The 59,315-nt window shown below is 41.6% G+C and overlaps 1 protein-coding gene across 1 annotated transcript; it reads right to left on the bottom strand.

Moving 5' to 3' along the window:
• Positions 1–7,354: 7,354 nt before the first annotated feature.
• On the bottom strand, positions 7,355–40,524 carry Sbspon (somatomedin B and thrombospondin type 1 domain containing). Its single transcript, XM_027946130.2, has 5 exons — positions 40,311–40,524; positions 25,997–26,191; positions 12,762–12,852; positions 9,706–9,882; positions 7,355–7,573 (listed from the first exon to the last, which is right to left on the bottom strand). Exons 1-5 carry the CDS (start codon positions 40,522–40,524, stop codon positions 7,456–7,458), a joined length of 795 nt encoding a protein of 264 aa, XP_027801931.2. The 3' UTR covers positions 7,355–7,455.
• Between the last annotated feature and the right edge of the window lie 18,791 nt (positions 40,525–59,315).

Raw genomic sequence — 59,315 nt, 5'->3', positions numbered from 1 at the left:
AGGGCTGGAGTTGTGGCTCAGTGGCAGAGTGCTTGCCTCGAACATGTGAGGCACTGGGTTTGATCCTCAGCACTGCATAAAAAATAAAAATAGTTGTAGATATACATGGAGTCTTAAGAGACAATGCAAAGATCCCTTGCATGCTTAGCTCAGTTTTCCCCAGTATAAGTATTTTGTAAAACTGCAATATTATCACCGCCAGGAAATTGTACTAGTGGAATCCATTCATTTTATTCAGATTTCCCCAGTTTTGTACTTAGAGTCTAGTTCTAAACAATTTTATCGTTTGCATTCATCTCTCTACCAGAATCAAAGATCCTGAACAGCTCGATTATCATGAGAATCCTTTAAGTTGCTTTTGTATATGATACTTTCCTCCCCTGGCAACCACTAATCTATCCTTTATTTCTAAAGTCTAATCATTTTTAAATATTATGTAAGATGATGTCACCAAAAATAGTATAGGGAACTCCCAAGATCTGGCCCTCTACTGAAATAACCATGAAGTTGACAAGAGAGTCAAAATTTTGGAACTTCAATATCTAGTACAAACCTAGAACAACCAAGGAAATACTTCATGAAACAATTTTGTGTGTGTGTGTGTGTGTGGTACTGGGGATTGAAACCAGTACTACTACTGAGCTAACCAAGGTGCCCGGGCTGGCCTCGAACAAGATCTTTCTGCCTCAGCCCCCTGAGTTGCTGGGATTACAGGTATGTACCATTGCTCCTGGGTGAAAACTGTTAAATTTTGGTTGAAGTTTTGGTGCTTTTCCTTACCCTCCTACCATACCCTAGTCCTCAAGTTGGCAACTGCTGTGGCAACTTGGTGCCAAAGATTGCAATGTAGATATTGTCCTCAAAAAACAGGTTGTGCATTTTGACCTGTTTGTTCCTGAGGTTCAGCTCAAAAGTTTGCATTTGTTTCACACACACCTCCTCACCGCTGAGTTGGACCAACCTCCAGAGTGGTGTTGTCAAAAGCTTTTTAAAATAGGCTATCTGCAGCCACCTGGGGAAAGGGATGGGACAGCAGCAACAGACTAAAAAACCTGAGAGGAAACAGCTGGGGAAGAGAGAGGTGGGGGAAGCTCCAGCTCTCACATATACCAGGGAGTCTGGACATGCCCAGGACTGGACACATTCAGAGAAAAACCTGAGTACTAGAGACCTGCACCTCTGACTGATCTTTAGGTTCTACAAAAGGAGGATGCCAAATCAGAGTTGTAGGTGGCCTGGCCATGGGTTGAAGAATTGCTCTACTCTGATCCAATCTGCAAAATGTGGGAGAGTATTTTTTTTGTTTGTTTGTTTTACTCTTGTGACATTAAAGGAATTAAATGAAGTATAAGTATCCATTATCTTTGACTCAATCCAAATTGTATGTAGCCATGGCTTATTTTCATTTCTACATCATTTTTCATTATATAGTTATACCAGTTATTGTGCTATTGATGAAGATTGAGTTGTGAAAATAAATGAAGACCATCCAATAATGAAAATAAACATTTATTCAGCACTTGCTGTAGCAAGAGCCCATCACAATCCCTTGTATATGGCAGGCACATGTTTCTGGCAGGTCAGCATTATACTATTGATACTGCTGTTTAACCAGGGAAAAGTCCTGCTTCCTCACGTTTTGAAGTATAACAATAGAGAAGTGTGCTGAGGCAAGCATATAAAGCAGGGTTTATTTTAAAATGGGTAACAGATTTCTCCCGGGAGGGAGAAAGGGACCATAGCTGGTATCCCAAGAAGTGAGATATTCTGCCATTTTTTGTCCTAGGCTTCCTTTGTTCTGCTCTCTTGCGTTTATCTCTCTCCTTCCTGTGTGTGTGACTAGGCCTAGGAAATGCTCAGTAGGGTGGCCAAGAAGTGGGAAACAGGTGAGCTGAAGGGAGAAGAGCAGGATGGAGCAGCCCAGGACACGTTAAATAACTTTATAGCTCCCTGTAGGGAGGGGCAATTCCTGGGACACGTTACCTTAGCAATAGGTTGGAGCAGGTGCAGGTTCTTGATAAGGGTTGGAGGAAGGGCTCTGAAGGAATTAACATTTCAGTCCCTCAGGGGGCAGTCTCCAACTCACTCAGATTGGCCTCCTTGATCCGACCTGACTCGATTTACCTGTATCTATACTGACTGCCTGTCTAATTCTGGCTTCACTAGTGCAAAACTAACAAACTTCAGACACTCCGGAAGTTTTTGACATGAGGAAACTGGACACGAATCAAATAGCAGCAGACATTTTATGGGATTGTTTCAGGAAACATTTGGCTTTTTCTTATTGGTCCGAGTCAGAGGTGAGGGCAAAGTATTGGAATGTTGGCAGCCAAGTCCTGGCCATTGAATGGATTGCTTAGAGGGGTTTGGGTTTGGCTTCTAGGACTGGTAACATTTCACATGAAGTATAATATTAGGAATAATGGTAGCTCAAACCAAGAAAAGTTAGTTATAAATATTGTGGTCATTAGATTAAAAAATACATTAAGCCAAGTGTGGTGGCACAGGTCTGTAATCCAGGGACTCTAGACTTCCAAGACAGGATGATCGCAAGTTTCAGGCCAGCCTCAGCAATTTAGTGAGGCCCAGTGTGAAAATAACAAAACAGAGGACTGGGGAAGGGAAAGGGAGACGGGGGATGTACCACAGTGGTAAATGCCCCTGTGTGAAATCCTCAGTACCAAAAAATTTAGAAATACACTAAACGATAATTAAAAACAATAGAGATTGAAATGCTTTACTAAAAATCATTTAATGCAAAAACAAAGGAGGGAAGCAAAAACCACGAGGACAAAAAAATGGTACAACCTACATCAAATCCCATCAATAATGACATTAAATATTACAATCTAAGCCCTGGGATGTGGGAGAGTTGTTGGCAAACCTTTTCTACAAAGGACCAGATAGTTAATATTGTAGGCCATAGTCTGTGCATACTCTGCTTGGAATTAATTCTAGACGATATATCAGTGGGTATAGCTGTGTTCTGATGATTTTACAAATAATTTTATTACTCTTATACCACTTAACAGTCCCCCTCCTGTATATGTGTGTGTGTGTGTGTGTGTAATTTAATTTACACATAATTTACAAAAATAAATAGCTTAGCTTTAGACTACTGGCTGTAGTTTGCTAACTTGATTTTGTTTACTTCCTTTAAAATTTATTGGATTCTTTCTGGCAGTTATTCTGGTTTTCGTTCTTTGTTTTTGGTACTGGGGATTGAACCCAGGGTTGCTTAAGCACTGAACCATATCCCCAACCCTTTTTGTTTTTTATTTTGAAACAGGATCTAAGTTGCTAAGGCTGGCCTAAAGCTTGTGATCCTCCTGCCTCAGCCTCCTGAGTTGCTGGGATTACAGATGTGCCACCACCGTGCCCAGTGCCTCACATGTGCTAGGCTAGCGCTCTACCACTGAGCCACAACCTCAGCCCCTGGTGTAGTTTTCTTAAAGCCATCCATCCTCTGCCAATCGCAAGCTGTCTTCTCTCTCCTGAGTACTCCTCATTTCCTGCACCCTCTGCTTGGTTTACACTACTGTTTAAGTTGACCACCTCCTCCCTGAAAGGGTGCACAGAATGGAAAATTTTTGTATCTTACATGTCCGAAAATATCATTCTAGCCTCACATTTGATTCATAATAATTTTATTGAACACAGCATTTTTTGTAACTTCTTACCCAAATTTTACTCTATTACTCTATTCTAGCTTCAAATGTTGCTTTAGATAAATAATTCAATACTATTCTAATACTGATCCTTTACATGTGACCTGGCTTTTCCTCTCAGGTTTTAGATTCTTCTATATATCTGAAGATCTGGAATTTCATGATAATGTGCCTTGGTGTGATTTTAAGTTTCACAGATTTGTCTCAAGGGGAAGGAACTCTTTAAAAAATTCATCTTATGCTCAGTGGGAGCATAAGATGCTCCCCACTCTAAGGAAGAATAGCTTTTACATCTCACTCCACCATCTTCTCCACAAGAACAGGTCCCTCTATCCACGTCTACTGATCATCCATCAGTAGAATGTCATTTGCTTCCAATCTTCACAAAGATTCTTTAAAATCACTGAGCTTCTCATCTATTTATGGATTCAGTCTCTTTGGTAAGTCCTGTAACCTCAAGTGGGTTTGAAGAGAGAGTAATATATGTGCATCTGTCACAGAAACCTAGAGGTATCGCTTCCCTTTAAAATGCTCATCTTCTGATTGCTTAAACTGCAGAATACCCAGGGCTTGCCTTCTAAGTCAACTTGTCAACTTGCAATTGTTGGTATGAAACTTCACTAAAATATTCTTAGAGGGCACAAACCTGTTTCTTTTACGTCTGTTTTGTGCCTACCTGGAAAAAAATGGTTAATTAAAATCTTTATGCCAGAAGAGACCCAAACAATATAAATTATTGCTATTTATGCTTAATTATGACATTTTCAAATAAAAACAAGACTCATAAAAAAAAAAGATTGGTGCAATTATAGTTCATCTTGGTCCCCCCCACTCCCGACTCTTCATTTTTCCTTCTTTTCCACTTTTCTACATGATCATTATTTCTAATTCCTTTCCCCTTCTTTCCTGGTAGGCATATTTATTTTTGTTCAAATTACTTTCCACATTCACTTTTGAAAATCAGTCTAATAAGTGATTTTGAGTCTGTAAATCATGGCAGAGTGCCTGCGGAAAGGACCCTGACACTGGGGCTTATTAAAAAAGAACGCCAAGAGGTCTCTAAATACTTTGATCTTTAACTTTGAAAATAAAAACTTTGGGTTCTTCATTAATCACATGGACTACGTGTTTCAGTTCTGACATGTTTCCTCGAGCTTGGATAGAATTAATAACGAGCTTTTCAAAACCATTATTTAATAGTTAACGTCTGCTAGCTTAGGAAATTTTCTCAAGAATAAAAGTAGCAAAAATATAACTTCAATATGAAAGTAATTAGTGGTTATGCACCAAAATAAAATGCATAAGGTGAAAAATGGATTATGTTAAATGTTGGAACACATATTGGAACCATAAATGCATCAGAGCTTTATTTATTTATTTATTTATAGTTGTGTATGGACTCAATGCCTTTATTTGTTTTTATGTGGTGCTAGGATCGAACCCAGTGCATCGCACTTGTGAGGCAAGTGCTCTGCCTCAGCCATAGCCACAGCCCACACTATTGCTCTTAATGATTATTTCACCTTGTTGTTGTTATTTTTCTTTTGGTGAAATTTTTATGCATTCTCTGACCATTCCAGAAGTTTTGGGTTCTTTTTTTTAGTCAAACCAGTGAAGAACTTTTATAAATCTAATAAGAAAGTTTATTTACTGACATAAACATTTTAAGCAACATTGGAAAATACCCAGAGACATCATCAAAAATCTTGCTTTATAATTGATTAAAAATGGGCTTAAAATGTTAATACTGACATTATAATTAAAGTCGGTAGCCTGGGTGAGATTCAAATTTTTTGTCATTAATTTCTAACATTGATTTTCCCTTAAAATAATTTTGGCAGTTAAATCAGGATATAGTCAGAAACATTACTACTCTCAGTGTCACATATTGGGGACTTTTCCATCCCTTTTCTATCTTGCTGTTGTCATTCTGTTATTACATGATAAATTCCAAGAAATATGTGTTTTAGGGCATGGTGGCACACGCCTATGATCCCAGTGACTTGGGAGGCCAAGGCAGGAAGATTGCAAGTTTGAGGTCAGCCTGGACAACTTAGAAAAACCCTGTCAAAAATAAAAAGGGATGGGGGTGTAGCTCAGTGGTAAAGTGCCCTTGTGCTGAACCCTGGTATTCTGCCTGCCCCACCAAAAAAAAAAGAAAAGAAATATTTATTTTAGTAAACTGTTTATTAGTAAATAACTATATAATAACATTGAAATCAGAGGAATTTTATGATTTAAATCTCAAGAGTCAATCCTTCAAAGGAAATATTCTGAATATAATATTCTGAATATAAAGCCTACTTCAAAACTGAAATATTTGGCATAGTCAGCTTATTACTGAAGCTGAGCACCAGTGAGGAGCCGGGTCTAGGCTCCGTGGCTGTCTGCAGAATGACTTGTCGTCCCAGACCCTTTAGCTCACCAAGTCGCCTTGAGTTCAGTGATCTCCTGCTAGAGTAAGGAGACTGACATCAGGAGATGTCAGTAGGAAAGATCACAGCATTCATAGTGAAATCCATGCCTCTTCCTTTGCCTTCCACCCAAAACATAAGAAAATGCATGCTGCAGAAAAAGAGTAGTACACACACTTCAATTAAACTTGAAGTTGGGCTCTGAAAGAGTATTCCATTCAACTTCAGACTTTAAGCTTTGGAAATAATGTTAGATGCAAATAGTGGTAGAATTTTTCATAATGAAAGAAATTGTTTTGTTCGTTGGCACCAAAATTTCTCTTCATGAAAATTATAACATTTAAAAGAATTCCTATTGGCCTAGAATGGGCATTTCACTAATCTTTCCAATTAACTGAAGAAAATGTCTTCTTCAAAATATTTTTACAGCCAGATGAGGTGGTGCACGTCTGTAATCCTGGTGGCTCAGGAGGCTGAGGCAGGAAGATTCCAAGTCCAAAGCCAGCCTCAGCAAAAGCAAATTGCCAAGCAACTCAGTGAGACCCTGTCTCTAAATAAAATACAAAATAGGGCTGGGGATGTGGCTCAGTGGTCAAGTGCCCCTGAATTCAATCCCAGTATCTCTGCCCTCAATATTTTTAGCATAGTTGGTTGGCTTTTCATTGCAAAATGCTCACTGAAATTTTAAACAACTTGCCCTGTGGAAAATATTGGGGATAATTTGCTTGAAATTATTGATTCAGGATTTATGGAATATTGTATGGGAAATATGTGTGATTTTTTGGGGGGTTGGGTGGGTATGGGAAATTGATTTCAGGGGTGCTCTACCACTGAGCTACATTCCCAGACCTTTTTATTTGGAGACAGGGTCTTGCTAAATTGCTTGAGGCTGGCTTCAAACTTGCAGCCCTCCTGCCTTAGCTCCCTAAATTGCTGAGATTTCAGACCTGTGTCACAGTGCCCAGCTCTATAACATTGTTTTTTTAAAGTGAGGAACTTTTAAGAGATATGGAATAGAGAGAAAAGGATGCAAGTCAAAGTGTAGTTACCCTTAATAACTTCCTCCAAAGCGGAGCATGGGATAGTAATTCTAGTGCAAACCAACACATATTTTGTGACTGGATGGAAGGTCAAGGACATAAAACCTCAGGAGCATTTCTAAGTCCTCAACTTATAAAAGTAAGATATATAGACATTCCTTGAGAATGTTCCTTGAGAATTAGCCTCTAATTTTTCTTTCTATACTTCAGTGTATGGCAATGATGTGTTCAGGAACTTGGGCCCAACAGTTTTTAGAGTTTCTGAAGTGTTACACACAACCTAACAATATTCAGCATGCTTACAAACACATCTTGAAATAGTTACATGATGATCTATATAAAAATAAAACTGTGAACTGCTGGACAAGAACAGTGGTCTACTCGCCGGACTTTTTTCCAAGTTCCTTGACATCGAGGATTGCCAATTGCTTGCCAGTGAAGAGTCTGATTTCTGAAACAATATTTTTGAAAATGTTAGTCACGATAATAAGGCCAGCCCCGACAACTTTGCAAGACCCTGTCCCAAAATAAGTAAAAAGGACTGGGCATGTAGCTCAGTGGTAGAGCACCACTGGTTTCAATCCCCAATCACAGAATTTTGAAGTTCATTACTAATAGAATTTTTTAAAAAAAATAACCATAAAGGGGATTTCTTTTCCTTAGATTCCATCAAAGTAAGTTTCCATTTGATCCCTATCTGAGGACACTCTCATGGTGGAAGAGTTGTTTGTTCAATTCACTGTGCCCACAGGGCTGAGGATATAGCTCAGTTGATTGAGTGCCTCCCTTGCATGCACAAGGCCCTAGGTTCAATCCCCAGCACCACCAAAAAAAGTCAATTCACTGTGTTCACTGTATTCAATTCTCCTACTTGATCTGAATACAAGTGTCACATAAAGGTGAATGGCTATTTCAATTTATATTTAAATTATAAAGCTACCCAATTACCTCTTTCATCCCTTTCCAATTCTTTGATTTTGTAATGAAAAAATGAGAGTAGTGAAAAGAGAGTGAAGCCATATTATTAAAATTATTATTTTTAAAGTCACTGGTGCCTTAACCAGGGTTTAAATATTTACTTTATTAGGTACAAATTGAATTATAAAATCATTTAAAGTCAAAATATGGATGAGGTATTCAGAAAAATATTAAATCTAAATATTAAGTTTCATTTGATATGCATTCCTCACCAGCTTTATTGTTCATATGGTGTATGCAATAGAGGCCTTCCTTTGGGCACAAGTGACTAATGAACATAAATTCAAATTATTAAGTATTAAAGCATACAACAGGAATAATGATTGACAGGAAAGTTCAATATTTTGGTTCTTAATCTGTATTTTGATCAGTTTCATCTAACATTCTTAAAACTATAATCCAAGTATGACCTAAATTGGTCCTTGTCCCATAGCTGATCCAGTGTGAAGTTGACCCTTCTCCTAGTTATAAATGGTGTTATCAGGACTAGGGTAGATTTACAGGATGGCAAATGTTTTTGGCATCAATTCTTTCAGAAAAATCTATAGATGTATGTGGAGTTATTACCCTAGAGAACTGAGCCCATGACTCTATCCCTTTATGACTTAATGACAAAGCCCCTTTGGGCAGTAGTTCTGAAATGTCACCGTGGGTTTGAATCATCTGGGCAGGGTCAGCAGGCTATGACCCCTCATAGGCCAAATCTGACCTACGACCTCTTTTTGTATAGATTGTGAGTTAATAATTTGTACAGTTTCAAGTATCAAAAAGGAAAAATCAAAAGAATGATATTTTGTAACACATTCAAATTTTAGTATCCATAAATAAAGTTTTGTTAGAACAAAGCCCAAGATTTACACAGCATGTATGGCTGCTTTCATGCCACAGTGTCAGAGTTGAGTAGTTAAGATAGTAGCTGCTGTATGGGATGCGAAGCTGAAAATATCTACTCTCTGGCATTTTATAGAAAAAAAATTATGACCTCTGACCTAAGAGATTATTAAGAAACTACATCAGCCAGGCCTGTTGGCACACACACACCTATAATCCCAGAGATTTAGGAGGCTGGGACAGGAGGATCCACAATTTTTGAAGCCAGCCTCAGCAGTTTAGGAAGACTCTGCAACTTATTAAGACCTGGTCTCAAAATATCAAATAATAAGGACTAGGGATGTAGCTCAGTGGTAAAGCACCTCTGGGTTTAATCCCCGGTACCAGGAAAAAAAAAAAATCCATTCCCCCAAATTCTGATTTCAGCTGGTCTGAAGAGGGATTAAGAATTTGCATATTTTAAATCTCCATTCTAAGAGATTCAGATACAAGTTGTCTTCAGAATGTGGCTTTGGAGCAAACAGGTTTTCAGTGGTCATCTGAGAGCTTTAAACTAAATGACCCAAATCAAATTGACCCATGCAGTTATGGTATTGAAAGCCTCTGAGTTCCACAGAGAAAACTGAAGTCCTGGGCTTGGGGGCAGCTGCACAGATGTTTCTCCTCGCTGCCCAGATCATGCCTTTTTGTGACACACTGGTCAGCCACTCTGGGTGTGGAGAGGACAGATCCTCAACATGAGTAACAAGTCCTTCCATCAGTTCCCGTCCTTACCCGTCAGAGTCCAGGCCATCTCCAGAACAACGAAGGCTCACAGAATTCATGGCCGGGGGCTGACAGTCCACACACACGGTGTATCCCTCTCGGAGATACTGCATCCACCGCGTCAGGGGCCGGTTCTCCAGAGCACAGTGAGGAGTCAGGGACTCTGTCTTGAACTCCATACAGTATCTAGAGCAAAAGAAGTAATAATGTCACTTGCTAGTACCAGAGGTGGCCTGACACTGTGGAAAGTCTTAGGAAGTCGTCATCTCCAGTGGCATCTGGCAGACTGGAACATGGAGTCACATCTTCACAAGTCACACACGATTCACAGAGGTCTTCAAGTTTCTTTTTCACTAAATGCTGACAACATGCGACTGACCACCATAGAAAAGCTTTTTAACTCTTTTTCAATTCGTTATTGAATTATCTGGTCAACAGAAATTTGCAGATTTAGATAGCCTCTATCCTTTCCAATCAGATCACTAAATTGTATGTACAGGCACATGTTTTACTAGCAAACCAGCCCTTGGTAGTTTGGCTTGTGTTCTAAAGAATTATATAAATTGACCCAGGCGTGATAGCACATGCCTGTAAACCCAGCAACCCAAGAGGCTGAGGCAGAAGGCTCACAAGTTCAAGGCCAGGCTGGGCAGCTATGTGAAATGCTTGTTTAAAAAATTTAAAAAGGGGCCAGGGATCTCCTCAAACATTTATTATTTATTATGTTAAAAACTTTAAAGGGGCATGGGGTTGTAGCTCAGTGGTAGAGCACTCTCCTAGCACATGCAAGGCCCTGGGTTCGATCCTCAGAACCACATAAAAATAAATAAATAAATAGAATAGAATAGAATAAAGGTGTTGTGTCCAACTACAACTAAAAAATAAATATTAAAAAAAGGGGGGAGGGAGCAGGAATGTAGCTCAGTGGTAAAGCGCCTCTGGTTCAATTCCCAGTACCAAAAGAAAGATTGAGGGAAGGGAGGTAGGCTGGTGGTACATGACTGTTATCTCAGTGACTTAGGAGGCTGTGGCAGGAGGATCCCGAATTAGAGGTCAGCCTCAGCAACTCAGCAAGATTCTATCTTCAAATTTTAAAAAAGGGCCGGGTGCAGTGGCACACACCTGTAATCACAGTAGTTTGGGAGATTGAGGCAAGAGGATCACAAGTTCAAGGCCAGCCTCAGCAGCTTAGCAAGGCCCTGAGCAAATTAGTGAGACCCTGTCTCAAAAAATAAAAAGGGCTGGAGATGTATGTACCTCAGGGGTAAAGCACCTCTGAGTTTGAGCTCTGGTACGACAAGGGTTAAAAAAAAGTTACATAAATTGAACAAGCATTTGCATGAGTCTGAGAACCCTTAAATATGAGTTCAGGAGGGTATATCCTCAACACCCAGGCCAGCACCTGTGCTGTTAGTCTCACAAATGGCCCCAGCCCTCACCTTCCCCACCCAACCCACCTGCATGATCTGTTGTCACACTGATGAACATTGAAGTTACATCAGGCATCACAGATGAGAACAGAAACGGGGAGCTGAGTAACGTTTTCTATGACAGGTTAGTGTCACCTTATACTGGGCTGTGGAAAACTCTACCATGTATGTCTAGACTCTGAAGGTCCCAGGGGAGCATCCAGATATGAGTATATATTTGAAAATTTTGTAGTTAAAAGAAACATGATTTTCCAGTACTCAGGGAAACAAAACATAATATAAATCCTGAGTTGCCATAGTAGAAACTTGTATTTTCAGCTCAATGGAATAATTTCTTATCTATCAAATTATGAGTTGTAATAGGTTAAATGGAAACTGTTTGGAGAGTCTGCTTCAAAAATCTTTTTTTTTTTTTTAAATTTTCATTTTCACTGCTTCAAAGATATTTAATAGCTGAGCGTGGTGGCGCAGGCCTGTGATCCCAGCGAGTTGGAAGGCTGAGGCAGGAGGATCACAAGTTCAAAGCCAGCCACAGCAACTTGGCGAGACCCTGTCTCAAAATAAAAAGTAAAAGGGGCTGGGGATGTGACTCAGTGGTAAATTGCCTCTAGGTTAAATCTCTAGAACAGAGAGAGAGAGAGAGGTGAAGAGAGAGAGACAGAGGAAGACAGAGAGAAAGGGAGAGAGAGAGAGGAAGAGAGAGAGAGGAAGAGAGAGAGGGAGGAAGAGAGAGAGAAAAGGAGAGAGAGAGAGGAAGAGAGAGAGAAAGGGAGAGAAGAGAGAGAGAGAGAGAGAGATCGATCTTTAACAATGGTAAGTACTACTTATTAGTAACTAAAGGTAACTGGTATCTTTAGTTATTAAGGTAGGAAATTCTGATATGCAGCTTTAGTCAACCCCAGACACCTTAACCCAGACATCTCTGCAATGTTATATTCTATTAAATGCTCATACCAAACCCATGTGGTAGGTATTAATATTCTTTAAAGAGAAAAAACTGAAGGGGAACAACTTAAGTCAAATGAGTGGCCTCGTGAGGATCTGAATATGCAGCCATCTGGTCTCCCTTAACTAATGGCAGAAGAGTGGACCCAAGTGAGCACAGGGATGGTTTCAATAAGAACCCTCTACCTAAGCATGGTGGTACACCCCTGTAATCCCAGCTAAGACAGGAGGATTCCAAGTTCAAAGCCAGCCTGGGCAACTTAGCAAGACTGTTTCAAAATAACAAATAGAAAGGTGTGTAGCTCACTGGTAGTGTGCCACTGGGTTCAAGCCCCAGTACTTAGTGGGGGGTGGGGGGGAAGAAAGAAAAAAATCCTCAGGTTGAAGTGTGTGCCACTTTCAAATTCACCAGAGATGGTGCTAGAATCCATGGTTCCCTAGAGGGACACCCTTAGCATAATTAATCAAATAATATCATCTCATTTTTATACAGTTTGCTTCTTTTTAGAGATCATGCACAGATAAATACAGTCCCACAAAAATGGGGGATCAGTACATTCCGAGTCTGGTGAAGGGTCCTATTTTCTTGGAAGTCAATGAACAAATAACAGAAGAAAACAGTGGAACCAAGTTGACTCTTCTGAATAGACTTGACTATACAACTGGAAAAACATAATAAGAGCACATTACCCGGCATCCTCTGTGTGCGTAGGCCACTGTGGAGACGCAGCTTGTCTTGTTCTCTCCTTGTTGAAGGCAGAGGTAGTTATGAAGGCAGGGACTGGAAGAGGGAGAATTATGTTGAATCCACACAAAGTACTCAGAGCAGTTTCCCAAACTTGGTTCCATGCCCATCTCAAGGTCTCCATCTCCAAAACCCACGCTTGGTACACCATCAAGGAGTGAAGTAAGGCGCATTACAAAGTCCGCAGAATCAAATTGGTTAAAGACCTGTGTGCTGGCAGATGGCAGAGAGGGCACCTGCAGGCCTCTGACAAGGCTGTTCCTCTGAGACTAACCTGAGGAGCCAGGAAGAAAAACCAGGAAATGATAAAAAGATGAGGAGAAGGCAAGGGGGTTAAGAGAGGTGATAGAGATTACAGGAGAAAGAGAAAGGACCTTTTCAATAAATGAAAGGAAGAGCTGGGCGCGGGTGGCACATGCCTATAATCCCAGCAGCTCAGGAGGCTGAGGCAGGAGGAGCACAAGTTCAAAACCAGCCTCAGCAATGGCAAGACGCTGAGCAAGTCAGTGAGACCCTGTCTCTAAATAAAATACAAAATGGGGCTGGAGATGTGGCTCAGTGGTTGACTGCCCCTGAGTTCAATCCCTGGTTACTCCCCCCGCCCCAATAAAGAAAGGAAGATCTAGGTGGTGGCAGCAGGCCTGTAATCCCAGGGGCTCAGGAGGCTGAGGCAGGAGGATCACAAGTTCAAAGCCAGCCTCAGCAACGGCGAGGTGCTAAGCAACTCAGTGAGACCCTGTCTCTAAATAAAATACAAAGTAGGGCTGGGGATGTGGCTCAGTGGTTGAGTGCCCCTGAGTTCAATCCCCCGTGCCAGAAAAAAAAAAAAAAAACAAGAAAGGAAGAGAAATAGAGAAGAAAAGAGAAAAAGAGGGGAAATAAAGTAAAAGAATAAACAGGAGAGAGAAGGAAGGAAAATCAAAGAGAGAGAAAATGAGATGAAAGGAGAGAGAGCAATCAGAGAGAGAGGAAATGAGAAAAGACAAAAATAAGAGCAGAAGAAGGTGCTCCTTAGCCTCCTGGTAACGACATCCTGGAAGCTTTGCCCCCCACACAGTGCCCAGCTGTGTCTGCCCCATGCCAGCCAGCACAGCAAGTCCCCATATGGCCCTGGGGAAAGGAAGTTCCCAGGGACCGCCTTCTTCTCCTCCTTCTTCCCCCACCCCCACCCCCAACTCTGACACTCAGGGTCAGAGAAAAGAAAAGGAGCCAGGACACACTCATACATTGCTGGTGGGACTGCAAATTGATGCAACCACTCAAGAAAGCTGTATGGAGATTCCTTGGAAAACTGGGAATGGAGCCAAAATTTGACCCAGCTGTCCCCCTCCTAGGTCTATACTCAAAGGACTTAAAAACAGCATGCTATAGTGATGCAGCCACATCAATGTTGATAGCAGCACAATTCATAATAGCCAAACTGTGGAGCCAACCTAGATGCCCTTCAATAGATGAATGGATAAAGAAACTATGGTATATATACACAATGGAATATTATTCAGCCATAAAACAGGATAAAGCCATGGCATTTGCAGGTAAGTGAATGGAGTTGGAGAATATCATGCTAAGTAAAGCCAATCCCAAAAAAAACAAACGCTGAATGTTTTCTCTGATAAGTAGATGCTAATCCATAATGGAAGATGGGAGGGATGAGTGGAGAAACTTGGGATGGGGCAAAGGGGAGGGGGCATGGGGATGGGGCAAAGGGCAGGGGGCATGGGGATAGGAAAGACGGTGAAATGAGATGGACATCATTACCCTTGGTACATGTATAATTTCATAACAGTGTGACCCTACTTTGGGTACAACCATAGAAGTAAAAAATTGTATTCCATTTGTGTATAATGAATCGAAAAGCACTCTGCTGTCATGTATAACTGATTAGAACAAATAAATAAATTTTAAAAAATAAGAAAGAAAAGGAGCCAGGAATCCCTCCTGCCTCTCTGATCTCTCCCATTTCTTGGTGTGTCTCGCCCCTGTCTCATCACACAGTCTAGGAGGGCGTCTGTTGCTATACACAGCAATCACAGCAGCCTCTTGATTCCACTCTGCGATCAGCTCAAGAAAGGCAGGGTTATGTGTTGTCCATTACACACCTCTCACACGTTTACATGCCCAATAAAGAGTTGTGCAGCCCAGCACAGTGGTGCACACCTGTAATCCCTGGTACTCAAGAAGCTGAGGTAGGAGGATCGCAAGTTCAAGGCCAGCCTCAGCAACTTAGTGAGGCCCTGTATTTAAAAAAAAAAAGTGCTGGGGATATCATTCGTGGTAAAGCCCTTTGGATTCAATTCCTATTGCCAAATAAATATGTAAATAAAGTTGTGCAGTGAGTGGATGGGCCAGTGTGTGAATGAGAAAAAGTCATGGGATTGCCACCAAAACACACAGGTCCTACTTCCCCAGGGTCTTCTGGTTCTATACAGTTGTTCCTCAGTATCCATGGATATTTAGTTCCAGGGACTCAAGAGTATACCCAAAGCAGCAGATGCTTGAGTCCCTTAAGTAAAATGGCATAGTACTTGCATATAACCTATGTATATCCTCCCATATACTAATTTTGTGTGTGTGCATGTGTGGTGCTGAGGGTTAAACCTAGGAATTTGTGCATGCTAAACACACTCTCTACGCTGAGCTACTGCCCCATCATAAACTTTAAATCATATGTCAGTGCTATGAAAATAATTGTATGCTATTCTAATAGTTTAGGGAATAATGGCAAGAACAAGTCTGTACATGTTCAGAACAGAGGCAATTCCCTGCCCCCCCCCCCCCAAACTTTCAGTCCTGGTTGGTTGAATGTGCAGATGCATAGTCTTTGGCTATGGAGGCTGACTATACTGAGCCTTGCAACTGAGATGCTCAACAATCCTCCCACCTTTTGTTTTAGAAACTGTTTAGAAACTCCCAAGAAGGGCAGACACAAGCTGCTGTTGGCTCACAAGATGCCAAAGTCATCATCATCCTGAGCAAAGTGGCATGAGGGCACTAGATGCCAAAAATATTCGCTGATTTTAGCTGACTCCTTTCTGCCACCAGATGGCAGACTTCAATTCTTTCTTAGATTTTTCTTAATGAGGAGTCCCTTTTTTTATATTACTAGAGCAATCCAACTCTTGCGCCAAGAGTTGTAGGTGTAGTTCTTGTCTCCTATGGTTTGGTGCCTAATCTCTCCAGTACGACAATTGTCTACACCTAGAGTAATCTCTACAGTCCCAGCATATGAGACTCTTTCTTGCAAAAAGTTAATTTTCCAAATTAAGCATGTCATGCTTTCTAAATGTGGCTGTTGCATTTCTAAAACCCACAGACCAAATTAAGAAAAGCAAGTGAAAGAATGTGTCCAGATCCTTCCCTGTGTCTCTCAGACCCGATAATCAAAAATAAAACATCTAAAGGATTTTAGCTTTCCAATACACTTTCATTTCTGTTCTTTGACACATAATTGTGAAGAATAAATTTACCACTAAGTCCTTGTAGCTTCTCACAAGTCAAAATATAAAACCTTCAGGATATGTCTCTTTAGCTCAAACCATATGATCTAATTTGTCCTGCATATATCATTACAAAACTTCAAAGGAGCTGGATGTGGTGGCACATACCTGTAATCCCAGTGGCTCAGGAGGCTGAGGCAGGAGGACTGTAAATTCAAGGTCAGCTTCAGCAACTTAGTGAGGCCCTAAGCAAGTTAGCAAGACCCTGTCTCCAAAAAAAGGGGGGGGGGGTTTCTCAGTGGTTAAGCACCCCTAGGTTTAATCCCTCGTACCAAAAAAAAAATTAAAATAAAAAAATTTAAAAAAAATAATGCTTCAAAGGTTTGGCACTTAATGTATAGCTCAGGTTAGGAAGTAGAAGGGAAATAAATATATGACTATAGTTTCTAAATAGAATCCTTAGAAAAAGTTCTATAATTATACAAGTAAAAGTTGACAATTATGCACTTCTAGCTGGGCACAGTGGTACATTATGATGCAGGAGGATCATAAATTTGAGGTCAGCCTGGGCAACTTAACAAAAACTTCTCTAAAAGAAAAAAAAAAAGGCTGGGGATATAGCTCTGTGGTAAAAGAACCCCCGAGTTCAATCCCCAGTATTGAAAAAAAAATTATGCACTTCTATATCCAGTCACAACACAATGCTAAGTCACTTTTCATATACTGATTCATTTCATTCTTACAACCACGCTTAGAGAGGTATCCTATTATTTCCCCATTTCACAGACAAGAAAACTGTAATACAGAGAGGTTAAGAAATGTGTTCAAAGCTCATGTCTAAACATGGCAGAGCCAGGCAAGGTCTCCCACACATACTTTTTAAAAAAAAATTTATTTTGAGGCAGGACCTCACTAAGTTGCTGAGGCTAGCCCTCAATTTGTAACCCTCCTGCCTCAGCCTCCCAAGTAGCTGGGATTACAGACATGCCCCACTGCACCTGGCCCCCAAACATACTCTATGATAATGCAGATTTTAGAATTCTGCTGTTCTATGTGGCATGTTTCCTATGAAGTGTTTAAATTCTGCTCTATTTTCTCCTTCTGTCCCTAATCATCACCCTCAGGGTCAAATATTTAAGAAAGAAAAGGGGAAAACTGTAGCCCATTATACTCTGTCATGCAAGAGGTGTGGGAGAAGGACAGCAGTGGGCACAGATTCACACTGCAGTACGGTGGCCCCTGGTGTAGCCTGCTGCTTAACGGTGTAATTTCACACCATACGTTCTCATTCTTCACAGAAATGTTGCAAAGAGGTGATACACCAACCTGATTACTCAGAAAACAGGCTCACAGAGGTTACCTGAAGGGAAAAATTACTAAGTAAAGGCCCCAACAGAGAAGGTGTCTTCTGCTTGTTAAGAATGACTATCCACAGTCATTTTCTGTGCTCTATGCTCTTGGTCTGTGGTTATGGCACATCAGAAAAGCAGGCCACTTACCCAGGGCCTTGCCTCTCCCTCCCAACCCCCCTGGCCGCCCCAGAGCTTGGATGGTGGCACATTCCACCAAGGACACCCTTCCCCCCACGAGTCTTCCATAAACAGACCAGCAGCCTGATGGCCTGGAGCTCTCCAAACCAGAACCACTTTTTAATATGCCCCACAGAGTTCCCTTTCATTATAGAAATTCTTTTTGCCTTCAGTCCCACTTCTGCTGATGCAGGGAAGCATGGAGCTAGGTGCCCCAGGACAAAGCTTCTCCATAAATGTTAGTTCCCCTTCCTTTCCCTTTTCTGGCAACAACATTCAAATGTAATAGATTCTTTGTGCCCAGGCCATTTGCCAACTTTCCTGGCAATCTGGGAGCCTACCATCGTTGGCTTTTACAACAACTTCCACCTTTGAAAGCCTGGCACGGCACATATTTCCTTTGAACATGAAAGTCCATTAAATTTGCCTTGGGAATTTTGTAAGCTCTCTGACACAATACAGTAGTACCACAAAAGCTGGCTTAGAAACACTCATCTGTAGATACAGCGCAAGAGGACAACATGGGAATTTCACAATGGCACCACCCTACCACCCTGGAAGGGCACAGTTTAGAATAATATAGCTTGATCAGCTTTTAGGAGGAGAAATGCATACAAATGTCTATAATGGGCAACCAGTTCAACAGTTCAGCTTTTTCTATGTGTTTTTAATGATAAAATATAATCATATTCATTAAAGGTAACAGGAAAAAAAATGTAACATCTGCTTGACCACTAACAAGAGAGGCTCAGCGATTGTGTTTTGTTCCCCGGCTTCCTGGGGCATTCAGATTTCTACTCAGTTTATAGAAGCTATAATCACAATATTTGCATTAATGATGACAGTTAACAGGCCTGGGGCTGTAGCTCAGTGGCACAGCACTTGCCTTGCAAGTGAGAGGTACTGGGTTCGATCCTTAGCACCACATAAAAATAAATAAATAAATAAAGATATTGTACCAACTCTAACTAAAAAAAAATATTTAAAAAAAAATGACAGTTAACAACAAACAATATGGGGGGGAGCGTGTCCCACAGGACTAGATCCGTGAGACCCAGGTTTAAGTTCTGTTGCATTTTGCTACAGCTGTCATCTCCCAGAACTCCAAAGCCCTTTTGTACAAAGGATAATGACCCTGTTCTACTTCCCTGTGCCAGACATGATAATGTCCCCACAAAGATGTCCATGACCCAATCGCCAGAACCTATGATCATGTTATATTACACAGCAAAGAATCAAAGTTACTGATGGAACTGAAGTTGCTACTCAGTTGGACTCTAAAATGGGAAGTTTCTCCAGGATGATGTGGGCATGCCCAATGTAATCGCCGGGGGCTTTAAAGAGGTCCAGCCGTGAGCCAGTCAGGCTGGCACACAGCTGTCATCCCAGCAAGTAGGAAGGCTGAGGCAGCCTGGTTAATTCAGTGAGACCTGTCTCAAAATGAAATTTTTAAAAAGGCTGGGGATGTATCTCAGTGGTCGAGCACTTGCTTAGCATGTACAAGGTCCCCAGGTTCAATCCCCAGTACTGCAAAAGAGAAAGAGAAATCCAGAGGAGATGTAATTACAAGAGAAAGGCAAAGAGAGATGCAGTGTTGCTGGCTGTGAAGATGGAAGAGAAAAGGAATGTGGACAGCCTGAAAACGGAAAATGCAAGGCAACAGATTCTCCCCTGGAGCCTTCAGAAAGGAATGCAGCCCTGCCAACACCCTGACTTGAGTCCAGTGAGGTCCACGTCAGACTCCCGACCTTCAGAACTGCAAGACAATAAATTTGTGTACTATAGACCTCAGTGATATTCTCTATAATCTGCTTTCCTAAGAGCAGATTTCTCCCTCCCTCTCTCTTTGTTACAGGGGGGACTGAACCCAGAGGCCATTAACCACTGAACCCCATCCCATCCCCAGCCTTTTTTATATATTTTATTTTGAGACAGGGTATCCCTGAGTTGCTTAGGGTCTCAGTTGCTGAAGGCTGGCTTTGAATTTGCAATCCTCCGGCCTCAGCCTCCCAAGCCACCGAGATTACAGGCATCCACCACTGCGCCTAGATATCTCTCTCTCTCTCTCTCTCTCTCTCTCTCTCTCTCTCTCTTTTATTTAGAGCTTTATAGTTACACATAGCAGTTGGGTTCATTTTGATGAATTCATACATCCATAGAATTAGTTCATGGTCCCCCACTTTTCCCTCCAGTCTTCCCTCCCCTCCCCCATTCTCCCTCTGCTACTAGACTTCCTTTCTCTCCTCTACTTATTTATATTTGATTGGTTCTTTTTATTTATGCATAAAGGTGAAATTCCTGTGGTTTATTTATATACACACACAACATGATCTTTTAAGAATTCATTGGGTATTGCCTCCCCTTACCATCCCTCCACTCTGCCTCTTGATCTCCTTCTACACTGCTGATTTTCCCTTTATCTTATCCTTCTCTCCCTCTTTCCTTTATTTTACTCTAGCTTCTGTGGATGAGAGAAACATTCTACCTTTGAGTTTCTGAGTCTGGCTTCTTTCACTAATGTACTCTCCATTTCCAGCCATTTACCAGCAAATGTCATAATTTCATTCTTCTTTATGGCTGAGTAGAACTCCATTGTCTCAAATCTCTTAATTTTAGCATACTTTGCCATTTGGGTAGGCTGAGCATTTCCCAATTCATCAAATCCTGATTCTATTAGGACTAATTTTTTTTTCCCTCATCTATTTAACTCTTTTCTCTCCTGTTTCACTAGAAGTGGCAACAAGAAACCAGGCTTCAACATTGCTTGAAGCTTCCCTTAGCTAAATATTTAAGTCCAGTTCATGATTTCCAAGTTCTACTTTCCACAAAACTGCAGGGTACAACCTGGTCTGCTTTGATCTCCTGCATATTAAGGATTCCCTTTCATCCATGAAAAGTCAAGGAAATAGATTCCCACTAGAGCCTTTGGGAAGGAATTATAAATATGGCCTTGCTGACTCCTTGATTTTAATCCAGGTAGACCTGTGTTGAAATTCTATCCCAAAGAACAGTAAAATAATAAATGTATCCAGTTTAGGTCACTGCCACTGGAAGATAATAGATTTGTATTGTTTTAAGCCACTAAGTTTGTGGTGCTTTGTTACAGCAGTCATAGAAAACCAATACACTCCCTGTGAGACTACAATGAAGACTGACTCAATAATGTCTATCAAAGCTCTCTGTCATACTATTCTGGTTTGGACATGAGGTGTCCCCCAAAAGCTCCTGTGTAAGACAATGCAGGAATGCTCAAAGATGACATAATTATGGGAGCTGTAAACTAATCAATGGATTAATCCATTTGATGGATTAGTAATGTGAAGGGATTAATGGGTGGTAACTGCAGGCAAGTAGGGCATGTCTGGAAGAAGTAGATCACTGGGGTTGTGCCCCTGGGAATTATATTATCCCTGGCTCCTTGCACTAAGGCTCTCTCTGCTTCCTGGTTGCCACATTGCCTGAGATGCTTTCCTCTGCCACTCCCTTGCACCACCATGCTTTGCTTCATCTTGGGCTCAGAGCAATGGAATTGGCTGACCATGGATTGAATCTCTAAAACTGTAAGCCAAAATAAACTTTTCCTCCTCTAAATTGTTCTTGTTGAATATATTGGACACAGGGATGCAAAGCTAACACACATGCAAATGGGAGGGATTAGTATGCCATCCTGTGTGCACAGGAAGTCTAGTGGAGGATGGAGGACTGTAGTAACAGGTACACAGGTGACTGTGCAAGAGTACTGAGAGCCCCCAGACGAGGTGGGCACTCTTCTCCATGCTCCCACACCAACCTGTGTATCTTTCTACCATAATGCTCATCGCCCTGAATTATAATGAGCTGTGATCTATTTGTTTAACAAGTGTTGATCTCCAAAAACTAGCGCAGCACTGACATGTAGTAGGTGCTCAGTGAGTGTTAAATGAGTAGAAACACATAAGTAAATGCTCAGGAGCTGGGGTGAAACAGGGCCACAAGCTCCCAAATAACCCATCAGATGGGATGATCACTTTACTCTCATTTTCTCTCTCATTTTCCCCTCGTTGTCTATCATTTTCTGAAGCATATTCCATGAATACTAGTGATTTCAGTGAGTTGCCCCTTGTGGGGAAGGTTCATCAAATCAAATAAAGTGGGAAAACTGCATATCCTATCTCCCTCTTGTAAAGAGATCGTGCACATATCATAAATTCTGAAAAGTCCTTTGGTAGAGGAAAAAAAAATTCCTAAAAAAAGAAAAAGAAAATAAATTGTCCTTTTTTACATACTAATTATGAAAGAAGATGAACTTTGGGCACTTTTGCCAAGTATCCATGCTTGGGCTGCAGAAGTGGTTCTCCAACTCCAATAAGCATCAGACCCCACCCCCACCCAGGCCTAGTTACAACTCAGAGTGCTGGGCTCATCCCCGGGGGTCTGATCTTATGGGTCTGGGGGAGTGGTGGTGGGGTGTCCAGGAACTTGCATTTCTAACAATGTAATTCCCAAGTAATGCCAACGCTGCTGCTCCAGAATCACAGCAACAGAGGGAACATGGCCAAGACACTGCCAGTGGGCAGGGGAATCCTGAAGACTGAAGTCAGGGCTGAAAATGTGCAGATTCCTCCTTCCAAACCAGGAGATGATTATTTTATGTTTAGAAAAGGAGACTAAGTACAGATAACTCCTGCTAGTGTCAAACCAAAGTCACAGACAGCTTCTGGGGGTGAGACTGTTTGTCCTGTATAGTCCTCTTAGTGGAGTGTGATCAGAAGTAGTGACAAGAGTAATTTGTGAAGACAGGACATTTGGAGCAGGGCAAGCAACTTAGAACACAGAAGTGGACATCTCTAGGCAGGGAAGAGACCCCCAGGGGCTGTGTATGGGCCAGATTTGCCCAGAGCAACACCAGCCCCTGGGCTGATGACATGCTCCCGATGCCCTGGACCCATGTTCCACAGCATCCTATTCTTTTTATTTATTTGTGCATGTGCATGTGTGTGTGCATGTACATGTGTGTGCATGTGTGCACATGTGAGCACATGCTGGGCAAGTGTTTTACCCACAGAGCTATACCTTCAGCCTTAGTTAGTTAGCACCTTTTTTTTTTTTTTTTTTGAGCGTGCCTCTCTAAATTGTTGAGGCTGGCCAAACTTGCAATCCTCTTGCCCCAGCCTCCAGAGTCACTGGGATTACAGGGCGTGCACCACGGTGCTCAGCTCTTACTAGCATCCTCTTCTTGAACTTCCTGCCCCATTGTCCTTTTGTAAGAGACCCAAGGTTGGGAAGAAGCAATAGCTTATGGTAGCACCAAGGTCTAATGTGCTAAAGAAACACCTTCCAGCAGCCATACACCACAAAAGAGTAGAAAGTCCACTTTTCCTGACTCAAGGTTCTAAGAGTCATACAGAGACTTCCTCTCTGAACCTGTCCCTTAGTGTCTCTGCAGAGTGCCTGGATTGAATGTGACTGTGTTCTACAGTTTACCTGTGAGCAAACACTCTGGAAGCACTACCTTACTTCTCCATGAGTTTAATGGGACTGCCCCATGGATGCGAGGCCTCCCCGCCAGGCTCACCACTACACAGTGAAACTTCCCAACCAATTCTGGTTTGTTTTTTGTTTGTTTGTTTTTTCTATTTTCCCACCACAGTTCTGATTACAGTAGTTCTCCAGGGCTCTTAAACAAAATATCAGAACTTAAATATAGCCCTTTCTATGCTCCCCATAGGCAGGCCTTTCTTGGCTTCTCAAATGAGCCTCATGCTTCCCCAGTGTTATAAAAATGAGCCACAACAGCCCTGTGTTGGTTATTTCCTCACCACAGGCTGAGATCCTGTAGCTGAGAAGCCTGGAATAAACTCAAATTTTTACACATCCATCCAGTTTTTTTAAAAAATTGCCAAACAAGCAGATTTTTAGCCATTTAGGACCTGCCTGCTTTGCATACCTGTGTCATTATACCCAGCATTTACTGGCCATTGATAAGACAGAGCCCAAGCTGACATTGCCCTTTGGAGTTTTATCCTGAGACTCCTTGCTGGGGTCCTGAGAAACATCACCTAGACACGCAAACCTCTCTCCAGTCACCACCCCACCTTGGGAGTTCCTGTGCCCTTCCCTTCTGGATGGTACCCCTCCCCTCCCTCCACCCACCATAGCCTTAACAGACTCAGGCTGTGGGACTTCCTTTCTCATGCCACCCTGTCCAAGCATGTTACTGCCTGTCATGGTCATATATCTTTGCCCTTGATTAGCTCCCAGATCCCTCAAACCCCTTCCGTCCAGCCATCAGCTTTAACCATGTTGGTCTGTTGCCCACGCAGCTCTATGTTCTCAGCTCCATCTCCAGGGAGCTGCCGGCCCGCCAAGACCAAGGGGGATCACCTTATTACACTTAACTCAGCTTTAAGTACCACTCAACTCACTTGCTTGCTGTCAGTTACACCTATTACCACAACTGTGTATTTCTGAGATTAATTTTCTGGGTCATTTGATAAGGTGCTCCCTCCCACTAGACAGTGATCTGAAGGACAGCAACCTCCACATTAATTTTCCTCACAACCCTGACCCTGGCACCCAGTCCACACTTGGCATCAAGCAGACCCCTAAGAAAGAAATATAGGAGCTGGGAATGGTGGCGCATGCCTGTAATCCCAGCAGCTAGGGAGGCTGAGGCAATGCAACTGCAGATTCAAAGACAGCCTCAGCAATGTAGCAAGGCTGCAAGCAACCTAGTGAGACCCTGTCTCAAAATAAAAAAATAAAAACGCCAGGGACATAGCTCAGTAGATAAGCTATAGGAGCCAGTTGTCATGGCACATGCCTGTAATCCCAGCAACTCAGAGGCTGAGGCAGGAGGAGTGCAAGTTTGAGACCAGACTCAGCAATTTAGTGAGGCCCTAAGTAACTTATGAGACCCTGTCTCAAAACATAAAATAAAAAGGGTTGGGGTGTGTCTCAGTGGTTAAGTTCCCCTGGGTTAAATCCTGGTACCAAAAAACAAAAACAAAACAACAAAAAAAAAAAAAAAAAAAAAAAAACAACTACCACCAACAACAAAAAATAAAGGCACAAAACAGCTTGAGAAGTTATATTGACACAAAATTTTCCAAATTTCTGTGAAACAGATACGGTCTTTACTATCCTGAGAAGTCAGTGTTTTGTCATATTGGGTTCAATCCATATCAACACACAGGCATTTTCATTGAATTCTTTGTGAGACTCATGGGGATCCTAGCTTATTAGTGAGCCAGCTCCCAGACCCTCCATTGCTACTCCACAACTATAGTGATCTTTTTAAATCACCAAACCTAGGCAAGTCAGCTTAAGAGCAGAAGCAGGTGTTTTAAGAGAATTGTTGTATCACCGTTTAGAAACATCATTTTTCTATTGTTCTTACATTTGTGAATGTGCAAATAAACTTTGAATTTAATTCCTGTTGAATAAGGACTCAGGGTGGAGGTGAAATAGTTATCCTAGCTGGACACTTGAACATGAAATATCATCCTATCATTTCACTGGATGTGAAATATCATCATCCTATCTAAAGTTCTCTATCAAGGTGGGGCACAGTGCCAAACACCTGTAGTCTGTGACCTCTGCCACTCAGGAGGCTGAGGCAGGAGGATCTCACTTTCCAGGCCAACCTGGACAAGTCCACAGACCTTGTTTTAAAAATAAAAATAAAAAGGGGCAGGGTGGACTGAGGATGTAGGTTAGTACTAGAGTGCCCTTGGTTCAATCCCTGGTACCGCAAAATAATTCAATTAATCAAAAAGTTTTCTATCACCTGTTTGATTCACTAAAAACCATGTGAATGCAAAGGCTGACATGTGGCTCACAGGTAGAGCACCTGCCTAGCAAATGTGAGGCCTGGGGCTTGATCCTGGGTGCACAGGTATGCACAGGCCAACCCCCCCCCCCCACACACACACACACACATGCAAGGTCACGTGCGTGTTTTATTTTATTGCTGAGTCTGTGTACAATGAGAATGGACCATGGAATTAAAAACACACAGAGGACAGCGAGGGAAAGAGAGTCATTTGTACAGCTGGCCATTCATTCCTCCTCAAGCACTTCCTGAGCTTCCTATCTACTTTGGGCAGATCGGCCCAACCCACTCGCTCCCCGCAGTGTGTACAACTCTCCCTGCACAGCCATGGCCTTTCATGGAAGGAAGGGCCAAGAAGTCATCGAAGGTCACAAGGGCTGCAACCATGCAATCATCCCTACCGAAGGCGTGCGCGCAGTCCTGGCCCTGCCGCGTGGCGTACTCCAGGCAGCCGGCTCTCTCCTCCAGGGGCGGGCAGGGCGCCCCTCCGTTCTGGGGCTCCTGCCGCACCGAGCGCCTGCGCACGCGGATGGTCGGCTTGCACTGGTCCGCGCAGCCACTCCAGGGGCTCCACTCCCCGACGAAGCACGGGCGAGCTGGAAGACAGCACAACGGGACGCGCCCCTGAGTAAACCCAGCCCCCTGCAGGGCTGCTCCGGACAACACCAACAGTCGAGTTTAGCCCAACTTCACCTTGACGGGGCCTGGGTATCAGGAGGAAGACGCAGAGCATCGCCTCCGCCCCGCGCTGATGGGGAACTGATAATGGAGAGGTGGACGGGGGAGGCCCCCGGATCCTGAAGGTGTGTCTGAGCCAGAGACAGGCGGCCAGGTAAATTCCTTCAGGGAACTTCCTCATACTGCTAGGGTTAGATAAGATCTTTGCTTTTGTTTTGTTTTTAATATTAACTTTATGTGTCCCTGCCTGTAACATTTTCCCCTTTTCAGATCATTTCACTTGTACATATTTATAAGGTGCAGTATGATATCTCAGTGATGTATTAGATAAGGTGTAATGATCAGATCTGGGTAATTGGCAAATACATCACCTGACACATTTGTCATTTCTTTGTGTTGGGAACATTCATAATCCTCTCGACTACCTCCATTGAAATATGTGATTAATTGTTGCCAACCTTAGTTGCCCTATTGTGTGCTACAGAACATTAAAAATTATTTCTCCTAACTGCACCCCTGTACCCAGTAGCGGTCCTTTCCCCACTCCCCACATTCCTCCACCCGGGACATTTTAGTATAACAATAAAACATATTCGTTTTAGAAAACATGCGGCTGGGTAATAAAAATGAGAGGTACTTTACTTACCAATAATCTGAATACTTAGCCATGTCAATTCTTCTCTGCAAATGTGTCTCCATAAGATACAAGGCTTAGGGCCACACACAGGGACCTCTATAATTTAAGACTTCTCCCACTTTCTCAGATGGCACCCCACCTCCCCCAATAGCTCACAGACTCTTATGTGAGAGCTGGAGTTTGGAGATGAGCAACCAAGACCCAGAGAAATAGAGTATTCACAGTTGTTCACAGAGAGGTTCAGTCAGTCTTGACTTAGCCCTAAAGGCTAGTTCTTTCCATTAGTTGTGTTTCTCAAGCATTTGGTAGAATTCAGGGCCCTGCTGGCCTATAGCAGCCAGCCATGTGCTAGGCTGTTCCCTGGAGTCCAATGACATGTTTTAGAATTCACCTAAATAGACAAATCAAACCAGTCTCTTTTATTTTGTTCTCAAGTTCACTAACCAAATCTGAAAACAGAATTTAAAATTCCAATTTCCTCTCCATGACTTTAAAATCAATTGGTTTCACATTTAACTTTCCCATTGAAAATTCTAATGAGTCTTTTTAAAAGACGGCAATGAGTTTTTAAATTGAGTTATTTCAGGACTTGAAATGAAATATAAGAAAAAAGAAAAAGACAGATGTGCCCTGAAGTAGATGCCAAATCTCTCCACAAAGTGAAACCCATTTTCCCTACCACTGTTATATTTCAAGTTCATAGTATTTCCTACAGGAAATCACTCTGACTTCTTTGAAACCTTAATTTGGACTTCTAGCAGTTCATATGTGAAAACTTATTTTCCCTTTCAACAGATTAGTTTAAGGTTCATAGTTGGGGAGGACATATTTGTCAACACATATTTACCCCTGATGTGAAAGAAGTTCTCCCAACATAAACATCTGTTAGTAATTCAAATGTTTTAATGCTATTTTAAAACATAATTTCATTATCATCTAAAAACTCATAGATAGCTGGGCATGGTGGCACACACCTATAATCCCAGCCACTTGGGAAGCTGAAACAGGAGGATGGAAAGTTCCAGTCCAGACTAAGAAACTTAGACTTTGTTTCAAAACAAAAAGGGCTGGGCATAGAGCTCAGTGGTAAAGTGCCCCTGGGTTCAAACCCCAGTAACTAAATACATAAATACATACCCATAGATATCAAGACAACTATCTACAGAAGCAAGAATGAGCCATATTAGTATTCATCCCCAATATCCACCATGTATCTACATCCTTAGGAAAATCACTAACAAGTCACTTCCCTGCTGTGGTCATCTTTTGTTGACCCCACCCTTTTAATTTTCATGACACCATTTCATTGAACCATTGGAAAAGAAGACATTTAAAGAGACCCCTAGGCTGGGTACTGATTGAGAAGGACATTTTTTGTCTTTACCTCACCACTGCTGTGCTCCAGCTTCCTCCCTAAGTCTAGGTAGTCCTGCCCTGATGTCCTGATGTCCTGATATGTTGGACATGAGGATAAACAACACAACAACATTACCTATCTATCTATCTATCTATCTATCTATCTATCTATCTATCTATTTTTTTATAATGGGGATCTGGGAGTTGAACTCATGGGTGCTTTGCCACCGAACTACATCGTCAGCCCTTTTTATTTTTTATTTTGAGACAGGGTCTTTCTAAGTTGCTTAGGACCTCCCTAAATTGCTGAGGCTGGCTTCTAATGTGTAATCCTCCTGTCTCAACTTCTGGAGTCGCTGGGATTATAGGTGTATAATGCCATCACACCTGGTATTATATATGTATTTTTAAAATGCATTTATTTCAAATATTAATATTTGGCATCACTATAAAATAAAGTTTTGCCACAGCCTTAACTCAGAATTTAGTAATATGGCCTTGACTTAGTCTCTAGCCATTTGGCAAAAGATGATAGTGAGGTGAGGAGTCTGACTGAATTTAGCCTCTTTGGATTTCAACATTTGTGTCTCATGTCCAATATTTATTTATTTTATTTGGTTTGGTCCCAGAATTGAAGCCCTCAAAAAACACGGAATCATTGCATCATTGTAACAATTCCTGTTGATTAAGGTTCTTCCTTGGCATAATGCTATTTCCTATTTTTCCAATTTATCTTTTTAAAAGCCCCATTAAAGCAGGGAACTGTGGCTCAAGTCCCAGCTACTTGAGAGGCTGAGGTAGGAGGATCACTTGAGCTCAGGAGTTTGAGACTAATCTGGGCAACATAGGGATACCCAATCTCAAAAAATTAAAATAAAAGCCCATAAAGACAATCAGAAAGTTCTAGGGTCCAAGACAACAACATCGCAATGGTTTCATTGTAAAACAAAATGGGGGAAAATTCACACAGAATCAAAGAAATAAAAACGTATTGCACAAAATATTTTTTTGCGTTGTAATGTTATCTCAGGTACTTATTTCTCTTCTACACCAAATCTTCTATCCGTGATTCACTTGTGAACTTTTGATTATTTGGACTGCAAGCTTTGGTAGGTCACAAGAGGTCTTCAGTCACAGAGGTTAGGGGCTAGGAAGGAATTTCTGACTGATTTATTACCACAAGTCATATATTATGGCTTTATGACACACATTTCCTTTTGAACTGTCCCATTAGTATTTTTGTCCCTTTCCCACTAAAGCTTATCTAAATCACATCTATTTAGAGCATATCAGAATGTTTTTTTCTTAAAATCTGACTTTCTCAATCTTCACATTTAGTTTCACCTGCTATCAATGGAATCTGTCAGGCTGTGTAACCTAGTGTTATGACTCAGGCCTTTGACTCAGGAAGGAAACCTGGTGTTAATGGGTGCCAGAAAGCTCAGTGACTTTCTTTTCTTCTTTGTTTAAACTTAACCTAATGTTCAGGTTTCCCCAGAAGCAGCCCATAAAATATGGATTTGAATGCAAGTAATTTATCTGGGGCCTGTGACCCCACAGAATGCTATAAAGGGAGTGGAGAACAGAGATAGAACAATCTTACTTGCTACTGTAGTCTTAGTGGGCTTCTCTGGCTCCTAGCTCTTTGGACAGTGAGATGATAGACAGATCCAGGGTGTAAGGAATGATAGAGTCCTTCTCTCTCAACTTTTTCTTTTTGGTATAGGGGATTGAACCCAGCACCTTATGCATGCTAGGCAAATGCTCTGCCACTGAGTTACATCCCTGGGTCCCTGGCCCTTTTTATTTTAAGACAGGATCTAAGTTGCCTAGGCTGGTCTTAAATTTACAATCCTTTTGCCTCAGCCTCTCAAGTAACAGATTACAGGCGTGTAATCTATGCCTGGGAATCAGATTCTTCTGGATTTGCCAACTAGTTTCCTTTCCTCAAGAGCTTTCTGGTGATCAGATATCCCTACCACAGCCACAGGAAAATGGCCAAGAAGAGAAAAGTGAGTTGTATATTCTAGCAATGAACCTAAACATAAGAGTAGGATATATTTATTTCCTTCCTTCATTCTTTTCTCCTTTGGAGATTGTGGGGGAGGGGGAAACTTTGCCATTGAGCTATATCCCCAATCTTTATTTTGAAACAGGGGCTCACTGAGTTGCCTTCAACTTGAAATCCTCCTGCCTCAACCTCCCAAATAGCTGGGGTTACAGGCATGCGCCATCATGCCTGGCAAGAATAAGATATATTTTCACATCATCTAATAATAGGAATAGTGAGTCATATCCAAGTTCAATTACATTAAAATTTGTACCACTGATTTCTCTTCTGGGGGGTGGAGTATTTACTTCATAAACTCCCTCATTTATTTCATTTGGATTTCATTAGGGTTTTTTTTGGTTTTGATCTGGTGGGGATCCAAGCTAGGCCTTTGAGAATGCTAGGTAAACACCATACCACTGAGCTACATCCCCTTCACTAAAAATGAAATCCAAATTCCCTCCTATGGCCTACAGACCCCGTGTGACCTGGCCTCTTCCTGACCCTCCACTCCCACTTGAGGTTCCGCACATCTACCACCCCTGTGCCCCACCTCTGCTCCAGCCACATTGGCTCCTCCATCCCTTGAACAAAACAAGTTTATTTATATCCTGGAATCTTTGTCCATGTTTTCATTCTGCAGAGAATATTCTTCCCATGTTGGGCATGGCTGAACAGTTCATCCTTTAGATCTTAGGTGAACTGCTTCCTTTACAGAGTTTTTCTCTGGCCAACTTGGCTAACTAGTCTCCCAGCCTCCTCAAAACACACACACACACACACACACACAAATACACACAATTATTTCACTTTAGAGCTCAATGTTGCCTTGTAGCAGCTCCAAAATTTATGATTATATATTTGCTTTAATAATGGTTGTTGCCCCCTGAGAACTGAGATCATTTTTCATTTCATGCCTAGTGTTTAGCACATGGTAGGTCCTCAATAAGTATTTGTTAAAAAAATGAATGAAATGGCACTGGGCAAGTCCTCCTCCCTAAATAATGTTCTACATTAAACAAACTCTGGTCGGCTTATACCATTGATTGGAAGCCAAACACAAACAGAGGCTCCAGAGAGGGAAGGACAGGAAGTGGAAGTACAGGAACAAATCAGAAACCCCCACAGCCAAAATCACAGGCCTGATCAGTCTGGGCTCTTCTGGCAACCTTGGCCCCACAGGGTGCTCACTGGAAGGAGCACTGTTTTCTGTGCCTTAAGGTCAGGGAGATTTCAACCTCTCCTGACCCCCAGGAGTCCAGGTATTTCCAATCCTTTCTTTTCTTATTTTTTTTAGTTATTGATGGACCTTTATTTTATTTACTTAGTTATATGTGGTGCTGAGAATGGAACTCAGTGCCTCTCACATGTGAGGCAAGCACTCTACCACTGAGCCACAACCCCAGCCCCTTTCGAATCCTTTCTAATCCATTTATATTACCTGCCAGTATATCTTGAAAGTCAAACTCCTTTAATTATATTATCTGGGATATGAAGTAGTGTTTACTTTAATTTTATCCGAATTTTCCTCACTCAAGAGTTTCAGAGGGCTGGGGTTATAGGTCAGTTGGTAGAGCATTTGCCTAGCACATTTTAGGCACCACATAAAACTCAAATAAAGATATTGTGTTCATCTACTTATAAAAATTAAAAAAAAAATTTAAAAAAAAGAGTTTCAGAAAAGGTGAAAAAACAAAATTGTTTATCTTATTGGTTCCAATCCTGGTCTGACTGTTTCCCTATGTCCTCTTCCCTCCCAGCAGGGCAGATCAGGTGCATGGCTCCAGTTCTGACCCCATCTTTCTGTGGACACTTCCTGCCTCACAGTTAACACTGGGCTTCCTCCAAGTCCATTGCAGCTCAGTGAGTTGTGCCAGTAAGACGGACACACTATTCTGTCTTTGGCTACCAAAGGGCAATTTTAATAAAAAGTTTTTCTCATGTTTTTCCTGATAATGCCAAATATACCCCCCACACACACACACACCAACAAATTAAGCTGCTAGCCAGAGAAGAGCCCTTCATTTTATAAATATCATTTGGATTATTTCTTCCTCATTGTAAGGCCTTGTTCTTGTTTTCATGTAGCAGTGTCTCCTTGTTTAATCACAGAGACTCAAGAACTCTCCTTTGTAATCCAGCCCTGCCTGCTTGGCTTTTTGCCACCAAGTTTAAGGCCACCCACGATCAAGTGCTTTCTTCCTCAAGTTGTTAAGTTTTGTTAAGTTCAAATAGTCCTAATTGTTCTTATGGAAATATTCTTTCTACACCTCACTCAGAGCAGTATCCATTTATACATAGCTATTGCTTCTTGACATTCTATGGAAGAGAAACTAAACATCTTTATCTCTCAGCATGCGCGCGTGTGCACACACACACACACACACACACACTCACACCTCTCATGGTGTCACAACTTTAAACACCTGTCATCTGCCTTTTTCTCTATGTATATGTATATAGAGATTGTATATGGTACAATCTTGTCAAAGTTTCTCTGAAAATTGAGTGAGACTCCATCACCTAAAGGCCTATTTACCCCTTAAAAACCTCCAATAAAATGATCAAATATTTTTTTTTCCTCTGGCAGAAATCATGTTGCTGATCCCCAATAGGTTTTCATTTTTCTTTTGAGATATTAGTTGAGATATTAGCAGACAAGGTCTTGCTGAATTGCTTAAGCTGGCCTCCAGCTTGTGAGCCTCCTGCCTCAGCTGTCCAAGTTGCTGGAATTACAAGCATGCACCACCTTGCCCAGCTAGACCGATAGAATCTCACATACCATATGAACCCCGAAAAGAAAAAGGAAAAGGAGATACCAATAAAAAAATAATAATAATGATTCATTTCCCCCCGCCCCGTAGCAGGTTTCCAAGTGAGTTGTTATCTTCTTCTGTGTATTCCTATGTTTTTCAAATTATCTGCAATAAATATGGATTTTGTGGTCAAGGGAAGGAAAATGTTATTTTTAAAAGGAACTGTGGTTCCACCCCAGATAGCGGTGCTCTCTGAAGCCACAGACAACATCCCTTAGGTAGAATGAGTGGGATGTTCTTTTGACAAACATTAAGAGGCCTTATGAGACCATCAGGAGTTACAAACAAGGCTGGGGTACAGCTCAGCAGTAGAGCATGGCTTAGCATGCATGAGGCCTAGAGTTCAATCACCAGCACCAAAAACAAGGGTGAGGGGGTTACAAAGAAGAACAGGACACTACCTTCAAGGAGCACAAAGTCAATGGAGAGATGGCTCACCCTCTCCACTGGTATTAAATTGGAGCCTACCCTGCCAAGTACACAGCGTCTCATAAAGCTCATTTCTTTGAGGCAGAAAAACAAGTGTTTAAAAGGTGTGGGCCCATGATAGGGATTTCCTGGCTTCAAGTCTCACTCCATCATCTATTAATGATGGCACCTTTCTTTCTTTTTCTTTCTTTTTTGTTATTGTTGATGTTGTTGCTTCTGGGAATTGAACCCAGGGGCACTTGATCATAGAGCCACATCCCCTGCCCTTTTTATTATTTTGAGACAGGATCTCCCTAAGTTGCTTAGAGTCTTGCTAAGTTGCTGGGATTGGCCTTGAACTTGTGATCTTCTTGCCTCAGCCTCCCAGATAGCTAAGACTGCAAACATGTGCCTCCGTGCCCAGTGGTGATGTGACTTTTGACAAGTCACCTAACCTCTCAGTGCCTTGGTTACCTTGCCCATAAAAATGAGACTAAAAAAGGGATCAACTTGAGCAAGTTGGGAGCAAGTTAATTGCTGTGAAGTGCTTGGGCAAGTGCTTGGGATGGTGTCAGTGATGGTGGGCGTCCAACTTGGACAGGGGCTGCACCTAAGTGCTGTTATGCCAAGGTGCTTTGAATACTGGCTCTAGACCCTGCTCATTTTTTTTTCCTCAAAAGCAAAGGAAGCCAACAAGGCCTCTCAGGCTGTTCCAGCTCTTGTAAAGCCTCAGCTTTCTAAATCATCACAGACTGCAGGCCCTTCCTTTGGGTGAACTTTAAAGCACCATGGCCCTGTTCCCTCTAGAAATAATGTCCTCATATTTCGGCCATTTTGTTTTTTGCACTCCTCATGAATCTAAGAGAAGACACTGTTCCATAGGGGCTACTTATTTTTTGTTCTGCCCTATTTGAGTTAATTATTGCTCTTTCAATTGCTGTCAATGATCCAAACCAACCATCTATTTTGACCATCTTAGCACGAAAATCTTAGATGCCCAGCTGGTGAATTACAGATTGGTGTTATTATGCATTTGGTAAGCAAGTCTTCCAAGAAGTTCTTCCGTGATAGAGAAACTTGTATCCGTCCCCTTTTCTACAGTTAATACTGACACAGATTTTTTTTTTAAGTACCCAGGATTGAGCCCAGGGGTGCTTAACCACTGAGCTACACCCTTAGACTCTTTTATTTATTTATTTTTTTATTTTGAGACAGGGTCTTGCTAAGTTGCCTAGGGTCTCACTAAGTTCCTGAACTTGTGATCCTCCTTGCCTCAGCCTCCCAAACTGCTGGAATTACGAGCTGTGTCACCATGCTCAGCTCGCAGTGCAGAATTTTTAATCTTGTTTGTTTTTTGGTAGAGGAAAGAGACTTGCAGTACATTATTGGTGTTAAACCCATGTTATCATCATAATGAGGTTTTTTGAGATAATTCAATTCAAAACAGATTTCTTTGACAGTTTAGTTATTCTGTGGATCCAATAACATTTTTTATTTTTACATGAGAAAAACAAAAATAAACCTTTCAAATTAGAAAAAGAAGTGTATTTCATCTCAGCCACTACCTCCCAAATCTGTTTATCAAGATGAAAAAAAAAAAAATCAGAAAGGACAGAAGTAAAACAGGTTTAGTTAATACTGACACAGATACATTTTCCATTCACATTGAATGTAATCTCAGGAGATTCCTTAGAAAACTTGGAATGGAACCACCATTTGACCCAGCTATCCCACTCCTTGATCTATACCCAAAGGACTTAAAATCAGCATACTATAGTAATGCAGCCACATTAATGTTCATAGCAGCTCAATTCACAATAGCTAAATTGTGCAAGCAACCTAAATGCCTTTCGGTAGATGAATGGATAAAGAAACTGTGGCATATATACACAGTGGAATATTACTCAGCAATAAGAGAATAAAATCATGGCATTTGTAGGTAAATGGATGGGGTTGGAGAATATCATGCTAAGTGAAGTAAACCAATCCCAAAAAACCAAAGGCCGAATGTTCTCTCTGATAAGTGGATGTTGATCCATAATGGCGGAGGATGGGGTGGGGCATAGAAAAAATGGAGGAACTTTGGGCAAAAGGGAGGGAGGGGTGCGGAGGATGTGTGGGGGCAGGAAAGATGGTGGAATGAGATGGACATCATTACCCTAGGTACATTTATGACTGCATATATGGTGCGATGCTACATCCTGTATAACAGAAAAATGAAAAGTTGTGCTGCAATTGTGTACAATGAATCAAAATGAGTTCTGTTGTCATATATACTTAAATAAATAAATTTTAAAAACTTTTAAAAAGTATACTGAAAATCTACATAACTGTTTTTATGACACTGACATTGTTTTCAACCAGTTCCTACCTAGAACAATCAATTGTTGTTAGGTTTAAAGGCTTTAATAAATTCAGGTTAAAAAACAAAAAGGCTTTTTGGGCATCAGCAATGAGTTATATAACCTTGGGTAAGAAGGAAGACAGATTCTAAGACACTGAAAGTTTCTGGGTATGGAGAGTGAATGGGGACTCCTAGGTAACCTTTGCTTTATCTAGTAATATATAATAATCATGAATTTTCACCAACAGATGTGACCAGTGGCAACTTTAAATCAAATAGTCGTGAGTTCAAGTTCCTAGTTCTACTGCTCATTCATTTGAACTTGAGTAATGGGAACCCTTGGAAAGTCTCAGCTACTGCTTTTTAAAAATGCTAATACAGGCCCATTTCTTTTCCCAAATCCTAGAAGCAGATGAGTTTCAGAATTCAGGATTTCTTAAATGTAGAATCTGCATATCCCCTCTCCCCAGCAGAGCTAGGGTAGATCCTTGCAGAATATGTTAATATTTTTGAGGCAAAATATATTTATACTATAATGGGATAGAAAAAAGATTATCAATAGTCTTCCCCTCATCAGTTCAGGGAAGGCGAGAGTTTTGGTACCAAATGATGATGAAAAAAACTTTCAAGTTTTAGCACTGTTTAGACTTTGATTATCAATTTTTTTGGATTTTGGGATTGTGGACCAGACTTATCTTTCTTACAGAAATTTTGGAAAGATTGAATAAGTATGTCAGTACCTAGCACATGGTGGGAGTTCAATAAAAGATACTTATTATTTAAACTAATACAAATGACTGCACTATATTGTTATAAATTTATTGAATACATATTTAATGAAATAAAATGTTAATCCATGTCCACTGATGATAAGAGCTGACCAATGATACATTTGTTACCCAAGTGCCTACCATATGCCAGGTCTCTGGCACTTTTGATATTATCTCTTTCTGTCCACTTGATAGTCCCACATGGTGGTCTTATCGTTCCCCTTTTATAAATGAGGTACTTTAGCTGGGTACAGTGGTACACGCCTGTAATCCCAGTGGCTCTAGAGGTTGAGGCAGGAGGATTGTGAGTTCAAAGCCAGCTTCAGCAAATTAACGAGGCCCTAAGTAACTCAGCAAGACCCTGTCTCTAAAAAAAAAAAAAAAAACTATATATATATATATATATATATATATATATATATATATATATGGATGGGGATATGGTTAAGCACCCCTGGGTTCAATCTCCAGTACAAAAAAAAAAAAAAAGAGAGAGACACTTTTTGCCCCATGAGGCAGACAGACATACATTCTCCAAAGTCACACAGAGACAGTAGGTGGCAGGGTAAAAGATTGAACCCAATATTCTCTGACTTTAGTGGGGAAAAATACTGCATTTGGATTATTTCTGGGAGGAAAAAATAATCACAAGTATACAGTAAATATTCAGAGGGAATTCTCTGTAAGAATGGAAGCCTTCATTCTACATCTTGCCTCTGAGTGGGCTCCTAACTGTCAGTCAGCTCTGGGCCTGGAAGGCAGGCCTGTGGTGACCCAGCTGAGAGTCCAGTTGTGCTGATTCAGGGCAGAGGAGTCTGGGCCCTATTCTCAGCAAGCGGCCAGCTTCTGACCATCTTTATTTTCTTCTCCCCTTTACAAGGAACTTCAACTGCAGAGAGTTTACAGCAGGAGCCTTTTCAGGGCTGAGTCTGCTTCTCTCTTATCTAGGTCTGCAAGGTCCTCTGTTGACACCCTGGGAAAGCACAGGTAGGGAATCCCTGCTCCTTTAAAGATACCATTTCCTTTTCTGGCTTTGGTTCTTTCATCTACCACTCACAGCCCTTCTCCCAGGCAGGCGCTTACAGTGATTTGTTTTCAGTTCTTCAGGAGATGGCAAGCTTCCTTATCTCTTCTGTATTTATCCTATAAATCCCTACTCCAAAATAACTCACACTTGGTCCTACTATTTCTACCTCCTAGACTGAAAATAAGGTAGGGGTGTGATTGCATTTGTGTGTGCGTGCGTGTGCACACACGAGCGCGTGCGCGCGCATGTGTGTGATGAAGACTTGAGGATTCTGCGAATCCTGTTAGCACTGTTAGGTCTCCTTAGAAAGCAAGTCCCTCTCTCCACACTTGCCTCATTTTAACCCATCCCTCTCAGGTGCTGAAATTCTCCAGATCTGGCTGCATCCACCCTCTGTCCTGTTCACTCTTTTAGTTTCAGGGTCTAGGACAGGACCTGGCACAGATTGCCCTGCACCGTTACCTGCTAGACAAAAATGTTAAGCTTCCCTCCCAGAGCAGCACCCCCACCCTTTCCCTGGAGACCTCTTATTTATTATCCTGACTAGGTCATCCATGACTTCCTCTGGGAAGTCTTCTTTGCATTCTTCAGGTCTTCTAAGTTTTTCCTCATAGATCACCTCCCAGATCACCCATTTTGGCAGTGGTTTCCCCCCCCCCCCCCGCCTTATTTCCAGTTTCACTTCCTGTTGTTTCAATCACCCATGGTCAACTGCTATCTGAAACTATCAAATGGAAAATTCCAGAAATAAGCAATTCATAAATTTGAAATCGCAAGCCACTGTAAATAGCATGGTTTAATCTCACACTGTCCTTCCAGGGATGTGAATCATGCCTTTGTCTAGTATATCAAAGCCGTATAGTTGGGCGTGGTGGCACATGCCTGTAATCACAGCAGCTTGAGAGGCTGAGGCAGGAGGATTGCAAGTTCAAAGCCCAAAACCAGCCTCAGAAACTTAGTGAGGCCCTGAGTAACTCAGGAAGACCAAAGGAGGCCCTGGGGCTTAAAACAGTGGAAGGACAGATTAACCCTCCTACTATGTGACAGTGCTATAGGGCATATAAGAAAAAAACAGTATATGTAGCCATCATTACTATCTATAGTTTTAGGCATCCACTGGAAGTCTTGGAATGTATCCCTCTGCAGATAAGGGGGGACTACTGTACCGGAGCATGTTGCATGCAGTGTTACAGGTGTTCCTGGCTAGACTGTGAACTCCTAGGGAGCAGAGATTGCATCTTTGCGTCCCTGTGCTTATCACAGACCTGGACACATCATCTTGGCTACATAAATTCTGTAATTACCTTTGAAATGTAGCAGGCCCTTCATGAGACTGCGATCCTGTCTTGAGAGAGGCTTTGCTGGAGTTATCCAGGTAAGAGAGGCAAACAGGAGTTTAGGATGCTCCAAGGATGGGCCAGAGACAGGCCCACGGAGGGCACTGCGTTTCCTAAATAGCTGACTTCCCCGCCTTTAAATACCCTGGCCTTGGAGCAAGAAAGGCAAAGAAGCTTATCAAAAAGATTACTTATTCATGGGGACAGATTAACTATAACTATCATGGGTACATCATTAGCTCTCAACCAGTGTCAACAAATCTTAATGTTTTTCAATTGTATTCTTGCAGTACCAGGCTGAGGTGACAGGCACCGCCAGGGACTGGCAGCCTTCTCATGCAGCAAAGAGGGAGGAGGGGTGCTCATTCCTACTGGGCATCCAATTCTTGGAAGATGGCACAGCCCTGTGGGTTCTTCTCCCTAGAAGACACGGAGGATTCCACACACTGGGATTCTTGAATGCAAACCCCAACCTATGTGTGGCTTTTGGGGTGATGTGATTAGCAGGGAGCAGGACTACTTTTACTTCCAGAGCTGGATTTTCTCAGGCACACCATGTTCTGCAACACTATACTTTACCATTTCTTCCTTTACCTTTTAATTCAATTGAACCAGCATTTATTGAATCCTGCAGAGGCAAGAAACTGTGAGATCCTGTCGAAATTTAGATGAAAAGGGCTGACCCAAAGGAAAAATGAACATTTCCTAAGAGGAAAGAGCCGTGCCATGTGGTAGGGTCCAGAGGTGAGCACAACCTCAGTCCTCCAAGAACTTGTTCTCCAGAGCAAAACACTCTCCCTGAGTAAGTTTGACACAAAGTGGGGCAATCACACCTTCCTGCCCTTATTACCACTCACCAGCTCAAAAAATTCCTGAGGGTTAAAAGAATAACAGGTGGAGTCTGGCCTTGCTCCAGGGCATGATGCTGGAGCCTGTCAACGCCATCTTTCCAGGCACCATGTGGCCCTACCCAGATGGAGATCCTGAGTCTCACAATTCCAGAGCAGAGGTGGCCCCCTGCAACCTTCAAGGAGAAGAGCAGAGGGCTCCAACTCCTTTCATCCAGGCTCTGGTGGGGAGGAGTGCTTTGAGCTGTCTAGGTGGAGAGTATTGAGCTGGGTATGAATGGAGGTGGCTGGGAGGGGACTTGGACAGATGGAGTGGACAGGCCAGAATGGAAGAGGCTGGGGAACACCAGCTCCTGGGTTGCGGTCCTTGGCGCCGCGCCCGGCCCAATGCGGGTTGGCTGCGGGCAAAGGGGTGGCGCCCCCACCCTGAGCCCAGCCACCCACCTGGGCACGCCCTGGCGTAGTCGAAGCAGCAGTCCCCCGTGAGGCGGCAAGCTTGGTCGCAGAAGCAGGTCCCATAGACCCTGTCCAGCCTCCAGCCGCGGGCGAAGCAGGCGGGGTCCCGACCAGGGCAACAGCGCCCCGCCTCGGCGCAGCCACCTAGGGCCCCGGGCCACAGATGCGCCAGCGCGCACAGCGCCATCCACAGGGTCCTCATGGCCAGCGATCCAGTGGCGCCTGCGATGTGTCGGACCCTCAGGGAAAATGCTCTCTGCTCTAGGGAGAGATTTGCGGCCCCTGAGCTGCCCCAGCGGCCCGCGAGGCACTGCCGGGCCCTGCCCTGCGCCCGGCCTCCGCCCTCCACCCTTCCGCGCGGCCCCTCCCCAGCCCTGGCGGCGCGCCCATCGGGCTCTGGGCGGGTGGCTGCGGCCGCCCCTGCGCAGGTGGGGAGGGCGTCGCTGCCTTCCCGGGATGCGCCCCGCAGTCAGGGACAGCACTCGTTTCACACTGCTACCCCATCCGGAGACCGCCCGCAGTGGGGAGCAGGGGTGGGGCGGGGGGACAGGTGCCCCGGGGGCCAGGAGCAGGGAGGAGGGCCATCCCGGAGCCCGGCCAGGGCGGCCACTTTTCCTGCCTCCAAACTCTGCTTGCTTACGTCTAGGGATACTTTAGCATTAGGGTATTTTCCCTCTAAAGCAATGAGACAAATAGCTCTTGATGTGCATTAAACCAGGCATCATCAGCACCCTGCATTCTAGCCCTGACCTCGCCCAGAAAAGCCTGTAGTGGTATTTTTTTCCAAGTATCAGTTCGCCGATCCTCTGAGCCCCCACACCACTTTGCTTCACTTAAGAGGCAGTTAATGAGTGTGAAGGAAAGGATAGATAAAATATAAAGGGTGCTCTGCTTTCTGTGAAAGCAGATTTCCCCGCAAAGAAACCCTATTCTATATTTTAGAAATAACTTGCACTTGAATAAAATGCTTGCCTAATTTTTAAATATGCAAGTATATCATGACTTCTGCACTTCACTCTTTTTGTTCACCAAAATTTATCCTAGAAGTCACATTTTCTTTTATGTTCTTAAATCATTTGACTTAATATGGTTTTTTTTTTTTTTGAAAGACGTTTTCTGCATCTGTCAACCTAAGAAATCAAATTCAGAAGAATCCAGAGACTAGTTTTATTCCTTTTTCATACAGGGTCCTCTCATAGAGGAATTTACTCATCAGAGAGAAAAGTAACGAAAGGAAAAATGAAAAACATATATGTGTGTGTGTGTGTGTGTGTATACGTGTGTGTGTGTGTACGTGTGTGTGTGTGTGTGTGTGTGTGTGTGTGAAATGGAAAAGATTTACTACATTGTAAGACTTGTATAATTTTTATTTTTTGTATTTATTTTTTGTCCACAATGCCAGCCTGGCATGGAATTTTTTTTGATCCTCCTTCCTCAGCCTCCTGGGATTACAAGGATTTGTATTTTATAAACTCTAATCACATTTAAAGTTTGACCAATGTAGAATGTAATCTTATTTTATTGTCCAAGGAAAACATACTTTAAAGTCAAAAAGAGATTCTTTCTTTGTGAGTTTATACAAATAAATTCTCAGCATTGGAAACTTTTTCATTTCTGCTTTGAGTAGGCTTCTTTCCCTTTTGCAGTTTAAAGAAATAATTTCTTCTTCCTCCTCCTCCTCCTCCTCTTCTTTTTTGTGTTTTTAATTCTTGGTAGCCAGAACTAAACTACCTTGTCAGCAAATTATACCCTTTGCCTTTTACCCATTCAGTAGGTTTTATTAGCAGTGTTGTACGAACTCACTCATGTAATTTATCCCCCACGCCTTCTCTAGGCTGTCTGCTTTCTGGAATGCCTTTAGGCACATACTTAATCTGTAATATCTTAAGAATCTGGAATTGTTCCAGAAAGATGTAAAGGAATATGATTTGCTGACAAGTTCATTTTCAGGAATAAAACCTGCACTGAAGTGATAACAGGAAGGAATGATGAGGTCTAGGTTAAGAGAATTAAACATATAATACCAAATGCCTGATCAAGTACCATCTTTTTTTTTTTTTTTTTTTTACCTCTGTTCCTCTCATCCTCCAACAAAACCAAAACCAAAAATTGAAAATAAAATTTTGGGCTTTGAGGGGCTGGGGTTGTGGTTCAGTAGTAGAGCGCTCGCCTCGCACGTTCGAGACCCTGGGTTGGATCCTCAGCACCACATAAAAATAAATAAGTGAAATAAAGGTATTGTGTCCAACTACAACTAAAAAAATAAATAAATTTTTAAAAAATATTTATTTTTTAGGTGTAGATGGACACAACACAATGTCTTTATTTTTATTTTTATGTGGTGCTGAGGATCGAATCTGGGTCCCGCTTGCCCTAGGCTAGCACTCTACAGCTGAGCCACAATCCTAGCCCCAAATAATTTTTTTTTTTTTTTTTTAAGTTTGGGTTTGAAGTTAGACAGGACTTGGGACCAGTTCTGGTGTTATGATCTCGGACAACTGCCGCAGTGTCCTCATCTCAAACATAGATTTTAATTGATTGCTGTGAGATGCCTATAGTAATTGGGTGACAAGTGTAAATTAAGCACAGAGTGGGTGCTAAATATCAACTAGTGTTCTAATATTCACCCGACTCCATGATTTGAGCCTGATGTAGTTTTGTTTTGTTTTGTTTTGCGGGGGGGTGGGGGGGGGGCTGCAGTGCCAGGGATTGAACTCAGGGGCCACATCCCCAGCCCTATTTTGTATTTTATTTAGAGACAGGGTCTCACTGAGTTGCTTAGGGCCTCAATCAGTTGCTGAGACAGGCTTTGAACTCTTGATCCTCCTGCCTCAGCCTCCTGAGCCACTGGGATTACAGGTGTGTGCCACTGTACCCAGCTAGATGCAATTTTAATGGTGTGTAACACCAGGGAAAGCACAAAGCTAAAGAAGGAGAAGGAGAAGGAGACAAATGGATGATTATTACTTTAAAGCAAACATAAAAGGGAAGTAACATTGAAACAAACTCAAACTCTCAAGCTAAAGTTTGTGCTGTCTTGAAAACATCAAGATAAGCCTCCACTGGCAGGCCCTAGCAAACACAACAGTTCCTGCAGGACCGGGCAGAGTCAAGGGACACTGGCATTTAAAGTGAAGGGGTTCATATCCTTACTTTGAAACTGGATGTAGTCAAATGTAACAATGAGTTGCTTTGTTTTCCATGCTGTGTAGATGTTTGGAGAACAGAATCATCCCATCAATCATGTGGATGAACATAGGAAGTAATCAGATGCACCTTAAAAGAAATCCTTTCTTCTGAAGTGTTGTATTTGGAAGCTGTCCAAAACCGGTAGAACTATAGAGGGAAATGGAGACCTACCTGGGCATCACATTCCAGAACACAGTAATTTTAAAGGACCTCCACCTACATGATCTCACTCGGTCCTGCATAACTGTGAGGAAAATATTAGCACCCCTGTTTTGTAGATGACAGACAGATTAGACATGTTGCTAATTAGTGACAAAATGGGTCTAGAACTGAAATTATTCTTTCCAAACACAAAGAGGTTCTTCCCATAAATGAAAGCTTGTGGGAGGGGGTAGTGGAGGAAGATGGCAGTGAAAAGTAAAATTAGGCACTGTGCTTAATACTGTAAGGAGTACATGTGGAAACCAAGAGGCAAATAATTTCACGAAAAGTTTGGATACATTTAAAATGTAAGTTTTACCTTCTTGTCCATTTAAGATGGATAGGGCATTATTCAAGTCTTACGTGATACGGTGAAGGCTGTAGGGAATCTCTTGAGGTTGACAAATGGGACAGTTGGGGCTCAAGCACAGCCCTCATGTCAGAGCTGGCACTGGTCACTTGGTTGCAGTCATTCTCTCCTGAGGTTGAGATATTGCTCTAGGCTGAGCGTCAAAGATGGCTAAAGCTGGTCCACCCCTCAGGAGACTAACATCTAATACAGGAGCTAGACATGTCAAGAGCCACTGTGACATATTTTGAGGAGTGTTCTTATTAAAGGAAAAGGGAAGGATGTCTGGAGCCAGTCAAACAAGGAAGATTTTTTTTTAATTGAAGTTATAAAAGTCAGTATTGAGGTCCCATTAGCCCTGTTAGTCCTCTTACGGTCTCCCTGGAAAATGTGGAGTCAGTTATTGGGACAATTTCCAGTAACTTTTGTGAGGGTCCTGCTTTGATAGACTGGCATCTAGTCATTTAGTAATGCCAAAATGTGCAGACAAGGATCCAAAGATGCTTGCTTAAAGTTGGCATACACAATTCTTCCTGTACCACCTTATAACAAGCAACCAGGGACATTGCTGCCAAGGTTTATGCTGCCAGTTCTACATCTTTGATTCTATCAATGAAATAAATGCAGAGTGGATACAGAAGTGGTAAAGTAAACTCCTTGTTTGCCTATAAAAGGTCCATTAGTTTCCCCCCTTTTTTTGTACTTGGCATTGAATTTAGGGGCACCGTACCACTGAGCTATATATCTCCAGCCCTTTTCAATTTCATTCTGAAACAGAGTCTTGCTACATTGCTGGGCTGATCTACAATTTGTGATCCTACTGCCTTAGTTTCCCAGGTAGCTGGGATTATAGGCATGCTTCTCTTCTTCTTTGTCTAATGGCCCTCAGATTTTCCTTTCTGAAGGAAGCAATATTTACCCTTCCTTATTAGACAGCACCCCATGCTCCACTAATGGGCTTTGAGTTAATTTTATCCTCAGTCTATGGACCGCTCAGAGACCAACCCCATCAGAACTCCAGGCATTGGAATGTTTGTCCAGTAGGTGATTTGGTTTCACCTTTGCTCTTACTAGAGGCAAGTGATGATATGGCCCAGATGAAGCCAGCCTGAGATCATAGCACCAAGCCAGGGAAGATAGATCCAGGGAATCATAGGACCCAAAATAAAGTATTGTAAATCCTTTGGGCCTCAGTTTTCTGATCTGCAAAATGAGATAAGGAAAAGGCTGAGGTATATAATTAATGCATGTCTCGTGTAATTCCCGATACACAAGAATGAGCTGGTAATTAATGGTAATGACTGTATTGGTGCCCTGACTTTAACACAAAAGGCATGCTTTAATTATGAGTAGTAATTTTTTCATAAACTATTGTGTCAGGCTATATGATGTAATTGGAAGAGGTCTGTACTGGGAATCCAAAGACCTGGCTTTGATCCTGCCAATGAGTGATTTTAGGCAGTTAATTTAGGTTTTCTGGGCCCAGATTTCAACCATATAATTTGATTTGTTATGAATCAAGAAAATTTCCAGGAACCCTTCTAGCTCAAAAATTATGACAATTTAAGTAACAGTATAAGCCATAAAAAGTCTCACATTCTTTCTTTGACTGTAACAGAAGGTGGCAAGTAACAGGAGAAGAAGTCCAAGTCTCTCCATGTTGAGATCAGAGAGTTAATTTGGAGACATATTTATGTTCACAGATCAACTACAAATTCACCATAGACACCTGCATGGATGTTATATTAGTCAGCTTCACATTACCATAACAAAATAGCTAAGCCATCAACTTACAAAGAGAAAGAGTTTGTTTTGACTCAAGGTTCTGGAGATTCTAGTCTAAGATCAAGTGATCCTATGCATTGGGTCTCTGGCAAGGTCAGCATGTATTGGCAGGAGCAGGTGGTGGAGCAAATCACCAACCTCCTGAGCCAAGAAACAGAGAAACAAAGGAGAGGAAGAAATTGGGGGAGGTTCACACAATCCCCTTCAAGGGCATGCTCCCAGTGCCCCACTCCCCCGACAGCATCATCCTGGGGACCAAGTCTTTTAACGTGTGGACTGTTGCATTGCACTCATACAAATCATAGAAGATATGTATAAACCACACAATTATTGAAGCAATGGCATGATAAAATAGAAAAAAAATCTGATTTAGGGACCAGGAGTTCTAGAAGCTATATATAAACTATGGATTTGTTTGAGCCATTGTAAGGCAGGAGGCTGCTTTTCTGGGAACTCCCAGGTGAAATTCCTGGTTCAAGAAAGCCCAGATCATGCTAGTGCCCTGCTGTAGCTCACAGCCCTAGTTTCAAATGCAGCCACCTGGAGATGGTCGTAACCTGCCAAGCCCCAAACAACTTGTTTTCCCCACTCTTATTCTGTTTTCCTAAAGAATTCCTTACTAATCCCTTCAGTGTGTCCCACTATAAATAAAGCATTTGTGGCCTTTTTGTTTATATATATATATCTTCATTCAAAAGTGGGAGCTTGACCGGTGGAAAAGATCTGATAGGTCCTATCATATATATATATATATATATCTTCTTTTGTGTTTATTTCTTAATATTACTTGCCTAGCTTTTATATCCAGCTGGCCCACACCTGCGATGGGTACCTACTCTCTTCCCACATAGGTCCTGAGCAGGACAGGATATTAACATTCATTTATTTTCCATAACCCACTACCTGTCTGACTTGAGCAAAGCTTTGAATTTCTCTGTGCTTAGAATCTCAGCTCTATAAGGCAAATCCAGAACTGATTTTGTAAATACAGTCAAGAATAGGCGAATTATGCCCATTTTTTGTAAGAACTGTGATTTAAGAACACTTTTTGACTACTTTATTTATTTATTTATTTTTACATGGTGGGGAAAGATCAAAAAGAATTTTTTTTGTTTGTTTTGGTATCATGTGAAAGAGTACATCAATAAAGTTCGATTGAACACATTCATGTGGTCTTAGTTTTCTGTTGCTATAGTTGAAATATAGACTGGGTAATTTTTTTTCTTTTTTCTTTTTTGGTACTGAGGATTAAATCCAGAAGTGCTTAACCACTGAACCATATCCCAGCCCCCCCCACCTTTTTAAAAATATTTTATTTAGAGACAGGGTCTTGCTGAGTTGCTTAGGACCTCTTTAAGTCCCTGAGGCTGGCTTTGAACTCGAGATTCTCCTGCTTCAGCCTCCCGAGCTGCTGGGATTACAAGCAGGCACCACTGTGCCTGGCCAGATTGGGTAATTTATAAAGAATAGATGCTTCCTTTGCTCACAGTTCTGGGAAGTCCTAGAGCAGGTCAGCTTCTGCTGGGCTTCTGGCGCGGGTCTTCTTAATAGCATTGTAGTGCAGCCAGAGCAAGACAGCCAGAGAGAGCTCACTTCACAACAAAGCCATTCCCAGGATAACCTCAGCCTTCAGGATCCCGTCACCTCCCAAAGGTTCCACCTCTCAACACTGTTGCCCTGTGTTAAGTTTCCAACAAAATAAACTTTGGGAAACCAGACCACATGCCTGAATCGTCTACACCTGCTTTTATGCTACAAGAACAGAGCTAATTAGTCACAGCAGAGAGAAACTATAGGATCCAATGTCTAAAACATCTTACCTGGGCCTTTACAGAAAACCAGTCCATCTAGCTCTAAAATTCTGTGAACTAATACCCCTAAACACTTTGTAAACTCGTTTACACTCATTCACATGTAAGGGGTTTGCATAAAATGGAATTCTGAAATTTAGAAGGCACAGCCAGAAGACTCATGCCCAACAAACATTGTTTATGATGGAGAGGCTCTGGATAGTGCCAAGATTAATCCTGTGCAGCTAGGAAATTCTTTGGAATTAAAAGCAAAGTTGAAAAAAAAAAAAGGAGAAAATCATCTGGATGACATTAAAGAAGTCATGTAATTTTGCTCCTTTTACGGTAAAATAGCCTCTGATTCACAGCAGGGGTCTTTATAGCAAATTGTTCTTTCTTCCTACATGCAAACTCTTGGTGTGTCATTGAAGGGCACAAAGCCCCAAGAGGGTGCCGCAGGACAAGCCAGAGAGAAATATGCTCCTTCAAGGCAGAGGAATGTTCCTACTCCATTTGGTAAGTGGGAAGTGAGCGTACTCCCTGACCAGAAGGCAGCCCTGTGTGGGTGTGAATGCTGGCCATGGCTGCATATGACTTTGACCTTGCTCCTAGACATTTGCTTGAAAGAAAATATGCTTTTTGCACGCTAAGTCTTCAAGTACTCTTATTTATTGGGAATAATGGAGCTACTATTTGTCAAGGCGTATTTGGTACCAGAAACAATATTAAATAACTTGATGTATTTTATTTTGTTGAGGCTTATAAAAATAGGTGTTGTTATTTGTTTTTCATGGTTGAGGAAATAGAGGTATGATAATAATAAATAACTTCCAAACTAGAGACATTCAAACCAGTTTTGTACAATTTCAAGACTCCCACAATTTTTCCTACTCAGAAAACTAATTATATAATTAACAATTGATTTTATGTTAAAATTTCATAGATTGTTTTAAAATAATTTTTTGAGCTACTCAGGATTAAACCCAGGGGCTCCTTACCACTTGAGCTATATCCCCAACATTTTTATTTATTTTTTTTTTGTTTTGAGACAGAGTCTTGCTAAATTATTGAGGATGACCTCAAACTTGCAATTCTCCTGCCTCAGCCTCCTGAGTTGCTAGGATTACAGAAGTGCATCATCACTCTCAGCTACTAAAATTTCATAAAATTTTAAAAATTATAAATGTCTTGACAAATAGGTCATAAATTATAAAAAGACCAAAGACTTTAACCATGGGTATTATTTCTATTCTTTTTTTTTTTTTTTTTTTTTTTTTTTTGTACCAGGGACTAAACCCAGGGGCACTTAACCACCGAGCAACATCCCTAGCCCTTTTTATATTTTATAGAGAGACAGGGCCTCACTGAGTTGCTTAGGGCTTCACTAAATTGGTAAGGCTGGCTTTGAACTTGCAATCCTTCTGCTTCAGCCCCCCAAGCTTCTGGAATTATAGGCGTGCACCATCATGCCCAGGTATTAATGATTTCTTGAATTCTCAAATATTTAATTAATGCTAGAAAATATTGAATTGGAGGTTGGAAGAATTGGGTTCCAATTTTGATTTTGCTATTTCCTAACTGTGGGAGTTGGGGCATTTACTTAAACTCTACTAGCCTTAGTTTTCCTTATCTGTAAAACAGGGGCAGCAAAGTCTACCTTGCAAACATCTCAGGGATTTTGTGAGGCTCAAATAATATATGTGAAAGTGCTTTATAAACACTTATTCATATGAATCTTGACCAGTGTAATTCCATATCATGTACAACCACAAGAATGGGAAGTTATATTCCATGTGTGTGTAATGTTAAAATACATACTACTGTCATGTAGAACAAATAAAAAAATAAGCATTTATTAGTTCTTGGTCACTGTTTAGATTCTTTTTTATGTTGAATTTTTTTTGGGGGGGTGGTACTGAAGATTGAACTTAGGGGCACTTAACCACTGAGTTATATCCCCAGCCTTGTTTATTTTTTATCTTGAGACAGGGACTCACTTAGTTGCTTTGGACATCACTAAATTGCTGAGGCTGGCCTCAAACTTGTGATTCTCCTGTCACAGCCTCACAAGTTGCTGGGATTGCAGGCATGGGCCACCTTGCCCTGCAGTTTTGAATTTTTTTGTATTAAGATGTTACTATCCTAAGGTAAACAGGAACATACTTCAAAGATTTAAATAGCAATAATGCAAGCTTCATACATACTATTGGCTTAAAAATGTACTTTTTTAAAAAAAATGTATGCCCCTTATAGTAAGTCTTTTAAAAGGAAAATTATTGCCACAAAGAAAAAAAAAACTTTCTAACTTTCTGTAAGATGGCATGAAAAGAGAATGGCTCTGCGACAAAGTCCTACAGGGTTTGACTTTTAGACAGAGGTGGCAAAAGATTCCATATCTACATACCAGGCTGTGCACATCCACACGTGCCTAGATTTTAACCCCCACAAGTATTTCCATAAGTCCCTGCTTTTGTAGCCTTCCAAATCTCAGGAAACGCTGGGCCACAGCTTATTAGTAGTCTCCATGCTCAGCAATCACCACACCGGGGCGGCTCAGCTACCCATCTGCGAATACCTGCAAATTGAAAAGGGCACCATGAACTAAAGGTGTTCCCTTCTCCATGGAAAGCTGTTCCGATCAACATCGCCATCTGCTGGCTGGCTCGAGGAACGAAGTCAATTATACACATTTTTCCTCAGACCTCTTTGATTATTTCTATTATTTCACAGTGTACAATTAATTCGACCTCAGGAAAATTTTCTTTTCAGTACTGGAAATTGATCTCAGGGTGCTCCACCACTGAGCCTCATCCTTAATACTTTTTATTTGTTTTATTTTGAGACAGGGTCTTACTCATTTGCTGAGCCTGTCCTCCAACTGGCAATCCTCCTGCCTCAGCCTCCTTCCTGCTGGGGATTATAGGCATGATCCACCACGTTGGGCAAGGAAATCATTCTTTTACACACATCCTCCTTCATTTCCATATTAGTTTGCTAGAGTTGCTGTGGGTGGCTTAAACAGAAATTTATTGTCTCATGGTTCTGAAGGTTGGGAGTCTGAGATCAAGATCTTGGTGGGCTGGTTCCTTCTGGGAAGGAAGGAAGACTCTGTTCTGTGCCTTTCTCCTTGGCTTGTAGATGGCCACCCTCATGTTCACATGGTGTTCTTCTTGGGTGCCCGTCTCTGCGTCCAAAATTTCCCTTTTTATGAGGACAACAGTCATATTGGATTTTGGCCCTTCCAAATGACCTCATTTTTTAAACTTTTTTTTAACTACTTACATATGCGATGGCATTATTTCCAAATATGGTCACATTATGAGATACTGAGGGTTACCACTTCAACACATGAATTTTGGGGAAAACACAATCCAATACATAACAACGCCTTTCTTCCTTCTTCCAACTTACTGAGACACCCCCAAGGCAATCTTATATTCTACTTCTCCCTTGTATCCTCCCCTCCACCTCCCTTTCAACTAGTAGATTATTCCATAGATGATGGGAATGCAAAATAGGCATGTTTAGGAAAAAAAGAAAGCCATGTGCTTTGAGATTCAACTGGACCTGCAGAGGGATGTGAGCACCTCTGAGACCACTCAGAAGATTTGATTCTCCATCAGAATGTCCTTCCTAGTCCTCCTCTATTCCAACCATCTGATTTTCTTTTTCTCAAACACCATCATGAAAGATAACTATTTCTTATGCAGCATTTTCCCCATTCCAATCACTAATATTCAAATAGTATTTTGTTCTTCTGTATGTTCATCAGTGTGTAGTATTTTATCTTTTTTAAAATAAACTGGGGAAAAAATCCTAATGAGATGGTAACTATCCCTCTATGCCCTTTGCCCCATGTTATCCCTACCCCACAATCATCACTACATTTTTTTGTCTAGGTATTTATTGAGTACCAATTATGTGCTGGGCATCATCGTAGATGTTGGCGATCCAAACTTAAGTGGGTTTTGCTGTTTGCTATCCAGATAGACAGATACAAGCATTTCTGTAGGTCTTATAATGGTCAGTTTTTAATAATATGATACAACAACAGAGAAGATGGAGGGATTGATTAAGTATCAGAAATCAGAAATCACCAGCCCCTGTCCATCTAATCAGTGATATCCTTCTTGGAGAAGGTTCAATTTCTTAATAGGTTGAATGATAAGAGAAAGGCCGCCCTGCAGAAGCGAAGGGCTTTTTAGCACATTGTGGGTGAACCAGGAGATAGGTGGGGGCGTATGATATCAGATGAAAGGATCTTTGAGCAGTCTTGTGCCCAACCACTGGTTCGGCCTATTGCTGTGGATTAGTTTGAATTTGTTAAAGACCCCGGAATGTTAAAGTGATGGATGCTGTCTTTGTCCTCAGGGACATGCACATTGCTCAGTGGGAATGAATGAAGTATTTCTGAACTTGCTTTTAAAAAAACTGCAATTCAAGCCCCTTCATCAACTTACAAGAGTCATTATAATCATCCAACCAGTGAATTGTTGACACACTATTTCATCTACCCTACAGATGACTATTATGAGCTGCAATGGGGCCAGTCATCCAGAGAAACTTTTAATTTTCTCTTGGTAGTTAGTTTCACATCATTTCCACTTGCACCGATTCTCTAAGTTTCTTTGAGGCTGAAATATTTCAGCATTTGCCACATACTCATGGAGCAAAACCTGGATGCACCCGTAAGGAGGCTTTAGAATTATTCTTTGGTAAAAAAGGCATCAGAATCTCAATTGTTATTTAAGCCATTTATTGGATTGTGTTATCAAAATCAGAAGGACAATGTCAGTGGTTTTCTTTCTTTTATTCACCCTTTTATTTTTGTTTCGTTTCTTTTTATTTATGTCTAAAATGCCAAGATTTGGTTAGGATTTTACACAGAGTCTTCTCTAACCACTGATTTCTCACTTTTAACTTCTTATCAGTTAATAGGAGGTGAGTTTATTTGCTCTAGTTTGGATTTTGAATATCCCCCCAAAGGCCCATGTGTTAAAGGATTGGTCCCCAGGGTGGTGCCACTGGAAGGTGCTGGGATCTTCAGGAGGTAGATCCTTATGGAGATGCTACAGTCATGGGGTGTTTCCTTGAGGGGAACCCTGACCTCTTCCTCTCTTGCTTCTTAGCCATGAAGTGAGCAGTTTGAGCCACCACACTTCCTGCCATTGCCATTTGGCACTGGAGTCCTAAAAGTAGTGCATCCACCTGATTATGAACTGGAACCTCTGAAACCATGAGCCAAAACAAACCTTTTTTCTTTATAAGTTAAATATCTCAGGTATTTTGTCATAGTTACAGAACGTTGAATACAATATTCATGACCCATTATTTTATTCAGCTTTTTTTGTCACTGTGGTCAAAATCCTGACAAGAACAACTTAGGGAAGGAAAAGTATTTTTTAGGCTCACAGTTTCAGAGGTCTTAGTCCATAGATGATTAACTCCATTGCCCTGGGCTCAATGTGAGACAGCACATCATGGGGAAAGGACCCAGCAGAAGAAACCTTCTCAGCTCATGTCAGGGTCAGGAATCAGAGTGGGTGGGGTGGGGAGAGAGGAAGGGGAATGAGCTGTAGTAATAGCACCCCTTCTAAGGCAGGTCCCAGTGACCCATCTCCTCAAGGCATACCCAACCTGTGTACAGTTACCACTCAGTCCATTTAAACTATGGCTATCATAATTTAATAATTCCACTTCTGAATACCTGCATTAACAGGAGCTTTTAGGGATACTTCTTATCCAAACCATGATACTCACATTGCTCCAACCAAATCTTAGGCTCTGCCTTGAAATGGATTTCTGTCCCCAAAATTGTACAGAACCAAGACATTTCAGAATTTTAAAGCTGAGAGAGTTAGAACTCATTTTATCCACTATATCCCCCCCCCCCCTCCTTATAGTGCTTGGATTGAACCTAAAGCCTCACTCATGCCAGCAGGTGTTCTACCACTGAGCCACATCCTCAGCCTTCTACCATGCACTTTTATGGTGAAGAAGCTGAGACCAGAGAAATGACCTGTCTAGCACAATCCAAAAGAATCCAGCCTCCATCCCCCAACGTTTAGTTCTTGTTTTTGAACACCAGGGATTGAACCCAGGTGCGCTCTATCACTGATCTATATTCCCAGACCTTTTTTGAGACAGGGTCTCACTAAATCACCCAGGCTGGCCTTGAACTTGTGATCCTCCTGCCTCACTCTCTCAAGCTGCTGGGGTTACAGGCTTGTGCCTCCACACCAGGCTCCTCAGTTTTGCTTTTAATGTTTTCCATTCTATTTTTTATTCTGTTCCCACCCTCACCTTTTTCTACATGTGAGCCGTGTTAAGGATTCTTATATAAAGAGATGGGGGTCAACTTAAGGGGGTTTTTGTTTTGTTTTGTTGTTTAAAAATATTTTTGTTTTGGGCTGGGGATGTGGCTCAAGCGGTAGCGTGCTCGCCTGGCATGCGTGCAGCCCGGGTTCGATCCTCAGCACCACATACAAAGATGTTGTGTCCGCCAAGAACTAAAAAATAAAAAAAATAAAAATTAAAAAATTCTCTCTCTCTCTCTCTCTCTCTCTCTCTCTCTCTCTTTAAAAAAAATATATTTTTGTTTAAAAAATATTTAATGGACCTTTAAAGTTGTTGTTGGACCTTTATTTTATTTATTTATATGTGGTGCTGAGAATCAAACCCAGTGCCTCACACATGCTAGGCAAGCACTCTACCACTGAGCTACAACTCTAGCCCCAAATGAAGGGTTTTAAGGCCAGAGTGAGCATGACCCATTTTATACATTTTTTAAAAAACTCCCTAATGGCAGGTAGAGAATGTATTCAGGTAGTACTATAACAAATATGTCATGGGGTTTCCCTGACCACAGTCCTGACTTGGCTCCATGTGCCTCTTGTAGCCCATTCATTCACCCAGAACACTGCTCAGTGTCATTGGATGGACACCCAAGGACAACAAATCTGGCTATGACCAAGTCATCCAAATAGAGATACTTGGTAAGACCTTACTCTCTCTCCTCCAGAGATTATGATTGAATTATCAAGATGAGACTCCTTTTTAATGGAGACTTTATTTATTTTTTAATGTGTGGCACAGGACAAACACAGGTCCTTGAGCATACCAGGCAGGTGCTCTACTACCGAGCTCCATCCCCAGAAAGTCTAATTTTTCCAATGCCCCAAGTGACTTCAATGACAAGCCCATTTTGGGAGCCATTACTCCAGTGAATCTGAATTAAGAGATACAGAAAAGATTCTCAGCTGTGGTGGGCACTGGACTAGGGTTGTGGTATTGGAGCTTGAAATACTTTGGGGCCAAGTACCAAGTGAATATTTAGAAGACAGAGGCAGGGAAGGGTGTGAGGGACTGTGTTTCTGAATTCCCAGTTGCTCAGGACTTGCTTGTACTTTATTTTGTATCCCCATAACTTATAAGAATATTGGATCTTTACAGTAATCCTTCCTTCTCCCCTGCGCCTGTGTGCCTGTGTGCATGAATGTGCGTACACCCACACCAAGTCAAATGGGTTTCTGATCCTTGCACTGGAACTCCCATGAAGTTGGAGAAATACACAGGCATTCCTTATCTTTTCCTTCCTTAACTCTCTCTTCTCCCTCGTTCACTCCCATCCAAACCCATATCTTTGTCATGGTCTTCCTCTCTTCCCAGGAATGACCACCAACTTGGGGTGTTATCAAATACCAGATAAAGCTGTGGCGGGCACAGGTCTACTGGAGAGCCCTTCCAGAATTCCCAGAGCACACAAAATACTGGGTTCTTGGAAAGCTCAGGGACCACAGTGAGCTGAGCAGGAGGAGGGTGGTTTATGATGGCAGTGTTAGGGGGCTGCCTTATGTCCTATGTTTCGATCACATGTTGACAGTAGAGAGAGATCAGACAAGCCTGCTCCAAAAACTCTGATTTCAGCATTTACTCAGAATCCTGAAAATTCAACTTCATGCCACAAACAGAAACTTTAGTACTGGCCTTTTCTCAAGTCACAAGGACCTGAAAAGCACATTGTATTACCTGTTCAGAGTTAGATCTTTGTAGATGGAGCTAAAAGAATCTACTGAAGGACACAAGAGCAACATTTTATTTAGAAGTGGGTCAAATTAGCTGGTTGTGGTAGTGCATGCCTGTAATCCCAGCAACTCAGAGGCTGAGGCAGGAGGACTGAAACTTTAAACCCAGTCTCAGCAATTTAGCAACATCCTGTATTAAAATAAAAAGGGCTGGGGGTATAGTTCAGTGGCAGAGTGTCCCTGGGTTCAATCCCCAGTGCCCAAAACACAAAGAGAATTGGATCAAATGAGGGAAATGGCAGTCACTGCTCTCAAGAAATTTTTTTTTCTAGTAGAGTAATCCTTAATGTGTGAACACACACACACACACACAAATGTGTAGGTAAAAATTTTGGATTCCCAGAATGTTAACTGAGATTAACTTTGGATGAAGTCATGAGTTTTTATTTTTACTTGTTTAGTCTTTGCTTATCTGTTTTTTAAAAAATAGTTTAAATAATGAATATGACATTTGCAAACACTATTGCATTAGTATTGGAAGAAAATAAAGCATAAAAACTCATTTTTGTAAAAAAAAAAAAAAAGAAAAAAGAAAAAAAGAAAGGAAATATATAGAGAAAAAAAAAAGAAATAAAATTAGAAGAGGGAGGGAGTCAGGAAGCAATCTCTTGGAGTCGTGCTCTCATTGTCTAGACCCTGCAGTCTGCCCTGGTGTGTTTTCTTGACCTGTTCTGCAGAGATGGGTTTCCAAGCCCTGTGTGTGAAAAGTGGAGGCTAATCTTGCCACCAAGAAGGGAAAAACAGAGGGCCACCGTCTGCATGCGGATAAGTTCCTCCAACAGAGGATTTACTCAATAGTAAAAACACTTTGTTCCTGTTTCAAGTTTAAATTATAGCCACCGCGATATTGAAAACTTGATGAAAGGATCGTTCAGGTCAACTTCAAAGCAGGGCTGAGATGCTGGCTCTGTCAGAGGAGAGCGCCACACCTCCATCCACCTCCTCCCCGACTAAACAAGCCCAGCTCGCTTTGTTGGTTCTCAGGGGATTTAACTGATGGAATCAAGATGAGGAGGCTTCAAGCATGCTGCATTTTTCTGTTTTCTTTTTCTCTCTTCCCTTCCTTGCTATGTCTTTATATTTGTTTACTCTTTAGAGATAAAATTCACCCCCACCCCACCTTCTCTCCCTTTCTGTCAAAAGCCTAGAATGAAAATCTCCTAAAACCAGGAGCTGCCTGGTTGTGTGTGCACCGGGCTGTGACTGTGATTCACAAGCTCCTTCCGAATTGACTGGCTGCATTATCTGCCAGGGCTCAGTCCCAAGATGGGAACTGACCTGGACATAATTTAGAATCTTTCTGATTTTTTTTGCGGGGGGGGGGGGGGCGGTGTGTGCCAGGGATTGAACTCACGGGCACTTGACCACTGAGCCATATCCCCAGCCCTATTTTGCATTTTATTTAGAGACAGGGTCACACTGAGTTGCTTAGCTCCTTCTTTTGCTGAGGCTGGCTTTGAACTCACGATCCTCCTGCCTCAGCCTCCCAAGGTGCTGTACCACGGCACCCAGCTCTTTTAATTTTATTTTTAAGATTGCTTTAAGGATCCCTAAGGATATTTATGTTTTTTTTTTTCTATAAAAATACATTCATTTCAATTCTTCTAGTACAGATAAGCCTAAAGATGATACCAAACAGGTCAGATTAAACTAGCATTACAGCAAAACTACAATTTAAATTCTGAGCCTCAGAGGTCACATTTCAGAAAAAAGTATTTCCTTATTTTACCAATAATATCAATCAGCAATTGTGTTTTGTTTTTCATGCATACAAAGCATTTTTATTTATCTGACTGCACATACTAGGCAAGCGCCTGACCACTGAGCTATAACCTCAGCCCCTCATTTTCACACTGTCTCAGGTGAACCTTTCTACAACCCTGCAAAGGAAACAGGGCAACTATTGCCTTCATTCCAATTTACAACGATGAGTGAGACTAAAAGAACTAGCGACCTTCAGAGGAGGGTAGCCAGTTGGGAAAAAGCTGAGGTGCCACTGTTTGGCCCATGTCTAGGGCCCTCTCCCACTCAGCTCCTTCCCAAAAGGAAACACTTCCTCCCCTGGCCTTACCCATACTGCCCTCAGCACCGCTGAGGGTCTGGGGGAGAAGTTGGAGGATCCCTAAAATAAATACATTGTCAGTATATCTTAAAATATTTTATGTCTAATAATTGTTTATCAAAAAAATTTAAAATATATGTGCTGTTTTGATTAACCAAACCCTAATAATATTGAACTCATTCCAGAATAAATTTTTTAAACACCATCTTAGAGACCTAGGAAATCAAATCATTTACATGTATATTTTTATTGTACAAAATTACGATAAGGTAGTCAGTAAAAACTTTCAAGCATAACAAGATAACTAGAAAACATTTTTATGGGAGAAGTGAAATGGAAACACCAGTCTGGGAAGGAAAGGAACATTCCAAACTGCTCCACCATAGAGAAGAGCTTTTCTAAGTACTGCGAATTCATTCCTGTTGGTAGTTTGTCAACCAACTAGTTGGTGATCGTGGTTATAAATTAAATATACTATTTGTAGTTCAGTGGATGTATTCAAAAGAGAAAGATAATGGTGTTGTTTTTAAACTGTTGATACTTATAATACAATAGAAATTGTATCCTTTCTATCAAATTACCTTAGTGATAAAAATTAGATGTCAAAACTATTTAAATATGAGGGGTGCAAATTTTTTTTTAATAAAAATTCTTTGAAACCGATATTTTGATGCATTAGAGAAACTGCTGCCTCATCTGAGGATGGAAGCAACAGTGAAAGGTGCTTTTCTTAAAAACCTATTTAGTTATTTAGTGGGAGAGAGGAACTTCCAATGGACTAATACAGACCTATTACCAAATTGGAAACAAGACTTCATTTTGCATTAGATTGCACTTGGCATTTTAAAAGCTTCTAATAAGAGCTGTGGGATGGGGGATTTGACAGAGTACTTTTAAAAAGGCAATAATGGGATACTAAATTGAACTGTTTTGTAATCAATCAAGTCCTGACTGTTCAACAAACCACTTATATATCTTTCTGCCAAAACCATAGTCTTCTTCCTTTAATTAATTCAGCTGAACAGTGCAAATAGCCTAAGGAGAGCCACAGGAGGTTCTCTCCTTAATTAAGGCAGAGCAATGTTAGCCTGCACACTCCCAGGAAAGGGGGTGAGGCAGGAAGGGCTTTTCCTAATTTGTAGAAACTTCAAGAAGGGATCCCAGTAGTGAGAGGCCAGAGGGAATTCTGTGTGTTTGTATGTGTGCAAGGTGTCCTGAAAAAATCTTTCTTGATGCTAGCTGGAATTTAAAAAAAAAAAAATCATTCGTGTATCTATGAATAAATATATTTATTGCTCTAATGAAATAGGGTTAGTATAATTTTTATTGATTGAACTTGGGGCCTTGCACGTGCTAGACAAGTGCTCGACCACTGAGCTACATTAACAACTCTTTTAATTTTATTTTGATTTTAAGTTAACCAGGATAGACTAGACTTGTGATCCTCCTGCCTGAGCCTTCCAAGTAGCTGGGATTGCAGGTATATGCCAACACATCCTGCAGGTTAGTATGAATTTTATTCCTTTTAAAATG

This window comes from Marmota flaviventris, chromosome 15 (assembly GCF_047511675.1).
Source record: "Marmota flaviventris isolate mMarFla1 chromosome 15, mMarFla1.hap1, whole genome shotgun sequence".
Classification (NCBI taxonomy): Eukaryota; Metazoa; Chordata; class Mammalia; order Rodentia; family Sciuridae; genus Marmota; species Marmota flaviventris.
This window is presented reverse-complemented; position numbering and strand designations above follow the sequence as displayed.

Bases quoted from the DNA above. Each gene is read 5' to 3' on its own strand.
- Sbspon (XM_027946130.2), bottom strand. From the start codon at position 40,524: ATGAGGACCCTGTGGATGGCGCTGTGCGCGCTGGCGCATCTGTGGCCC. The intron at 26,192-40,310 runs GTGGGTGGCTGG...GCTGTCTTCCAG, and splicing joins CTACGCCAGGGCGTGCCCAG to CTCGCCCGTGCTTCGTCGGG. The intron at 7,574-9,705 runs GTAAGGACGGGA...ATATTGTTTCAG, and splicing joins GATGGCCTGGACTCTGACGG to AAATCAGACTCTTCACTGGC.